The sequence below is a fragment of the Apodemus sylvaticus genome, chromosome 22 (genome assembly GCF_947179515.1).
Source record: "Apodemus sylvaticus chromosome 22, mApoSyl1.1, whole genome shotgun sequence".
NCBI lineage: Eukaryota > Metazoa > Chordata > Mammalia > Rodentia > Muridae > Apodemus > Apodemus sylvaticus.
This window is the reverse complement of record NC_067493.1, coordinates 30,767,082-30,839,170: the sequence shown is the minus strand read 5'-3', so window position 1 is coordinate 30,839,170 and position 72,089 is coordinate 30,767,082. Positions and strand designations below refer to the sequence as shown.

The 72,089-nt window shown below is 39.7% G+C and overlaps 1 protein-coding gene and 1 pseudogene across 1 annotated transcript; both read left to right on the top strand.

Moving 5' to 3' along the window:
• Positions 1 to 26: 26 nt before the first annotated feature.
• Positions 27 to 763, top strand: LOC127672488 (40S ribosomal protein S8-like; annotated as a pseudogene).
• Positions 764 to 17,716: 16,953 nt separating this feature from the next.
• On the top strand, positions 17,717 to 54,919 carry LOC127672702 (cytochrome P450 3A13). The gene is made up of 13 exons (XM_052168014.1): positions 17,717 to 17,839; positions 20,152 to 20,245; positions 21,651 to 21,703; positions 23,619 to 23,718; positions 32,385 to 32,498; positions 32,731 to 32,819; positions 34,216 to 34,364; positions 36,987 to 37,114; positions 39,057 to 39,123; positions 49,849 to 50,009; positions 51,257 to 51,483; positions 53,782 to 53,944; positions 54,824 to 54,919. Exons 1-13 carry the CDS (start codon positions 17,769 to 17,771, stop codon positions 54,917 to 54,919), a joined length of 1,512 nt encoding a protein of 503 aa, XP_052023974.1. The 5' UTR covers positions 17,717 to 17,768.
• Positions 54,920 to 72,089: the final 17,170 nt, after the last annotated feature.

Sequence of the window (72,089 nt, the reverse complement as noted above, 5' to 3'; positions counted from 1 at the left end):
TTCCTCTTTCCAGTCAGCGCCGAGCGATGGGCATCTCTCGGGACAACTGCCACAAGCGCTGCCAGACCCGGGGTAAGAGAAAACCCTACTAGAAGAAGCAGATAAGATTGGCCCTCTGGCCGGGCAGTGGTGGCGCACGCCTGTAATCCCAGCACTCTGGGAGGCAGAGGCAGGCAGATTTCTGAGTTCGAGGCCAGCCTGGTCTACAGAGTGAGTTCCAGGATAGCCAGGGCTACACAGAGAAACCCTGCCTTGAAACACCCCCTCCCCCAAAAAAAAAGAAAAGAAAAAAGAAAAAGAAAAAAAAGATTGGCCTTCCGAGTTCGAGGATGCGATAAGAAGTACAGTGACTGAGATTGGATGTGCGGACCTTTTCCTGGGGCTCTGAGTGTTGTAGTTGGAAACCAAGGATCGTTGATGTCGTCTACAACGCATCCAATAATGAGCTTGTCTGCGCCAAGACCCTGGTGAAGAACCGCATTGTGCTTATTGACAGCACGCTGTACCAGCAGCAGTAGTACGAGTCCCATAATGCACTGCCCCTGAACTGCAAGAAGGGGTCGGAGCTGACTCCTGAGGAGGAAGAGTTTTAAATAAAAAACGATCAAAGAGAATTCAAAAGAAATACGACGAAAGGAAAAAGAATGCCCAAATCAGCAGTCTTCTGGAGGAGCAGTTTCGGAAGGGCAAGCTTCTCGCCTGTATTGCCTCAAGACCAGGCCACCGTGGCAGAGCAGACGATGAAGTGCCTTATGAAATTTGAATCTAATATGCTCAGCGGGTAAAGGCACTTGGGGCCAAGTCTGATGACCCGAGCTCCATCCGTGGGAACTACACAGTCAAAGGAAAGAACATACTTTTTTATAAGTTGTCCTCTGATATCCGCACAAGAGCTATAACACACACACACACTCCAAAGGCTCCTATTAACCCTTAGAAGACAGACTTGGAGTTAATTAATTCTTTTATCTCTTCTTATGGCCTCAGGGAATAATTCTCTCTCCTTTACCTTCACCTTTATTCATCTTAATTTATCATGTGGGGGATGGGCTGTTCAGCCTCTCCTTACAGGATTCCCAGAGTCCAGGCTTTTGTACTAAAACTGTAACAGATCAATAAGCATGATTATATTTATGTCTAAGCCCATCACTTTCTTTTTTTTTTTTTTTGTCTTTTTTTTTATTTGATATAATTTATTTACATTTCAAATGATTTCCCCTTTTCTAACCCCCCCCCCCCACTCCCCGAAAGTCCCGTAAGCCCCCTTCTCTTCCCCTGTCCTCCCTCCCACCCCTTCCCAGTTCCCCGTTCTGGTTTTGCCAAATACTGTTTCACTGAGTCTTTCCAGAACCAGGGACCACTCCTGCTTTCTTCTTGTATCTCATTTGATGTGTGGATTATGTTTTGGGTATTCCAGTTTTCTAGGTTAATAACCACTTATTAGTGAGTGCATACCATGATTCACCTTTTGAGTCTGGGTTACCTCACTTAGTATGATGTTCTCTAGCTCCATCCATTTGCCTAAGAATTTCATGAATTCATTGTTTCTAATGGCTGAATAGTACTCCATTGTGTAGATATACCACATTTTTTGTATCCACTCTTCTGTTGAGGGATACCTGGGTTCTTTCCAGCATCTGGCAATTATAAATAGGGCTGCTATGAACATAGTAGAGCATGTATCCTTATTACATGGTGGGGAATCCTCTGGGTATATGCCCAGGAGTGGTATAGCAGGATCTTCTGGAAGTGAGGTGCCCAGTTTTCGGAGGAACCGCCAGACTGCTTTCCAGAGTGGTTGTACCAATTTGCAACCCCACCAGCAGTGGAGGAGTGTTCCTCTTTCTCCGCACCCTCTCCAACACCTGCTGTCTCCTGAATTTTTAATCTTAGCCATTCTGACTGGTGTAAGATGAAATCTTAGGGTTGTTTTGATTTGCATTTCCCTAATGACTAATGAAGTGGAGCATTTTTTAAGATGCTTCTCCGCCATCCGAAGTTCTTCAGGTGAGAATTCTTTGTTTAACTCTGTACCCCATTTTTTAATAGGGTTGTTCGGTTTTCTGGAGTCTAACTTCTTGAGTTCTTTATATATATTGGATATTAGCCCTCTATCTGATGTAGGATTGGTGAAGATCTTTTCCCAATTTGTTGGTTGCCGATCTGTCCTCTTGATGGTGTCCTTTGCCTTACAGAAACTCTGTAACCTTATGAGGTCCCATTTGTCAATTCTTGCTCTTAGAGCATACGCTATTGGTGTTCTGTTCAGAAACTTTCTCCCTGTACCGATGTCCTCAAGGGTCTTCCCCAGTTTCTTTTCTATTAGCTTCAGAGTGTCTGGCTTTATGTGGAGGTCCTTGATCCATTTGGATTTGAGCTAAGCCCATCACTTTCTTTATCGTTATTAAAAATTGAACTTTGACTTGTTTGGAACACAGGAAAAGATAAACAAATTCATTATTGATAAGGCTGTGTGTTCTTAATACTTGCGTGATTAATTTCAGTTCAATGTCCTATCGTTATCATCCGTTCCTATCTCCAACCACGGCTGCCTTTGCTGTTTCTCATCTGAGTCTTACGTCTGGCTGTGAGTCACCTGTCTCCTCTAAGAACATGTAGCTGCCAGTTAGAGGTCGACAGTGAATGTGTCAGTAAACGTCAGAGGTCAGGATGTACCTCTGGTACATAGTATCTGCCTTGACATCTTCAGCTCAGTTCTTACTGTACATATTTCTTCATGTTGAAAGTTATTACCTTATATAACCTAAGGTTCACAAAAGCATTCTTCCTTTTATAGGCTCAGACTTTACACATTGGTTTGGCCTTAATGCTGCCTGGGTGTTAGTCACAAGAAATGACTAGGCTCTTCACACTGTCAGAGTATAGGCTTATAATTGGATAGGGCAGAAAAGGTCATATTACATATAATTACAAGATCCTCTTAACTAGATTCTGTTTTTCAGAGCAAAACATGGTTAGTTCCAGAGAGGTTTTACATCTTATATATGTTTGTGTGTATGAATGTAGTTGTGTGTCTGTTTGCACATGTGTGTGTGTGTGTGTGTGTGTGTGCATGTTCAGTATCAAATGTCTTCCTCAATTGTTCTCTACCTCACTTTTTTGAGGCAGGGTTTTCACTGGATCTGGAGCATACTGATTTGGCTATACTGACAGGCCAGTAACTCCAAGGGATCCTCCTGTCTCTGTCTCCCCATCCCATGGCCTTTTGTACTTGGATTTTAGGGGTTCTGATTTATAGTCTCAAGTTTATATGATGAGCATTTCATTCATTGAGGTTTTCCCCTAGCCTGGTTTTACATTTTAAAAGTATAAAAAAGGCTTTGAGTTTGGATGAGCTAATTGTCAACATACAGGACACAGTAGCCTCTTAATGCTTTCGTGGACTCTGTGTTCTTTGGTTGGTAGCATAGAGAGGGGGCTTGTACATACTATCCTTTACAGTGCATGACTTGACTGACTCTTGATTTGTGCCCACCGGGATGAAATTGGGTATTGGTTCTGGAAGACACACGAACACACGCGGGATCTGCTGAAGCGGGAGTCACAGGCAAGAATTTGAATTTCAACCAAATTGCTGCTGCAATCTTGAATATTTAGTTGGTTCCTACAGTGATCTTCATGATCTAGTGGGATATGCTGTTAGAGTAACATGGCAATTCTGTGTGTGTTGTACGTACATGTATGTGTGCAGGCATAAGTGCATGTGAGAACGTGTGTGTAGAGTCCTTAGATTGACATCAGTCAGCTTTCCCAATAATTTTCCACCTTTAATTTTTAAAGGCTATTTTGTTATTACTTATCTGTAGGCTCGTGTCTATGTGCATATGTCAGTGTGTGCAGTTGCACATGGAGTCCCAAATCTCCAGGTCTCCTGGAACTGGAGATACAGGTCACCTGTGGCGAGTGCTGGAAATTGAATTCTGATTTTCTGAAAGAATAGCAAACATGCCCTGTGTAGTGGCCCATGTCTTCGATCTCATCACTTGGGAGGCAGAGGTGGCTAGATTCATGTGGCTTAGATATCAACCTTCTGGTCTATGTGACAATGTTGAGGACAGTTAAGGTTGCAGAGTGAGATCACGTCTAATAATAATAATAATAATAATAATACCAGTAAATGCTCTTACCCACTGGACCATCTCCCCATATTTTTCATCTTCACCTTTTGAAACAGTATCTTTCACTCCATCTGATTAGGCTCGGCAGATCCCCAGAGATCTGCCTATCTTCACAAGGCTGGGACTACAGGCACACAGCTATATGTGGCTTTTACATATGTTCTGAGCATCTGAACTTATGTCTTGATGCTTGTGTAGCAGCCATTTTATTGACTGAGCCATCAGTCAACCCTCATTTTTTTTTTTAAAGTCTCATGTATGCCAGGTCAGCCTCAAACTTACTAAGTAGCAAGGGGTGACCTTTAACTCCTGATCCTTTCCCTCCCCAAGGATTACAGGTTTGTGCCATAAGGCCAGGTTATACATAGTACTTGAATTAAATCCAGGGCTTTGGGCATGATAGGCAAGAATTCCATCAACTGGATCATATCTCAACCACTCTCAACTAGAGGAATTCTAAATCTCCTTCCATGATCACTTAATATATGATATTTTGTGGCCATAAAAGTTGGTATGTGGGCTTGGAGAGATGACTCAGAAGTTAAGAATACTTGTTGCTCTTACAGAGGACCCAGGTTCAGTTTCCAGCATCCACATGGTGGCTCAAAACTACCTGTGATTCTGATATAGCCTGTGATTCTGATTCTGCTGGATCTGATGTCTTCTGATTTCCTAGGCTATCAGGGATGCTCTGGCTGGAAATGTATACATATGAGGTATAACACTCACATGCATACAATGAAAACAGTCTAAAACTTAATAAGTAAAAGTTGCCATTGCAAAGTTGCTGATGGTTACCAAAACTCAGTTTTAATACCTGTAAAATGGGTATGGCAGCATGACTCTACTTGACATTCGATGATGACATAAAAAAAGTGACAGAAATGTATGAGAATTAAGTGGGGTTTCAACCCTCAACCATCTGATGTCCTCAGATCCCTATGTATGCTTTTAATATCCAAGCTCACCCCCATTTCTTTCTTTAATTATCCTTTTTGTGGACCACATGTGCAATTTCAATCAAGTTCCCCTTTCTCTATAGAGATACTGCTCTTATGAAAGAGGACATAAGTTCACACAGTCAACTCCTGAAAAAGAACATCTGCATAACATTCAGACATTGGACTTTGAGTCAAGTCCTCTAGCTCCACATCCCTTCATGACACATGGTAGCATACGCCTTCCTGTCCTTAGGCTGTAGGGACATCTGTGGTGTCCATCCGTGTTGCCCTTTGCTGACTGCCATGTCTCTCCTCAGCAGATGTTGTAGATGCCCATCTCTAGCATCTGTGGGTCTCTCTCACAGCACCATTTTCAGTCTCACTGCAGTCTTACCTGTTGTTGCCTTTTCAAGAACTGCCCATAGGGATCATGACCTGAACATGATCCCCGGCCTCACAGCTTTCCTGTGAAGTATCATGGAAACCTCTGTGCCACCCACACAATTCTTACACTCTGCATTCCTATGAAATTCAGATGCTGACAAGTTCCGCTAACAGATACAGCAGTTAAATTTTGATCAGAGCTGTGGCATCCTATCCAGATGGTTGAATGTGGAGAAACGCTCCGGTTGTCTGTGTAGCAATTTTCTCTGAGTCATTCTATCCTGAAAGGAAACATCTTAAAACTCAGGCTTAGAAATTAAACAATTTAAAAGTCTCGGTTGGTCCTTGAAATGGAACAGATGAATGAGGTCTCCCCTTCTCAACACTCAGGATTATTGAGGGCAGAAGATTCCTGATTCAGTTGCCTGCAAAATGTTCAGAGAGTTTTAGAGTTCAAGATATTTTTTTTTTTTTTTGCTGTAGTTGATATCCTAGAGCTATCCAGGCTTATGTAAGGAATCTCTCACCCCTGCTCCTGCAAGGAATCCCAATAAACCAGCTGGTTTGCCAAGTCGAACTTTGGTGTAATTGTATTTTAGTCAGTTCCTTATCTGGGATTAATAGGTACTTGTGTTTATGTTACATCTCCTCAGAAAAACTGTCACACAACATGGTTGCTTTGTGTGAGCGGGTTGCCTTGAAGCTTTCAAAGCAATCTTTCAAATAGCTTTATGTTTTTACACCACTGAGCCTGTCCTGATGGGTGAGGTGCAGCCCAAACCCAAGATACCCTAAAGACAGCTTTCCTACTGTCCCAATACAAATTGCTTGGCTTAAAAAATTTTTGAGTATATAAGTTGTATAAAAATATAAAGGAGTTTGGCATGAAATTTTACATGATCATATTTCCTTTCATCATATTTCCTCTCATTACTCATACTTGTTACTCTCCTGCTTGTCCCCTCTTTATTCCTTTATAACTATTTTTTCTCTGTCTAGGCCTTTTGTTTGTAAGTTTCCATAGGTAGAGCCTGGAGAGATGACTAAGTAGTTAAGAGCACTTTATACTTTTACTGGAATTTGGTGTTCTGGAGTTTGATGCCCAGCATCCATGTTGGGAGGCTCATGCTTAGCCTGTAACTCCAGTTCTAGGGGATCCAATGTATTCTTTTGTCCTCTGCAGGTACCTATATATGGGTGTGCAATACATTAACCCCAGTATGACTGGAAATAAAGTAAAAAATAGAAAGGATCTTTTTACAGTGTTTCTGAATCTGATTTATTTTGCTTAAAGTGGTGATCGTTGGTTCCATTCATTTTCCTCACAATGATGGAATACAGGAAAGGCTGTAGCAATAAACCTATGCAGCTATACCTGATGTAGAATAGCAGAGAAGGAGGGTCCAGAGGCATCAAGATTGACATATGGATAAACCAATGACAGGATGATGGAGCCCCTCTTTCTTAGTTCCTGTTTGACTGCTATGAAGAGACACCACAGACAAGGCAACTTATAAAAGAAAAGAAAGCATTTAATTGGAAGTTTGCTTACTGTTTCAGAGAATGAGTCCATGGTCATCATTGTGGGGAGCGCGGAAGCAGGTAGTCATGGCACTGGAGCAGTAGCTGAGAATTTACATCTGGTCCCAAGTCAAGAGAAAGTCAAAAGGCAACATGTAAGGAAGGAGAGAGAGAGAGAGAGAGAGAGAGAGAGAGAGAGAGAGAGAGAGAGAGAGAGAGTGGTGTGGGTTTTAGGCAACTAAAAATTCGCTCCAGTGATAAGGATATACCTCCTAATCCTTTCCAAACAGTTCCAACTGTGGAATAAGCATTTAAATATAAGAGTCTACAGGGAATATTCTCATCCAAAGCACCACAACCTTTGACCATGGGGTGCATGCAACAAAACAGAATGTGAACACACACACACACACACACACACACACACACACACACACACACACATGCACCTCCACAAAAATCCAGAAAGCACCATGTAAATAATCTATAAAGGAGGGGGATGTTCATGTCCCAGGGCCTCTGAGCCTTGGGCCCTTCCTTCCCAGCTCTCTGGGCCCTTTCCATTCTTGACAGTCTTTTCCTTTCTTATCACACTCTCTCTATTTTTTTTATCACTATCTATGTGTCTCTTATCCAATTTCAGGACACAATAACCTGAGAGTCTTGGAGGTGCACTTTGCTCTTTGATCCATGTATAGAACACACCTACTTGATTTTTGATAAAGGTGATAATAAAGATCACATTGGAGAAAAGACTTTTTAGCAAATGGCTCTAGGAAAGAGAGGAAGGTTTTTTTTCCCTGTTATTGTGGGATTTTTTTGGGGGGGAAACTTTAATGCTTTAAAATGTTTATTATGCACATTTGTCATACACAATACACAGATATTTTCATATAAGTATATATTGTATTTTGAGTCCATCCCATCCTCATTTTCCCCCTTCTTTGCTACCTTCATTCCTGTTAGTTCTCACTGTCTCTCTAGTTTGGCTTTCCACTTTGATGGGGAAGACTTGATCCTTGTCTATTACCTTGTACAAAAATTAAAAAAAAAAGAACAGAAATTTCAGTGTCTTTATTAAATATCTGTTTTCTAATGAAAATGTTAGCTTCCAGTCTGTTTGGGTCGGTGTCCTGAGCAGACCTTGGATGCAAACTCCTGCAGCCAGTACTACAACACCCAGAGGAAGCTCCACTCCCAGGCAGTTTTACATGCCCAGGATCCCAGGAGCTTGGTCACATCAGGATCTCAGGGTTCCAGAGGCAGCTTGACTCCCAGGAGCTTGGACACACTCATGATTTCAGGATCACGGGATCCCAAAATCCCAGAATCCCAGAATCACAGAGACAGCTTGACTCTGAGGAGTTCTGACACAATCAGGATCACAGGAAGGACAGGCTCCAGTCAGATATAGCAAAGGCAGGTAGCACTAGAGATAACCAGATGGCTGGAAGCAAGTGTAAGAACATAAGCAACAGAAACCAAGGTTAATTGGCATCATCAGAATCCAATTCTTCTACTATAGCAAGTTCTAGATTTACCACCACACCAGAAAAACAAGATTTGTGTTGAAAAATCACTTCTCATAATGATGATAGAGGACTTTAAGAAGGACATAAATAATTCCCCCAACTTTTTTTTTTTTCGAGACAGGATTTCTCTGTATAGCCCTGGCTGTCCTGGAACTCACTCTGTACACCAGGCTGGCCTCGAACTCAGAAATCTGCCTGCCTCTGCCTCCCAAGTGTTGGGATTAAGGGCATGCACCACCACCGCCCGGCAATTTAATTCCCTTAAAGAGATACAGGAGAACACAGGTAAACAGGTAGAAGCCCTTAAATAGGAAACACAAAAATCACTTAAAGAATTACAGGAAAACACAATCAAACAGGCAAACGAAATGAACAAAACCATCCAGGATTTAAAAATGGAACTAGAAACAATAAGGAAATCACAAAGTGTGACAACCCTGGAGCTAGAAAACCTAGGAAAGAGATCAGGAGTCACAGATGCAAGCATCACCAACAGACTACAAGAGATAGAAGAGAGAATGTCAGGTGCAGAAGACACCATAGAAAACACAGACATAACAAATGGTGCTGGTTCAATTGGAGGTCAGCATGCAGGAGAATGTGAATCGATCCATTCTTATCTTCTTGTACTAAGCTCAACTCCAAATGGATCAAGGACCTCCACATAAAACCTGACACACTGAAACTAAGAAAAGAAACTGGGGAAGACCCTTGAGGACATGGGCACAGGGGAAAGGTTCCTGAATAGAACACCAATAGCTTATGCTCTAAGATCAAGAATTGACAAATAGGACCTCATAAAACTACGAAGTTTCTGTAAGGCAAAGGACACTGTCAAAAGGACAAAACGTCAACCAACAGATTGGGAAAGGATCTTCACCAACCCTAAATCTGACAGAGGGCTAATATTTAATATATACAAAGAACTCAAGAAGGTAGAACCCAGAGAACCAAATAACCCCATTAAAAAGTGGGGTACCAAGCTAAACAAAGAATTTTCACATGAAGAACGTTGGAGGGCTGAGAAATGTTCAACATCATTAATCATTAGGGAAATGCAAATCAAAACAACCCCGAGATTTCACTTCACACCAGTCAGAATGGCTAGGCCAATAACTCAGGAGACAGCAGGTGCTGGCGAGGATGTGGAGAAAGATGAACACTCCTCCACTGCTGGTGGGATTGTAAGATGGTGCAACCACTTTGGAAATCAGTCTGGAGGTTCCTAAGAAAACTGGTATGGCACTTCTGGAGGACCCTGCTATACCACTCCTGGGCATATACCCAGAGGATTCCCCAGCACGTAATAAGGACACAGGCTCAACTATGTTCATAGCAGCCCTATTTGTAGTAGCCAGAAGCTGGAAAGAATCCAGGTGTCCCTCAACAGAGGAATGGATACAAAAAATGTGGTATATTTACACAATGGAGTACTATTCAGCCATTAGAAACAATGAATTCATGAAATTTGTAGACAAATGGATGGAGCTGGAGAACATCATACTAAGTGAGGTAACCCAGTCTCAAAAGATCAATCATGGTATGCACTCACTGATAAGTGGATATTAACCTAGAAACTTGGAATACCCAAGAAATAATCCACATATTAAATGATGTCCAAGAAGAACAGAGGAGTGGCCCCTGGTTCTGGAAAGACTCAATGCAACAGTATAGGGGAATACCAGAACAGGGAAGTGGGAAGGAGTAGATGGAGGAACAGGGGGAGGGAAGAGGGCTTATGGGACTTGCGGGGAGTGGGGACTCAGAAAAGGGGAAATCATTTGAAATGTAAATAAAGAATACATTGAATAAAAAAGAAAGAAAACATAGACACAACAGTCAAAGAAAATGCAAAAAGCAAAAAGCTCTTCACCCAAAACATCCAGGAAATCCAGGCCACGATGAGAAGATTCATGACTTAAAGGACCAGTAAATATTGTCAACAAAATTATAGAAGAAAACTTCCCTAACCTAAAGACCTTTTCCCTTTACTGTTTTAATATTCTTTCCTTGTTTAGTGCATTTGGTGTTTAGATTATTTTGTGATGGGAGAAATTTCTGTTCTGATCCAGTCTGGAGTTCTGCAGGCTTCTTGTATGTTCATGGCCATCTCTTTCTTTAGGTTAGGGAAGTTTTCTTCTATAATTTTGTTAAAAATATTTACTGGCCCTTTACATTGTAAATCCTTGCTCTCGCCTATACCTATAATCCTTAGGTTTGGTCTTCTCATTGTGTCCTGGATTTCCTGGATGTTTTGAGTTAGGATCTTTTTGCTTTTTGCATTTTCTTTGATTGTAGAGTCTATGCTTTCTATGGTATCTTCAACACCTGAGATTCTTTCTTCTATCTCTTATATTCTGTTGTTGATGCTTGCATCTATGACTCCTGATTTCTTTCCAAGGTTTTCTATCTCCAGAGTTGTCTCCCTTTGTGATTTCTTCATTGTTTCTACTTCTACTTTTAGATCCTGGATGGTTTTGTTCAGTTCCTTCACTTGATTGTTTGTGTTTTCCTGTAATTCTTTAAGGGATTTTTGTATTTCCTCTTTAAGGGCTTCTTCCTGTTGACCCATGTTCTCCTGTATTTCTTTAAGGGATTTTTTTTTTTATGTCCTTCTTGAAGTCCTTTATCTGTATCATGAGATACCATTTTAAATCTACCTCTTGCTTTTCTAGTGTGTTGGTGTATCCGAGACTTTCTGTGGTGGGAGAACTGGGTTCTGATGTTGCCAAGTAGCCTTGGTTTCTGTTGGTAGGGTTCTTGAGGTTGCCTTTTGCCATCTGGTTATCTCTGGTGTTAGTTGGTCTTGCTGTCTCTGGCTGTAGCTTGTCTCTCCTGTGTAAACCTGTTTCAGCACTCCTGGGAGACCAACTCTCTTCTGGCAGGGTCTGTGCACAGAAGGCCATGGAGCCAGCTAGCTCTCTGGTGCAAATGGGGACCAGAAGACTCGTGTCCCAGCAACTCCACTGATCATATGCCCTGGTGCGCACTTGGTTGTTCCCCTCCAGAGAGAAGGTGAAGATCTCACCTCTGTGCTTAGAAGTGAAAGCACTGCTGGAAGATCATGATCTCCTGGCAGGCCATGCACTGAAGGCTGTGGAGCTGCCTGGCTCCCTGGTGCAAATGGTGTCTGGAAGACTCCTCTCCTAGCAGCTCCACTGGTCATATCGTCCTGTATTTCTTTAAGGGATTTATTTGTTTCATTTTTAAGGGCTTCTACCTGTTTACTTGTATTTTCCTGTATTTCCTTCAGACAGTTATTTACATCTTCCTTGAAGGACTCTATTATCTTCCTGAGATAGGAATTTAGGTTAGCTTCCTGATTTTCAGAGGTGTTGGTGTATTCAGGGCTTGCTGTGGTGGGAGAACTGGGTTCTGGTGATGCCCATGAATATTGGCTTCTGTTGCTTATGGTCTTGTGCTTGCCTTTTGCCATCTGGTTGTCCCTGGTCTTTGCTAGTCTGGGTGACTCTGTTTGGAGCCTGCTTCTTTTGTCCCTGGGTTGCTTTAGGTCTCCTGGTAGGCTTGTAGCCCTGGCTGTACCAGATCAACCGTGGAGCCTTGTAGAGGGGCAGTGAAGCTGCTGCTCTATTGCCCTGGCTGCAGTAGGTCTCCTGGGAGGCCTTCAGACTGTTGGGTCTTCAGAAGAGCAGTCAAGCTGTTGTGCTGTGTGAAGCTGTGTGTTTCTAAGGATTGTGGTTTTTGTTTCCCTGTGTGCAGCAGAACTCCAGGGAGGCTTTCAGTCTGTTGGGTCAGTTGCCCTTCATGCCATAGAGCCCCCAGGAGGTCTTCAGAATGTGGTGTCTGTTGCCCAGTTGTCCTGTGTACAGAGGAGCTCCTGGAATGCCTTCAAGCCGTGATGTCTTCAGGGGAGCAGACAAACTGGCAATCAGTTGCTCAGTTGCCTTGTGTGTAGCAGATCTCCTTGGATGCCTCGGGCTGTGGTGTAAATTGCCCAAATGCTCTGAGTGTTAGTATTCTGTCTAAACTCCACCCCACAGTTAACTGGCGACAGCCAGGTATGCTCCTCTCCACATTTACCTGGCAACAGCCAGGTAGGCCTGGCCTACTATAAAAGGAGCTGCTTGTCCTCTCTTCTCTCTTTTACTCCTGTTTCCTGTTTGCTTCTCTCCTGCTCTCTTGGGCTCTTCTCTTCCCCTTCCACTCCCCCCTCTCTCCAAGGGGTCATGGCCTTTTCTCTGCCTCTACTACCTTCTCCACTGCCCCCCATGCACTGAATAAACTCTATTCTATACTATACTGTCCTGTGGCTAGTTACTCAGGGGAAACGGATGCGTTGAAATGAGCCTGATGAGGCACTCCCACCCCTCACACCTCACCACACCCCCATAGAACATGTCTCAATAGCTCCTTATCTTTTTATAATCACAGTATTGAGTGCAGCTGGCTCAGGTTATGGTGTCTACATGGAAGCAGAGTAGCTAGCAGTCTGCCCAATAGAAAGGATGGAGCAGAAGCTGTGTTTCCTTTAAAAAAAACCTTATGTTTATTTTAGTTGCTCATTTGTTGATTGACAATTTTGTGTTTTTAGTATTCACTTTCTGTAGTTCTTTGTATATTCTATTCGTGTTATTAGCTCCTTGTCTGTAGTATCAATGGGGAAGATTTTCTTCCACTTTGTGGGCTATTTTCTCCGATAATAGTTTCCTTTGATGTGTAGAAACTTTTTAATTTTTGTGTAGTCCCAACTGTTGATACTTTGGGTTAGTTCCTGTCTTGCTAATGTTTTGTTCAGAAAATTGTTGTCTATCCCAATGTCTCAAAGAATATTCCCTATGTTTTCTTCTAGAAGTTTTAATTTTGAATTTATTTTTGTACAATGTAAAAGTTATGGATCTAATTTTATTCTTCTGCAGTTGGACACCTGGTTGTGCTAACACCATTTGTCAAATGGGTTGTTTTCCCCCCAGCATATATTTGCTCTATTTGTCAAAAATTAGGTAGGCATAGCTAGCTTTGTTGGTTTGTTTCTGGGATTTCTATTCCATTAGATTTCCTGTTCCTGTTTATGTTAGTACCAGACCGTGTTTATTACAATTGCTTTGTAGTATCAGAGTTTGGATATTGTGATAGCACATCCAACAGTGTTAGCACTCTTCAGAACTGTTTTGGATATTCATTCTCTTTTGTGGTTCCATATGAATGCTTATATTGTTTTACCCAAATCTGTAAAATACAACATCAAAATTTTGATATCTATTGCATCAAATCTCTAAATTATTTTTTATAGTGTAGCCATTTTACTATACTTATTCTGCAAATCCAGGGGGGTGATAGAAGGTTTTACCATTGCCTTCATACTCTATGATTTCCTTTTTTAGTGTCTTGAAGTCTTCATGGTAAAGGCATTTTCCTTTTCTGATTAGGTATATTCCCAAACACTTACTTTTTTGTGGGGGTTATTTTGAAAGGATAATTTTCCATTTTCCCCCAAGAGTACATTGTTGATATGTTTTAAGGCTGTTGTTTTCTCATATTGATTTTGTATATTGCAACTTTACTGAATTTATTAGTGTGAAAGGGGTTCCTTGTAGACTCTGCATAATTTTTTAAGTAAAGAGTCATGTCTCCTCCAAATATGGACAGTTTGACATCTCCCTTTTCTGTTTTTTCATTCCTTTTGTGTTTTGCTCTTGTGTAGTTACTATAGCTAAGACTTCAAGCACTATATTAAATGAAGGGGAAAGTGGACATCCTTTTCTTGTAGCTGATGTTAGAGGAAATGTTCTTAGTTTGTTTCCATCAATATAATGTTGGCTACAGTTTTGTTGTATATTGTCTTTATTATTTTAAGGTATGTTTCATCTATTCCTAAAGTGTCCAGACTAGAACTTTAATCAAGCAGTCATTTTGAACTTTGTTCAGTGCATTTCAGTATCAATAGGAATGATTATATCGTTCCTGTCCTTAAGTCTATTTATACAGTGTCTTACACTTATTGAGAATTGTATCCATTGAATCTCTCATCTGAGATGATTTCCACTTGGTTATAATGTATAATCTTCTTAATGTGTTCTTGAATTCATTTTGCAAGTATTTTGTCCAGAATTTTTGTACTTACACCCATCAAATAAATTAGTCTGTAATTTGCTTTTTATGTATGTTTTTACATGGCTTTTGTATCAGAATAATATTGACTTCATAGAATGAATTTGGTAGTGTGTCTTCACTTTGTACTTCATGGAACAAGTTAAGATGACTGAGATTGTTGAAAATTAATCTGTTTAGTCCTGTGATTTTCTTTGATGGAAGGATTTTGATTAGCATTTCATGGTTTATAATTTGTCTGGTGGATGATATGCATTTAGAAATCCTTCTATTTATTCTGGGTTATCCAGATTTCCTGAGTACAGTTTTTCTGCAGCAATCCCTAATGAACTTTTGGATTACTTTGGAGTCATTTGTAATGATACCTTTTCATCTCTTCAAAAATTTGTATCTTCACCCTCTTACTTTTTGTCAGATTGCCTAATGGTTTCTCAATTTTTGACTTTCTTTTTTTTTATTGAATATATTCTTCATTTACATTTCAAATGTTATACCATTTCCTAGTTTCTCCCTCCCAGAAAGCCCCCAACCCATCCTCTCACCCCCTGCCTCCAAGAATATACCCCTCCACCCAATCCATTCCCACCTATCCCCCCTCGATTTCCCCACACTGGGACATCTATCAAGCCTTCTTCATAAGACCAAGGACCTCTCCTCCCACTGATGCCTGACAAGGCATTCCTCTGCCACACTTTTGACTGGAACCACATGTACCCCTTGATTGATGGTTTCGTCCCTGGGAATCCTGGGGTGTCTGGGTGGCCAACATCGTTTTTTTCCCCATGGGGCTGTAAACCCCTTCAGCTCCTCCAGTCCTCCCTCCAACTCATCCATTGGGGACCCCATGCCCAGTCCAGTGGTTCACTGCTAGCATCTCCCTCTGTATGTGTAAGGCTCTGGCAGGGCCCCTCCGGAGACAACCATGACATGCTCCTTTTAGTATGCACTTCTTGTCATCCATAATAGTGTTGGGGATTTTGTGACTGTTTATAGGATAAATCCTCAGGTAGGGCAGTCTCTGGGTGGCCTTTCCTTCAGTCTCTTCTCCACACTAGGATTTCTCAATTTTATTTGCTTTTTTTTTTTTTTTTAGAATCAGCTCATTTTGGTTGATTTTGTGTGTTTATTTGGGTGGATTTCAAGTTTTTGCAAATGAAAGCAGTTTGGGTCAAAAGGACAGATGGTTGATTAGTTTGTTTTTTTTTTCAACTTTACACAAATCTAGTCCAGAGGAAATCACAGTTAAGATATTATTTCCTAAGGTGCTTCTTGGCCATCTGAATTTCTTCAGGTGAAAATTCTTTGGTTCCCTGGGTTCTAACTTCTTGAGTTCTTTGTATATATTGGATATTAGCCTTCTATTGGATGTAGGGTTGGTGAAGATCTTTTCCCAATTTGTTGGTTGCCGTTTTGTCCTTTTGACAGTGTCCTTTGCCTTACAGAAACTTTGTAATTTTATAAGGTCCCATTTGTCAATTCTTGATCTTAGAGCATAAACTATCAACATCATTAGTCATTAGGGAAATGCAAATTAAAACAATCCTGAGATTTCACCTCACACTGGTCAGAATGGCTAAGGTTAAAAACTCATGAGACAGCAGGTGTTGGCGAGGACGTGGAGAAAGAGGAACACTCCTTCACTGCTGGTGGGATTGCAAGATGGTACAACCACTATGGAAATCAGTCTGGCAGTTTTTCAGAAAACTGGACATGACACTTCCAGAGGACTCTGCTATACCTCTCCTGGGCATATACCCAGAGGATTCCCCGGCATGCAATAAGGACACATGATCCATTATGTTCATAGCAGCCTTATTTATAATAGCCAGAAGCTGGAAAGAACCCAGATGTCCCTGAATGGAGGAATGGCTACAGAAAATGTGGTATATTTACACCATGGAATACTACTCAGCAATTAAAAACAATGAATTCATGAAATTTTTAGGCAAATGGTTGGAATTGGAAAATATCATCCTAAGTGAGGTAACCCAATCACAAAAGAATACACATGGAATGCAATCACTGATAAGTGGATATTAATTAGCCTAGAAGCTCTGAATACACAGGACATAATTAGCATAACAAATGACTCCCATGAAGAAGTAAGGAAAGGGCCCTGATCTGGGAAAGGCTTGATCCAGCATTGTAGGGGAATACCAGGACAGAGAAAAAGGAGGGAGGTGGTTGGAGAATGGGTGGAGAGAAGAAGGCTTATGGGACATATGGGGAGGGGGAACCGGGAAAGGGGAAATCATTTGGAATGTAAACAAAGAATATAGAAAATAAAAAAAAGAAAAGAAAAATAAATAAATAACATTGGCTCATAAAAAAAAAAAAGCAAAGAAATTATTTCCACCAGAACCGCCTATAGGCACTTGTGTGGGGGAATATTCTTGATTAATGATTAATGTGGGAGGGCCCAGAGCACAGTGGGTAGTGTCACCTCTAGGCAGGTGTTTCTGGGTTTGATGAGAGAGGAAGCTGAAAGGCTGGAGAGAAGGCTCAGTGGTTAAGAGAGCATACTGCTCTTCCAGAGCATTTGCGTTAGTTCCAGGTAAAAAGAAGAAAAGAAAAGAAAAAAAAGGAAGGCTGAGCAAACCAGAAGGAGGAAGAAGGAAGCCATATTCAGCCATGGGCTCTGCTTCCGTTTCTGTCTTCACAAGTGAACTTGGACTTTCTGTCCTAACTTCCCTTTGTGATGGACTAAGTTGTAATGCAAAATGACCCTTTTTCACAAGTTGTTTTTGATCATCGTGGGTTTTTTTTTTCCCCCACAGTGACAGAAAACTAGGACAGAAATGCTATAGGAGAATTAAAGCCAATGATTTCACCTGAGCTTCTGATAAAAAGAAATAATCTTTGTCCTCAGGGATAATGATAACACTGATTGCATTTTCGGTCGATATTTCTTCCCAAATGAATTCAAAGATCAAAGTGGCCACATCTGTGATTCTTCGCCAAATGCTAGGGTAGAGAGTACACTTGACTCAGAACTGTAGGTGATTCTATTGGTTGCATGTTCTGCCCCACCTCCTTTCTCAGTACTTAAGCACTACAGGGTGGATTTCTTGAGTCACAAACAGCTGGGCAGGGAAGGGAGCTCAGCAGGCTCAGCCCTGCAAGGTGCGGCACACAGAATTGAGAGTAAAACCCAGAGAGAGACTTGTTTAAAGGAAGCAGCAATGGACCTGATCCCAAACTTTTCCGTGGAAACCTGGATGCTCCTGGCTACCAGCCTGGTGCTCCTCTACCTGTGAGTAAACTGCTCAGGCTCCTCTCCTTAGTGATCAGGACTTGGGGGATGTGAATCAGATAATTCTTTCCTTTACTGGCTTGGAAAATCCAAAGAGAAAATGAAGGGAACATTGCTTGAGTGTGAGATGTACAAAGACCTAAGATTTTGCTTTTGGTCTTATGCAAATCCCTTCTAGGGGATAAGTATACATTCCTCTTCTATTAAACTCCAATTTTTTTGTGGGTAGGAGGATCAAGTGACCTCAATAAGGCCTGGGATATCCTCCAATTGAGGCTCAGATTTTCACCAGATTAACCACCCGGGGCTCAGTGAAGCAGATTGCAAAAAGTTGGTCGCTGTGTTTGGTGGAAGGTCTCTTCTGCCAGGTCTCAGGATTGTGAGCATTGTGGGGATGGGAGGAGCTTTTGTGTTGTCTTCACTTCTGTTTTCTCTGATGCAGGAGGTGTGGAGTATTGCTCCACGTGCACATGCCTAGTTTCTGCTTCCTTGTCCCATCTCTAGGGCCATTTTAACAACGCCCCTAGTATATTACATTTGATCATTCTATTTTTGTAGTGTTTTGCCTGCATGTATGCATGTGCACTATGTGAGTGCTTGGTGCCCATGGATGTCAGCAGAGGACATTGTATCCCTTGGAACTGGAGTTACAGATGGCTGTGAGCCAGCATGTGGATGCTGGGAATTGAACCCTGGTCCTCTGAAGAGCAAGAAGTGCTCTTAACCACCGAGCTACCTCTCTAGTTCCCATAAATGGTGAATCTTCAGAGCAAAGAAGACCCCACTTTGATTCTTTCCCTTCACCATTCCTTGTCAAATCCCCTAGCATAAGTATAGGTAGTTCCTCCTTCCCTGTTATGAAATCTACTGGCGTCCTCAAAGGGCAGAAACTTTGAAACTGTTAGGATGTTAAATATTTTCTCTATGTTCCACTGGGAGAATAAGTGAAAACATCCATCTCAGGACTACCTTTCAATGAGTGGATTCCTGCGTAATAGTACAAGTGAGGGGAGGAGAAAGGTTATCTTGAGTTCCACAATTAGGTGGCTACCCCACCCAGATCATTCTACAGCAGTGGTTCTCAACTTGGGAGGTTTCAATCCTTTGGGGTCAACAGACCCTTTCACAAGAGTCACAAATCAGACATCCTGCACATTAGATATTTACATCATGATTCATAACAGTAGCAAAATTATAGTTATGAAGTAGCAATGAAATAATTTTATGGTTGTAGATCATAACAACAGGAGGAACTATATTAAAGGGTCACAGCATTCGGAAGGTTGAGAACCACGTGTGTGTTTGTGTGTGTGCCTATAAGTTTGTGGGTAGTAGATGCTCTCCTTTCATACACACACACACACACACACACACACACACACACACACACACACACACACATTTGACTTCTACCACCATTTGACTTTAAGAAAAGGTACACACTCATAATAATGTGAAAATGAAACATTCAAACTTGCTTTTATTCTTTAAAGGAATAGTAAGTATTTAAGGTCTTATGGCAATACCTTTTCCATCTGATGACGTTTTACAATGAACTGAAATCTTTCATTGCCTTCTATTCAGCCCTAGAATTTCTTTAAGATATTACCAGGACCCTCTTTCAAAAGGTCAAAAGGTCAAAGTGAGTCTGTTGCTTTCAATATTTGTGACAATTTTACAATAACTTCTGTTTATAATAGTGTCAGGAATGTGAGCATAATGTATAAACATGGTATAGATTTCATGTATGCTTAGAAATAAACTTGATTATCAGGTTTTGAAAATTTTATCAGTGTTTGATATACCAGTTTGTCAGGTCATGCGAATCCCTTTGTATAGGTAAATAAAGAAGAGGATGGGTCAGTGATGAAATCGAATACCTTTAGGTATGAGTTGGCAGGAAGTGAAGAGTGTTCCTCTTCTCTCAGGAGAGAATTCTTAAATACACTTGTGGGGTGTGGCCCCTACTGGAGATCACTAGAAGGACAGATGAATTGCACCAAATCAATTTCCTAAATAAAAGCGAGTGAAAGAAACGACATATAAGAATTCACATGGACACCCAAACTCAAGCGCTTATTAATGATTAACTTTAGGATTTAGAGCACAAATGTTTTGCTTGTCTTTTAATATAACCTTTGTGGTCTTTGGGAGTCCCACAAAGAGTTCAAGAGAAGTGAAGACCAAAAATAGCAATTGTTGTTGGCTGCATGTTGCCTCCTCTGTTTGAATTTTATAGTGCCTGTATCCATGACTGGTGAGTCACGACAATATACAACCCCAGTGTACTAGCTTTCTCTTTTGCTTCATAGATATGGAACTCATTCACATGGAATTTTTAAAAAGTTGGGAATTCCTGGGCCCAAACCTTTGCCTTTCTTGGGGACGATTCTTGCTTACCGGAAGGTGAGTGAGTGTTCCTTGAGCCGCCTATCTTGCTTCTTGTGGTTACCAAGACTGGCTTAGTTCCATCAATAAAAAGGCAATCTCTTGAGTAGAAACTGAGGTGCAATTTCAGAAACCATTATTTGGCTTTCACCTGAAGCAAGATCAATTTCCTCAAGGCTTTGCTGTTGGTCTTAGGAGAATTCTGCTTGGCACCTTTGGCCACCACAGATCTCTGACTTGCCAATACTCATGTTGAGGACTTGATGTGCAGATTTGTGATCCTTTCAAGGCAATATCCTTTTATTCTACTCTTCCATTTTTCCCTTCTGTGGACCCCTTTCACAACATGTGATGAATTACTTGAGTCCTTTTAATATATGTCTATATATGCCTCATGTTTATTTATTTGCCCTAGCAAGGGTAAGCTATGATTTTGAATTTTTTATTTGCATATTTAAAATTTACAATTGAAACTTAGCAGACATTTTCGTTTTTATGTTTCAGAAGTGAAGACTCAAAGCAAGTATCTAATTTTAAATGTTGTATGTACAAGAGAAATATTATCCTTTGCTGTGTTGTATGTTGAGGTGGCATCTCCCGATCGTTCCATGTTGACAGGGAGCCACAAAGACAGATTCTCTTTATTAAATTTTTAAAAATACTTTTTAACATGCATGGCTTGCATATATGATTGTATATGAGTCTCTGGTGCCCACCAAGGTGTCCCTGTGGCACTGGAATTACAGAGAGCTGCCATGTGGGTACTAGGATTTGAACCCTGGTCCCCTGGAACAGGAGGCAATGCTCTCAGCCACTAAGTCCTGTTGTCAGCCCCCTCTATCATTCTTATTTATTTGCCTTCTCACTCAGCAGCTTATCTAACTGAAAAGGAGCCAGTGGTTTCTTCAGGGTCCTAATGCTGTTAGTCTTCTAGGGAGAGGTCATGAGATAAATGAAAAAGAGGCTGAATAAGGAGATGAATGGATCATATTGGCTTTCTCTTGGCTTCTGTTCCCCCCTGTGCCTATGGAAGGAACAATTCAGAGAGTTTGAGGGTTTTAAGGACAATGTGTAGAGAAAGAAAAGCTTTAGAGAGAGACAGGGTGTTAGCTACTATTCATAGTGAAGAGTGAGTGGCCAAGCACATGCAATGCAGTTAGCAATTATTCACAGCCAAGGGTGAGAGTTTTGTGCATGTGCAACGTTGGGAGAAAATTCAGGAAATTTGCATAATCCCATTTCAAACACCTCTAGAACTTAACCTCCCTTCTACTCAAACACATATGAATAAGAATGTCTCTCTCATTGACATTAAGGGATAGTAATTCTGATTTTGTAAGAGTCAAACTACTTGTGCCCCAATTAGAGATAAGAACACCATATTTAAAATAGTCATGGATTTTCATTTTCTTCATCTTTCCAGGGCTTCTGGGAATGTGATATACAATGTCATAAAAAATATGGGAAAATGTGGGGGTAAGTATTATAGCAACTTCCACTGTGTAGATCTGAAATGTTTACAAAAGCTCACGGGATCTTGAGTGCAAGCAGGTGCATTATAAAGATTTTGGAGGCTTTTCCTACCAAAGGCCCCTATGTCTTCCTGTGTCATGATTCACAGATGGAACTTGGTTATAAAAGATGTATGTTTTGATTTTCTCCTGGAAATCCTGATGGTTCAGGAATGGTTCAGTTGAGTTTTAGTTCAGTGTGTGGATAGTCTGCTCTTCCAATGTCCTCTTTTGTGTACTCCTCTAGTAACATATAATGAATCACCTGAGACCTTTAAATATATGTCTTTTTTGTATCTCATATTTATTTATTTGGACTTTAGTACCAAATTTATTTAAAAATTGAATCTAAATGTGCTTTAAAGAAAGACTGTGAGCTATCACAAAACATTGAAAACACAGCTATGTTCATCTTCTAAAAATGTATGTAGACTTTTCTTTCATTCAAAAGTCTCACGATGCAAAGGCTGCTCAGTAGAATTATGCATAAGTATATCCTTTGCTGATTCTCATCTTATTTGCCCTGGAGTCAGAGTCTTTTGTAACCCAAGACAGTCTTGCTAGATATTATCTGCTTAAGTATGTCCTGGGGTGGGGTGAAAGATAATCTTTCTTTATAGTTGAAGCTGGCCTTGAAATCCTGATCATTCTGCCTCTACTTCTTGAATGCTGGAATTATAATAGGCATGCACACACTATCATGCCCAGCTCATGATACTGACTTTAAAATTTTATTTATTTTTATTTTATGTGTATGAGTGTCTTACCTGCATGCATGTCTGTGTACCAGGTGCATGCATGCATGCATGCACTGCCTTAGAAATCAAGTGTCAGATCCATTGGAACTGGAGTGACAGTTGTGAATCACAATGTGGCTTCTGGGAGTCAAACCCAGGACCTCTGGAAACACAACCATGATTAACCACCAAGTCATCTCCTCAGCTCCCTCATGATACTGACTCTTTACAGTAAGTGTGGGACATAGTCACAGGGCCATGTCCCCTGTAGACTAATGGAGTTTTTATCTTAGAACTTAGGTAACTGCTGCAAAATGACTATCTATTATTAATAACAGTAATTATTAATGGGAGACATTTAAGCTGCCCTATGTGGTCACCTTCTTCCTACCTTCTTCTTTGCTTATCCTTCTGGAAAAATTGTTGCTCATATTTCAAATTCTAATGAATTCTAGTGAATTATTTCATTTCAGAGCCTTTGGAGGTTGGTTGAGAACATTGCAAGAAGGGCCAGCATTGTGCTCTGTGACACACATGAGCGGGGAAGCCATTGCTCTGTGACACACATGAGCGGGGAGGCATGGCCTCTTCGTGCCTCTTTAACTTCTCTCACACATCTTTATACAACCAAGGGCTGGCCACGGGTCTGCTGAGTAAACGCAACCCATAAAGACCTTGTGGTCCTGCTCAGAGCACACAGCACTGGATACCCTTTGGCTTATCCGTTTGCACTTAAATTTCTCACCTTTAAGTTTTCCATTGACTCAATATCCCTTTTGGTAATGTAATATTTTGATCATGCAAAATTATGAAAAACATTGTGTATAGGCAATATTCATGCATGTGCCACCCAGACTTAACGAATGTTCCAATTTAGTTCTAGTTATCATTTCTTTGTAGAGCTATTTTGTGTTTGCCTCTTCCCTACATATTACACTTCATTTCATGAGATGCCAGTGATCCGATCTGGGCTCAGAATCCCCAACTTGAACTAGGTACTCATGTTGCTGTGTAACTAAGAATAGTGTTGTATAACTAAGACATGGTTTATGTAACATCTGGATCAGATTCTGAGTTCTGGGCAGTCTTCCAGTTATAAAATCCACCTGGTTGGGTTTAATCCTCTCTGCTTTGCCAATGCAGGTTGTATGATGGTCGACAGCCTGTTCTGGCTATCACGGATCCAGACATAATCAAAACAGTGCTGGTGAAGGAATGTTACTCCACCTTCACAAACAGGCGGGTAAGCACCTATGTAAAATACCTTTACCTCTGTTTGTTTACACATCAGGGTCTTTTTTATGTGTGTTTACATGCATGTGGTATATTCTAACACATGCAGATGCTCATACCCACATACATACAGGCCAGAGGACAATGTTGAATGTCCTGTTCTACTGTTCTTAGTATTACCTTGTAATAGGGTCTTGGACTGAACCTGGTGCTAAGCTGTTAGTTAGCAAGTACTGGCACTTTTCCTGTTCCTACGCCTCAAAGAGCTGGGGTTATAGGTGCTCAGAGCCACATCTAGCTTTTTAAAGTATATTAGAACTCAGTTCCTTATGTTTATACAGCCCGTATTCTTTCTTACTGAGCCACCTTTCCAGAGTCCCATTTATATGGTAGTTTTTCTTTTACCATAATTTCATAGGTCATTGGCCTAAATTTACAACAAGCATCCACATGTTCTTCATATTCTTTGACTCAATGGTGATGTTTTATATAACTGTAAATTTAGTATACTTTTATGGCAGGAAATTTGCATGACCCATACATTTTATTCATTATCAATTTTACATGCCTGTATTTGGTAGTATGTGTGTATACAGGTGTGTAACTCCATGCATATTTATTTGTCCAGGTACGTAAACCACAGAATTGTTCCTTCATGACAGTCTATTTGAGTTGCCACATACATCTTGTCTTTTCTTCTTAACTGGAAAATATTTTTTCTTTAATTTCTATATGATTGGTATATATTTATCATACAATGGAGTAGGCTTTCTCATGATATTTTAAATTGTTTAAATAGTTATATTAGATATTTTAAATTGTTTTAAATTGTTTAAATAGTTATATTTGTTTATGTGTGTGTGCTTATACATATGTGTGTATGTGCCCACAGAGCCCAGAAGAGGGTGCAGGAATTCCTTAGAGCTGTAGTTACTGGTATTTATGACCTGAGAACCAAAGTTCATCTCTGTAAGAACAGAAAGCCTTCTTAATTGCTGAGTCTTCTCTTTAGTTCCTATATGTTTTTTTCCTTTTTTTATTTATTGTTATTTTTTTTATTCGATATAATTTATTTACATTTCAAATGATTTCCCCTTTTCTAGCCCCCCCTCCCCGAAAGTCCCGTAAGCCCCCTTCTCTTCCCCTGTCCTCCCTCCCACCCCTTCCCAGTTCCCCGTTCTGGTTTTGCCAAATACTGTTTCACTGAGTCTTTCCAGAACCAGGGACCACTCCTGCTTTCTTCTTGTATCTCATTTGATGTGTGGATTATGTTTTGGGTATTCCAGTTTTCTAGGTTAATAACCACTTATTAGTGAGTGCATACCATGATTCACCTTTTGAGTCTGGGTTACCTCACTTAGTATGATGTTCTCTAGCTCCATCCATTTGCCTAAGAATTTCATGAATTCATTGTTTCTAATGGCTGAATAGTACTCCATTGTGTAGATATACCACATTTTTTGCATCCACTCTTCTGTTGAGGGATACCTGGGTTCTTTCCAGCATCTGGCAATTATAAATAGGGCTGCTATGAACATAGTAGACCATGTATCCTTATTACATGGTGGGGAATCCTCTGGGTATATGCCCAGGAGTGGTATAGCAGGATCTTCTGGAAGTGAGGTGCCCAGTTTTCGGAGGAACCGCCAGACTGCTTTCCAGAGTGGTTGTACCAATTTGCAACCCCACCAGCAGTGGAGGAGTGTTCCTCTTTCTCCGCACCCTCTCCAACACCTGCTGTCTCCTGAATTTTTAATCTTAGCCATTCTGACTGGTGTAAGATGAAATCTCAGGGTTGTTTTGATTTGCATTTCCCTAATGACTAATGAAGTTGAGCATTTTTTAAGATGCTTCTCCGCCATCCGAAGTTCTTCAGGTGAGAATTCTTTGTTTAACTCTGTACCCCATTTTTTAATAGGGTTGTTCGGTTTTCTGGAGTCTAACTTCTTGAGTTCTTTATATATATTGGATATTAGCCCTCTATCTGATGTAGGATTGGTGAAGATCTTTTCCCAATTTGTTGGTTGCCGATCTGTCCTCTTGATGGTGTCCTTTGCCTTACAGAAACTCTGTAACCTTATGAGGTCCCATTTGTCAATTCTTGCTCTTAGAGCATACACTATTGGTGTTCTGTTCAGAAACTTTCTCCCTGTACCGATGTCCTCAAGGGTCTTCCCCAGTTTCTTTTCTATTAGCTTCAGAGTGTCTGGCTTTATGTGGAGGTCCTTGATCCATTTGGATTTGAGCTTAGTACAAGGAGACAAGGATGGATCAATTCGCATTCTTCTGCATGCTGACCTCCAGTTGAACCAGCACCATTTGTTGAAAAGGCTATCTTTTTTCCATTGGATGTTTTCAGCCTCTTTGTCGAGGATCAAGTGGCCATAGGTGTGTGGGTTCATTTCTGGATCTTCAATCCTGTTCCATTGATCCTCCTGCCTGTCACTGTACCAATACCATGCAGTTTTTAACACTATTGCTCTGTAGTATTGCTTGAGGTCAGGGATACTGATTCCCCCAGATTTTCTTTTGTTGCTGAGAATAGTTTTAGCTATCCTGGGTTTTTTGTTGTTCCAGATGAATTTGATAATTGCTCTTTCTAACTCTGTGAAGACTTGAGTTGGGATTTTGATGGGTATTGCATTGAATCTGTATAGTGCTTTAGGCAAAATGGCCATTTTAACTATATTGATTCTACCGATCCATGAGCATGGGAGGTTTTCCCATTTTTTGAGGTCTTCTTCCATTTCCTTCTTCAGAGTCTTGAAGTTCTTGTCATACAGATCTTTCGCATGTTTGGTAAGAGTCACCCCAAGATACTTTATACTGTTTGTGGCTACTGTGAAGGGGGTCATTTCCCTAATTTCTTTCTCAGCCTGCTTATCCTTTGAGTATAGGAAGGCCACTGATTTGCTTGAGTTGATTTTATAACCTGCCACTTTGCTGAAGTTGTTTATCAGCTGTAGGAGCTCTCTAGTGGAGTTTTTTGGGTCACTTAGGTAGACTATCATGTCGTCTGCAAATAATGATAGTTTGACTTCCTCCTTTCCAATTTGTATCCCTTTGACCTCCTTATGTTGTCGAATTGCCCGAGCTAGTACCTCAAGTACAATATTGAAAAGATAAGGAGAAAGGGGGCAGCCTTGTCTGGTCCCTGATTTCAGTGGGATTGCTTCAAGTTTCTCTCCATTTAGTTTGATGCTGGCTACCGGTTTGCTGTATATTGCTTTTACTATGTTTAGGTATGGGCCTTGAATTCCTGTTCTCTCCAAGACTTTAAGCATGAAAGGATGCTGAATTTTGTCAAATGCTTTTTCAGCATCCAATGAAATGACCATGTGGTTTTGTTCTTTGAGTTTGTTTATGTAGTGGATTGTATTGATGGATTTCCATATATTGAACCAACCCTGCATTCCCGGGATAAAGCCTACTTGATCATGGTGGATGATCGTTTTGATGTGTTCTTGGATTCGGTTGGCAAGAATTTTATTGAGTATTTTTGCATCGATGTTCATAAGGGAAATTGGTCTGAAGTTCTCTTTCTTTGTTGGATCTTTGTGTGGCTTTGGTATCAGCGTAATTGTGGCTTCGTAGAAGGAATTGGGTAGTGTTCCTTCTGTTTCTATTTTGTGGAATAGTTTGAAGAGTATTGGTGTTAACTCTTCTTTGAAGGTCTGGTAGAATTCTGCACTGAAACCATCTGGTCCTGTGCTTTTTTTCGTTGGAAGACTTTCTATGACTCCTTCTATTTCTTTAGGCTTTATGGGACTGTTGAGATGGTCTAGTTGGTCCTGATTTAATTTTGGTATTTGATATCTGTCAAGGAAATTGTCCATTTCCTCCAGATTCTCCAGTTGTGTTGAGTACAGGCTCTTGTAGTAGGATCTGATGATTTTTTGGATTTCCTCAGTTTCCGTTGTTATGTCTCCCTTTTCATTTCTAAGTTTGTTAATTTGGATACTTTCTCTGTGCCCTTTGGTCAGTCTGGCTAAGGGTTTATCTATCTTGTTGATTTTCTCAAAGAACCAGCTCCTGGTTTTGTTGATTTTTTGTATGGTTCTCTTTGTTTCTACTTGATTGATTTCGGCCCTGAGTTTGATGATTTCCTGCCTTCTACTCCTCCTGGGTGAAATAGCTTCTTTTTGTTCTAGGGCTTTCAGGTGTGTCATTAAGTTGGTAATGTATGCTCTCTCCATTTTCTTTTTGGAGGCACTCAGGGCTATGAGTTTTCCTCTTAGCACTGCTTTCATTGTGTCCCATAGATTTGGGTATGTTGTGTTTTCATTTTCATTGTGTTCTAAAAAGTCTTTAATTTCTTTCTTTATTTCTTCCTTGACCAAGGTATCATTGAGTAGAGTATTGTTCAATTTCCACGTGTATGTGGGTTTTCTGTTGTTTCTGTTGCTATTGAAGACCACTTTTATTCCATAGTGATCAGATAGGAGGCATGGGATTAGTTCTATCTTCTTATATTTGTTGAGGTCTGTCTTGTGACCAATTATATGGTCGATTTTGGAGAAGGTACCATGAGGTGCTGAAAAAAAGGTATATTCTTTTGTTTTAGGATAGAATGTTCTATATATATCAGTTAAATCTAATTGGTCCAAAGCTTCAATTAGTTTCATTGTGTCCTTGTTTAGTTTCTGTTTTCCTGATCGGTCCATTGAGGAAAGTGCAGTGTTGAAGTCACCCACAATTATTGTGTTAGGTGCAATGTGTGCTTTGAGTTTTAATAAAGTTTCTTTTATGAAAGAGGGTGCCCTTGCATTTGGAGCATAGATGTTCAGGATTGAGAGTTCTTCTTGTTGTATTTTTCCTTTGACCAGCAAGAAGTGTCCCTCAGAGTCTCTTTTGATGACTTTGGGTTGAAAGTCAATTTTATCTGATATTAAAATGGCTACTCCAGCTTGTTTTCTGAGACCATTTGCTTGTAAAATTGTCTTCCAGCCTTTTGCTCTAAGGTAGTGTTTGTCTTTGACCCTGAGGTGTGTTTCCTGTAAGCAGCAAAATGTAGGGTCCTGTTTACGTATCCAGTCAGTTAGTCTGTGTCTTTTTATTGGGGCATTGAGTCCATTGATGTTAAGAGATATTAAGGAATAGTGATTGTTACTTCCTATCATTTTTGACGTTATTTTTTAAATTTGATTGCTTAACTTCTTTTGGGTTTGATGAAAGGCTACTATCTTGCTTTTTTCAGGGTGAAGTTTCCCTCCTTGTATTGGTGTTGTCCTCCTATTATCCTTTTTAGGGCTGGGTTTGTGGATAGATATTGGGTAAACTTGGTTTTGTCGTGAAATATCTTAGTTTCTCCATCTATGGTGATTGAGAGTTTTGCTGGATATAGTAGTTTTGGTTGGCATTTGTGTTCTCTTAGAGTCTGCATGAGATCTGCCCAGGACCTTCTAGCCTTCATAGTCTCAGGTGAAAAGTCTGCTGTGATTCTGATAGGTCTTCCTTTATATGTTACTTGGCCTTTTTCTCTTACTGCCTTTAATATTCTTTCTTTGTTTAGAACATTTGGTGTTTTGATTATTATGTGACGGGAAGTATTTCTGTTCTGGTCCAGTCTGTTTGGAGTTCTGTAGGCTTCTTGTATATTCATGGGCATCTCTCTCTTTAGGTTAGGGAAGTTTTCTTCCATAGTTTTATTGAAGATGTTTGCTGGCCCTTTAAGTTGTAAATCTTCACTCTCATCTATGCCTATAATCCTTAGGTTTGGTCTTCTCATTGTGTCCTGGATTTCCTGGATATTTTGGGTTACAAGCTTTTTGCATTTTGCATTTTCTTTAACTGTTGAGTCCATGGTTTCTATGGAATCTTCAGCATCTGAGATTCTTTCTTCTATCTCTTGTATTCTGTTGTTGATATTTGCATCTCTGTCCCCTGATTTCTTCCCAAGGCTTTCTATCTCCAAAGTTGTCTCCCTTTGAGTTTTCTCAAGCATAACCGCAGCTGCTTGCCGCCCGGCTGGTCAGCGAAGGTCAGTGGTCGTGGGCGCAGGGCCTAACTGGACCCTGTGTCGCCTTGGTTCCACTGCTGGTGGCCCTTCAGCTGGACCAGCTACTGCTGCCGCCGCCGCCCGCCACTGCCCACAATGTCACTGACAAAATCTGGCTTCTCGTTCCCTCTGGAAACCGCTGGGCCGGCAGGAAGTGACGAAGGAGAGGTCGTTCGGTCCGCTGGGTCTTGGCCGGCGCGGGGAGCACGACTCCCGGAACAGCCCGAACTGAGCGGAGCGGATTGGTGTGGCGCGGCGGCCTCCGCACCTCCCCTATATGTTTTGTTATATATGATGATACTCATGTGTCTGAATTTGTCTTCATCTAACATAATTATTTCCAGCTCCATCTGTTCTTCTGCAAATGATATAACAATATAATTTTATTCTTCTTTATGACTGAACCAAACTCCATTCTCTGTCTCTCTGTCTCTGTCTGTCTGTCTGTCTCCTCCCCCCTCTCTCACAAACACAGTTTTAATATTTGGAGTCTTGTGTTTGTGAAACACACACACACACACACACACACACACACACACACACACACACACACACTGTCCCCTTTCTGGTCCCCCCACCCACAGTTCCTCATCTCATTTCTCCTCCTCCTGTCCCCAAGAAGATGCTCCCCACACCAGGCCTTCCCTTCCTTGAGGCCTCAAACCTCTTGAGGATTAGGCACATCTTCTCCCATCGAGGCCAGACCAGGCAGTCCTCGGCTATATATGTGTCTGAGGCCTCAGACTAGCTTGTGTGTGTTGCCTGGTTGGTGGCTTAGTCTCTGGGAGCTCCCAGGGGTCCAGATTAGTTGAAACTGCTGGTTTTCCTATGAAGTCACCCTCCTCCTCCTTAGCTTCTTCCATCCTTCCCCTAATTCAACCACAGGGGGCCCAGACTTCAGTCCAATGGTTGGGTGTAAGTATCTGTTTCTGTTTCAGTTAGTTGCTGGTTGGGCCTCTCAGAGGAAAGCCCTACTAGGCTCCTGTTTGTAAGCACATCATAGCATCAATAATAGTGTCAGGCCTTGGTGTTTCCCATGAGGTAGATCCCCAGTTGGATGGGTAACTGGACTGCCTTTCTCTCAGTCTCTTCTCCATTTTTGTCCCTACAGTTCTTTTAGATAGGAGCAATTTTGGGTCAGAGTTTTTGACTGTGTGTTAGTAACACCATTCCTCCTATTGAGGCTATGTCTATCTACTGGAGGTGGACCCTTCAAGGTCCCTCTCCCCACTGTTGGGCGTTTCATCTAAGGTCCCTCCCTTTGAGTCCTGAGAGTTTCTCACCTCCCAGGTCTCTGGTACTTCCTAGAGGGTCTCTCTACCTCCTACATTCTGAGACTGCATGTTTCCATTCATTGTGATGACCCTCTGGGCTTCTCTCCTGTCTCCCCATACCTGCTCACATTCCCCCTTTACCCTCCCTCTTTTCTCTCCCATCTAGATCCCTCTCTCCTTCTGCCGTGCATGATTATTTTCTTTCCCATACTAAGCAGGATTGAAGCACCCTCACTTGGCCTTTCTGCTTGTTAAATTCTTAAATTCTGTGGGTTGTATCCTAGATATTATGTACATTTGGGCTAATATCCACTTAATAGTGAGTACATACCATGTATGTCCTTTGGGGTCTGGATTACCTCACCCAGTATGATATTTTCTAGTTACATCTATTTGCCTGCAAAATTCACGATATCCTTATTTTAGTAGCTGAATAGTATTCCATTGTGTAAATGAAGCACATTTTCTGTACACATTCTTCCATTGTGGGGCATCTGGTTTGTTTCCAGCTTTTGGCTATCATAAATAAGGCTGCTATGAACATCATGGAGCATGTATTCCTCTGGTATGGTGGGGCATCTTTTAGGTATATGCCCATGAGTGATACAGCTGGGTTTTCAGATAGGTCTATTTCCAATTTTCTGAGGAACTTCCAGATTGACTTTCAGAGTGTTTGTACCAGTCAGCAATTCCACTGGCAATGGAAGAATATTTCTCTTTCTTTAAATTCTTGCCAACATCTGCTGTCACCTGAATTCTTTAGTTTAGCCATTCTGGTTGGTGTAAAGTGGAATCTCAGGGTCGTTTTGATTTGAATGTCCCTCCCTGATAACTAAGGACTTTGAACAATTTTAACTGTTGCTCTTAAGTTTTTATGACTTTCTGTGCAACATATACACTTATAATATTTCATTGCATCTTTTAATTGTGCACACTAGAAGAGTTAGGTATTATAGTGAAATGATTGTGAACATTGATCAACTCAAGCCAACTTTTATTTTTTAAAGATTTATTTATTATTATATGTAAGTACACTGTAGCTGTCTTCAGACACACCAGAAGAGGGCATCGGATCTCATTATGGATGGTTGTGAGCCACTATGTGGTTGCTGGGAATTGAACTCAGGACCTCTGGAAGACCAGTCAGGGCTCTTAACTGCTGAGACATCTCACCAGCCCCTCAAGCCAACTTTTATTAAACCTCTACAACTGAAACCACCCCCTCTGTCTCCAGCCTTTTAGGGAGTGAGTCATTTGAAACATACAAATTCTGGACCATTTAATGATATTATAATTCTAAATAATTTATAAGTAAGTCATACCTGTCAACATTTTTTCTTTTATGCACAACTGTGGCGTCTTCCAAACCTTTATGTGCATCATCTCTTTTGCTTTGGATTCTAGAACTTTGGTCCGGCGGGGATTTTGAAAAAAGCCATCTCTGTATCTGAGAATGAAGAATGGAAGAGAATCAGAGCCCTGCTGTCTCCAACCTTCACCAGTGGGAAGCTCAAGGAGGTAATGAAGTAATAAGCTTTTTTGTTGGAAACATGAATAACAGATTTGGGGACAGGTAAGGTGGAAGATCACAACCCCTTTAAAGCAGTGCCCTCTGAGTCAAATCTTTCTAACAATGGCTTTAATGGCTTTTATGTGTTAATTTGACTTCTTGCGTTCTCCTTGGAAAAGCTGTGTCCACTGGGAATTGAGTCCCTTATTCACTATGCATGGATTTTTGTTTTGTGTGCAGATGTTCCCCATCATTAACCAGTATACAGATGTGTTGGTGAAAAACATGAGGCAGGGATTAGAGGAAGGAAAGCCCACCAGTATGAAAGAGTAAGTACTAGCACAGTCGTTGGGTGGTTGTCTTAGTTACTTTCCTTTTGCTGTGACAAAAAAAAATCTAACAAAAGCAACTGAAGGAAGAAATGTTTCATTTTGGCTATGGTTTCAGGGATATACAGTCTTGTCAGGAGTAGGAGGCTACCTTATCACACTGTATCTACCATCAGAAGAAAGGAAGTATGACCAGGCTATATCAAGACCTGCCCAAAGTGACTTGCTTCCAATGAGTCTCTACTTCCAAAAGTTGCCACACTTTCTCCAGATAGTGGTGCTAGCTTGGGACTAAGTGTTCAAATACACAATCCTCTGGTGGGATATGCACATTAAAATCATAACAGTAGTGCTAGGAGACTCCATAACTACCTACTGGGGAGTTGAAGTTTCCATTGTTAAATCATAATTGAAGTTACTCAAGAACTAGTCAAAAGTGGATTTTATGGTGTTGCCACTGAGCACAACAGCTCAGACTATGACTGGAGTTGAGACCAAAGGAAACTGGAGACATCCCTGAAGCAGCATTAGGACTGCAATGGGCCACTCTGGAAAGGAGTGTCTCCTATGAGAAAGTAGGGTGCTCAATAGAGAATGAGTCTCACTTTTGTATTCAAGATTCATTATTAACTTGTCTATTCCATGATCATTGTTGAAATTCTAGAAAAAAGATAGTTTAGAAAGAAGGAACTTTATCTAAACAAAGTCGTTAGTGGGATTTCAATAGAAAAGAGTGGAGAAAGTACTCAGCACATATTAGGATGCTGTATGTATACCAGGAAAGTTAAAACATCAAACCACTTATATTCCATCATAGACTTTTTGAGACTATCAGTGAAATAGAAAATATTTCTTTGGGATGTCAAGATAATTTTGTGTGTTAGGGTACTTGCCACATGAGTTAAATCTCTGGGAGCGGGAGAGAATTGACATCCACAATGAAGAACAAAATAAAGGAGTGTACACATGCTTAGTATTTAGCTTATCTTTCCCATACTTACACAGTGCAGAACCAAACCCAGGGAATGCTGCCACCCATGGTGGAGGATCATGTCTGTTCACATCAATTAATAATCAAAGCAACACGTCATAGGCCTGTCCAACTGGTAGAAACAATTTCTCTTCCCCAGTGACTGTGGATTATGTCATTTTGATAATTAAAGCTAACAGTCATAGATAGTATCCATGTCATCCCACATCACAAAGATAGGCACAACACTGTCACCCATCAAACTTTTCACAAGTGAGTGTGACAGAAGCAAGACTTAGTAGACAGGGTTTCTGTATGATGTTCTGACTGTCTTGGCTGGACATGTGAATTTACTCTTGCTTCACACTTTTTATATCTTAGCTAGACTAAGAAGGTATTTATTTGTTTCTTTCCATCTCTCTTCAGCATCTTTGGGGCCTACAGCATGGATGTGATCACAGCCACCTCATTTGGAGTGAATGTTGATTCCCTCAACAACCCACAGGATCCTTTTGTGGAAAAAATCAAGAAGCTCTTAAAATTTGATATCTTTGATCCACTGTTCCTCTCAGTGAGTACGTAACCTAATGTTTCATTCTTTCTGTCTTTTTAAGCAACAGTGTAGTGAAAGATAATCCACATATGTTGTAGACAGACCAGTATTTAGTTTTCAGTATATTTAAAGTATTTCCAGCTATCACTGTTAGCTGTGGAACATCTTTGTTATCCTAGAAACTCTGTACTTTTGCTTTTTTGTTTTGTTTTTTGGATTTGGTTTTTTCAAGACAGGGTTTCTCTGTATAGCCCTGGCTGTCCTGGAACTCACTCTGTAGACCAGGCTGGCCTCGAACTCAGAAATCTGCCTGCTTCTGCCTCCCAAAGTGCTGGGATTACAGGCATGTGCCACCGCCTCCCAGCTGAAACTCTGTACTTTTAATGACCAATTTCTTACCTTCCTCATGCATAAGCAACAAGTAAGTCTACTTTCTAACAGTGTAGATTTGCCTATTCTGAGCACTTTATATGAGTAAATTGTACAATCTATTACCTTTTATGTCTGGCTTCCAAATTAGTATGCTTTAAAAGTTCATGCATCTTGAAGTGTATATTAGTACCTAATTTTTTCTACGGCAGAATCTTATCCCATTGTAAGAACATGACATGTTCTATTTATTTGTGACTGGTGGACATTTGGAATGTTTTAACTTTTTGGCTTTTGGGAACAGTGCTGCTATGAACACTCATACACACATTTGTGTCTGAACACACTTTAAGTTGTTTTGGATGTATACTTGAGAAGAAGTGCAGAGTTGTATAGTAATGTCTAATACAGAGTGCTGAAGGAACTGCGTTTTGTCATAAAAGGGTATTGGCTTTTCTCAAAGATTGTTTATATTTCTTCATCTGTTTTTTATCATTTTTCATTTGCATTGATGTGCTCAGTTGTATATAAGAGCATCCTTGAGGTGACTACTACCTAGTTAGAGTAATATACCTCTTTTATAGTCACTAGGTTCAGTAGACTAATGTTATGTTGAAATCTTCTTTTTACATATTTTTAAGTGTTGTTTATTTGTAGTTTTCATGTGATATTTCTGTCTGGTCTGAATATTAGAGGCACTACTTATCTTACTGAGAATTTTGGAGATACTTTCATGTCTTTCTATATTTTGGAAGTGTTTGGGAAGAAATGGAATGTTCTTTTCTTTAAACATTTGGTAAAATTCAGTATTGAAACCTTTTGGTCTTAGGCTTTCCTTGTAGACAGCATGTTTTTTTTTAAAACCTGGTATACTTTTAATTCTGTACATAAGGCAAGGTAGGAGAAGGCAAAGATTCAATATGATCCAGGAACATATTTATAAGATAATATGCTTTTATCATAGTACTCCATTTACTCTAGACTGTGAGAGATGCTATGGGTTTCAGTGTACCTCCTGTGTAGCATATAACATCTCTTGCCACAGGTCTATTATTCATGGTATGCATTTCTTTTTGAGGCAGCTCCTATGGTTTGTGAACTTCTAGGAATCTGTACATTCTAGCTAAGTTACATAATTGAGGCTATTGTTCTAGCCCTCCATTTATTAATAGAATTCATTTATATGCCCTTATGTTTTTCATAACATTATCCCCCTCCCACTACATTATGCATGCTAGTAATCTGAGTCATCTCAATTTCTAGAACAATCCCAGCTAACACTTTGCTAACTCTGAAGATATTTTCACAGAAGCATCTTTGTTTTCGTTGATTTCCTTCATGCTTTTTATTTCATTCGTTTGCACTTTGGTTGGTAGTATCCAGCCTCTCTGTTCGAACTGTGTTTTCTCTTTTCTTTTAGTGAACATGCTAGAAAGTGTTGGCATGTGAGGCCAGCTTTTCTTTAACAACTATAACCTCTCTTCTGAGTATTGCTTTGCACCTATCTTACAAGAACCTTTTTTGGGTGTGTTTTTGGTTAAAGTTATTATCATCATCACCATCATTATTGTTTTTGTGTGTATATATGCATGTGTGGGTAGGTACTTGCATATATGGGTGCACATAAATATACAGAGGTAAACCTCAGAAGAAAACCTCAGACCTTTTATTAAGGCTCTCTCATTGGCATGGAACGTCACTAGGTAGGCTGGTCTAAGTGACCATCGAGCTTACAGAATTCCTTCTCTCTACCTCTCCCAGTGCCATTCTGAGCCACTGCACTTGCCCCTAACATGAGTTGTAGGAGCCGAACAGAGATTCTCACATTTGAAAGGCAAGCACGTTACCCACTGAGTCATCTTTCCACCTCTAAAAGCTCTTCCTTGATCACCTTATTAAGTATAGCACTGGGCTAAAGCCTGATTTATCAAAACAAAACAAAACAAAACAAAACAAAAAAAAACCAAAAAAACAAACCAAGCCAAACCAACAACAAAACTCACAACCCTCAGTCTCCCTTAGTCCGATATGTAAAAGGTGAGAAGTAAAGGAATTTAACCCTGAAACTATGCAGCAAGAATAATCTATATCACTTCTATGTTGGTGGCAATGCATTGATATACCCTTTTCCAGCAAGTGGTCTGGAACCTGAGCAAGAGGGAACGTATCTCAGTGGGGATCCTGATCACTTACTGTTCTGATTATCAGATTGTGTATAACTTCTCCAGGTATATTTTTGTATTTTCATTATGGTTTCTCTTTTTTTCCCCTCTAGCACTCTTTCCATTCCTTACCCCAGTATTTGAAGCACTAGATGTCTCCTTGTTTCCAAGAGATGTCATAAACTTTTTTAAAACTTCAGTAGAAAAAATGAAAGAGAACCGCATGAAAGAGAAAGAAAAGGTAATAACTGATCGTGATCACGTGAGGACTATTATCTTTCCAATTCTCTTTATCAACCAAATATGCATGTGCACACACACACACACACACACACACACACACACACACACACACTTACTTCCTCTGTATCCTTAAAAGTCAGGTGGAGGATTGAAGGTTAACGATAGGAGAATTTGGATAGTTTGAAAACAGTGAAGAGTGTAGAGATTGGGAATAGAAAAATAAAATGAGCCAGAGAAAGTATTTACAATTAAATGATATGCCTGACACAGAAATATTTTTAAGGCAAGGACTTCACTGAATACCAGGAAAAAGAGATTTTTTTTTGCATGCAATTTGTGGGGAGTAAGTTAGGAGAATTAAGAAAATAAAGTTTTTTATTTTTTTAGTGTCAGGGATAAAACCAAGATGTTAGCACGTGGTTAGCAAATGTGTCATCCTTGAACAATGATCCAAGTTGCCAGGTATCTTGCTTAATTTTATTATAGAGTGGCATATTGAGAATAGGGTTTATGATTTTGATGTTGGATCAGGAGATTCCCAACCAGAGAAACCCTTATTAATGACTTCTTTCTTTCAAGGATTAAGTTTTCTGTGATCTTAGTTCACACCAGAGGAAAAAAAGCAAATCATTAAAAATAGAACTTTCATGTGCTAGTCATATGAAGAAATAAGTTCGTGTGGGAGACATCTGTATTCCCATGCTTACTGAATCCACATAAAAAGTTCCAAAAGCTATAGAGGAGTGGATATTGAAAGTTCTCATTAATAATGAATAATAGATGTTGAGAAAAATATGTTTAACCCAATTTAAGCAACATTTACTGTATACCTGCATCAAAATTTCAGTTTGTTCAATTGTCATGTATAATTTTAAAATGCATCAGTAAATGTAACTTAAAAAAATAGACACAATTCACCACTTCCCTTTCCTAAAAGGACAGTGATTCTGCTTAAACATTTCTTTCCATTAAGTCCCTGGACCTCACACTGGCAAGAAGTCACTTTATTTCCAAGTTTATCATATTATACATTTTCAAAAAAGTAATATTTTTCTACCTGTCCCAGTTTAATCTACTTTATTTTTAATTTTTATTGTTTTGAGAAATAGTCTTGCTATGGAACCTAAATTTGCATCTCTCAGTGATTCTGCTTTTGTAGTTGTGATAACAAGCATATGTCTATAAATCTGGCTGGTCTGAATTAAGTTTGAGCCCCTCCTGACTTAGAGTGCCATAGTGCTTCTCTGGGTAGTCAGACTTTGCTGCATACAGATGGACTAAGGAGTAAGGAAGGGGAGCAGGATTGGGTACCCCACTATTGCCGAGGATCATAGAATTCTAGCTTGTTGTGTAGAACATTTAAAGATATTCTCCCCTAAACTATTGATGGAATCTGGAGATGGAACAAGTTTCATCTATAGGGACAATGGTTTGAGACTGAGATAGACAGATAAAAGATCAAAGCCTACTTCTTCCTGTGTAAAAATACATGTGAAGGGAAGGAGCTGGCCAGGACTGTTCAGAACCCAGAGTTGGGAGTCTGTTCTAGAAATATGTAGGAGGCTTTTCAAGTAAATGAATATGTCTCCAAATTGAAAACAAACAATTACAACTTTTCCAAACCCAACCCAACCCAACCCAACCCAACCCAACCCAACCCAACCCAACCCAACCCAACCCAAATCAACCCAAAGATGTCAAAGGGAAGAGGGACCAAAGTTATTGGGCCAAGAGCCAGTGTTCACTCAGGAAAGTTTTCCCCAAAGTGTCCATATGTATATTTTTGTTTATCTTTGATTTTGGGAACTCTAGTCAGACTTCTGGACTTTAAATAATGTCTGGACTTCTGGACACTATTCTCAGAATGGTTGCTAGTTCTGAACTTGACTCACCCTCACTTCTCAGTTGACTTTACATCTCTCAAAATTATTTTCTTTCAGCAAAGAGTTGATTTTCTTCAGTTGATGATAAACTCCCAGAATTCCAAAATCAAAGACTCTCATAAAGGTAAGCAAGGATGTTTTACATTTAATGATGGGGAGCCTCAGAGTTGGGAGTCTGTTCTAGAAATATGCAGGGGCCTTTTCAAGTAAATGAATATGAAATCAAACAATTACAACTTTTCCAAACCCAACCTAACCCAACCCAACCCAACCCAACCCAACCCAACCCAACCCAACCCAACCCAACCCAACCCAACCCAATCCAACCCAACCCAACCCAAAGATGTAGACAGCATATACAGCAGCCGGAAGAACGTTACAGAATCACAGGATTATTATTGTGTTCAAGGCTTGAAGGTCAGTTATAGCATATACTTCAGGTCATCAGTGGTCCCTAGATCTTGTACCATCTTAGAATAAATACCATCTTAGCCTCATCTAGACTCATGGAGTCAGAAGTTGTCCCTAAAGATTTGCATCTAGACATCCAGTGAGCAGGTATAGTCCCACAGTGGTGATGGTCACTGGAAGTGCTAGTCTACCCAGCACTTGATTTACAGTCAAGCTTTGGTTTTTTGTCTAGTTGATAAGGAATGTGTGGAGAAAACTTGGTATTAGGCATATATACAACTTCCCTTCATAGTTTTTTACCTACTCATTTCCCGTCATGGATGGCTTTTGAGGAAACCATTGCTGTGATGGTTGAAGAAAGATGGCTTTCTAATTCCACCATCTCCCATGCAGCTATGAGTGGTGCTCCATGTAAGAGAGGGACAAGCTGCCTGCTTTCTTTGTTTCATTTAAAATGTAGTTAACAAGGTTTAGAGAAATTACAGGCATATAGTCAATTTCAGCTGAATATATAAAGGCACTTTATATATTCCCACATTACACTTTATATTCTTTTTAGAATATATCTTATACATTCACTTATTTTGTTTGTGTTTGTGTCTGGGCATGCACATACAGTGGTGTGAGTGTGAAGCTTAGAGGACAACTTACATGAGACTGTCTCGTCCTTCCATCCTATGGGTTCATGGAATGGAATTCAGTTCATTGGGCTCAGCCCTATATCTGCTGAGCCATCTTGCTGGACTATCATGCCCTCCCTTTTAATTAATTAATTAATAATTATAATTTGTTATAGATATTTACCAACAACTTATTAATTATAATTATTAATTAATTGATTAAATCATTCACTTTACATCCCAATATCAGCTCCTCTCTCCTCTACTAGCTTCCTTTTCTCACAGCTCCTTCTCCAATTCCTCTTCCTTTTCTTTTGAGAATGGAGAGCATGTCTCCCATCACCTCACTTTGGCATATCAAGTCACTGTAGGGTTAGGTGCATCCTCTCTCACTCAGGCCAGATAAACTCAGGGAAACGGGATCTATAGGCAGGAAACAGATTTAGGAATAGCCTCTACTCTAGTTGTTGGGGGACACATGAGGACCAAGCTGCATATCTGCTACATATTTGCAGTGGTGTGTGTGCGTGTGTGTGTGTGTGTGTGTGTGTGGTCTAGCCCATGATTGCTCTTTGGTGGTTCAGTTTCTAGGAGCCCCCAAAGGTTTAGGTTAGTTGACTCTGTTGGTCTGTCTGTGGAGTCCCTGTCCTCTTTGGGTCCCTCAATCATTCCCCCACCTCTTCCATAAGACTCCCTGAGCTCCTTCCATTATGGGCCTCTCCATCTGTTTTGGTGAGCTGTTGAGTGAACCTCTCAGAAGACAGTTATGCTAGGATCCTGACTGCAAGTATAACAGTATCATTAATAGTGTCAGGGGTTGGTTCTTGCCCACAGAATAGGTTTCTTTTTCTTTTTAGTCTTTTTTCTTTTTCTTTTCTTTTTTTTTTTTTTTGAGATAGTGTTTCTCTGTATAGCTCTGGCTGTCCTGGAACTCACTCTATAGACCAGGCTGGCCTTGAACTCAGAAATCTAACCACCTCTGCCTCCCAAGTACTGAGATTAAAGGCATGCGCCACCACTGCCCGGCAAGGACAGGTTTCAAGTTGGGCCAGTCATTGGTTGGACATTTCCTCCTTCTTTGTTCTGTCTTCGTCTCTGCACATCTTGAAGGCAGGACACATTTTTTGTAGAAGGTTTTGTGGATGGGTTGCTGTCCTTATCTCTCCACTGAGAGTCCTGTCTGGCTACAGGAAGTGGCATCTTCAGGATCCATATCCCCAACTTCTAGGAGTTTCAGCTAGACTCACCTCCATAGATACCCTGGGGCCTCTCCCCACCCCAAACTTGGGTCTCTGGCATGTCCTAGAAATGCCTCACCCTCACCAATTTCCATTCTTTCTCCCCTGCTCTCCTAAATGTGATCCCCCTATCTGCTCTGCTTCCCTCCCCATCCCCTCTCCCACGTAGTTCCCTCCCTCCACCTACCTCTTATATTTATTTCATTTCTTCTTTTGAGAAAGATTCAACCACCCCTGGGCACTCCTTGTTATTTGACTTCTTTGGGTATATGGATTGTAGCATAGCTATTCTGTATTTTGTGGCTAATATCCATTTATAAGTGTCTTCATACTATGCATGTACATTTTGGTCTGGGTTACCTTACTCAGGATGATATTTTCTAGTTCTATCCATTTTTCTACAAAATTAATGATATCCTTGTTTTTAATGGCTTAGTAATATTCCAGTGTATAGATGTACCACAATTTCTTTATCCATTCTTTAGTTGAGGGACATCTAGGTTGTTTCCAGTTTCTGGCTATTATGAATAAAACTGCTATGAACATAGTTGAGCAAGTATTCTTGTGGAAGGTGGAATATCTTTTGGGTATATGCCCAGGAGAGGTATAGCTTGGTTTTGAGGCAGACCTATTTGCAAATTTCTCAGAAATAACCAGATTGATTTCCAGAGTGATTGTACATGTTTGCACTCCCACCAGCAATGGAGGAGCGTTTCCCTTGCTTCACATTCTTGCCAGCATGCACTGTCCCTTGAGATTTTGGTCTTAGCCATTCTGATTGCTGTAAGGTGGAATCTCAGGTTCATTTTGATTTGTATTTCCCTGAGGACATATCTAAGGATATTGAACAATTCTTTAAGCATTTCTCGGCCATCAGAGATTCCTCTGTTGAGAATTCTGTTTAGTTCTGTACCTTATTTTAAAAATTGGATTATTTGAATTCTTGAATTCTTTATATATTTTGGATATTAGCCCTCTGTCAGATATAGGGTTAGTGAAAATCTTTTCTCAGTCTGTAGGCTGCCATTTTGTCCTATTGACAGTTTCCTCTAACTTACAGAAGCTTTTCAGTTTCATGAGGTTCCATTTACTTATTATTGATCTTGTTGCCTGAGCAATTGGTATTCTTTTCAGGAAGTTGTTTCCTGTACCAATGCATTAAGGCTATTTTTCACTTTTTGTTTTACTAGAATTAGTGTATCTGGTTTTACGTTGAGGCCTTTGCTCCACCTGGACTTGGGTTTTGTGCAGGTTGATAAATACAGACCTATTTGTATTCTTCTACCTGAGGACATCTAGTCACACCAGCACCATTTGTTAAAGATACTTTTCTTTTTTCCATTATATAGTTCTGCCTTTTTTGTCAAAATTCAAGTGTCTGTACATGTGTGGGTTTATTTGTGGGTCTTCAATTATATTCCATTGATCAATCTTTTTGTTTCTATACCAATGCAATCCAATTTTTATTACTTTTGCTTTGTAGTACAGTTTGAAGACAGGGATGGTGATGCTCCTAGAAGTCTGTATTGTACAGGAGTGTTTGTAGCTATCCCGGGATTTTGGTTTTTTGTTTGTTTGTTTTTGTTTTTGTGTTCATATGAAATTGAGAATTGCTCTTTCAAGGTCTGTAAAGAATTGTGTTGGAATTTTGATGGGAATTACATTGAATTTATAGATTGCTTTTGGTAAGATGGACATTTTCACTGTGTTAATCCTACTGGTCTATGAACATGGGAGATCTTTCTATCTCCTAATATCATCTTCAATTTCTGTCTTCAGAGACTTTAAGGTCTTATCATACAGGTCTTTCACTTGATTCGTTAGAGTTACACCAAGATATTTTATATTATTTGTAGCTATTGTGAAGGGTATTGTTTCCTATTTTCTTTCTCAGCCCATTTATTGCTTATATAAAGGAGGGCTATCGATTTTTGACACTCTCCCATTTTTAACATTCACCAATAGAATATGCATCTTATGAACACTGAACTTACGTGTCCATATTATTACTGAAATCTCATAGTTACAGTTAGGGTTTGTTCTTGACCTTGTCCATTTTGTGGATTTGACAAATGTGTACTTACGGATATACCACACCAGAGCAACACAAAGTATTCTGTGTCATTTCTATATCTTCCTAAACCCGCTTTCTTCTTTCTGTTGCAAGGCATTTCAGGTTTCTGTTAAAATTTTCCATATAGGTCTGATATCATATTTGCTCAAAGGTTCCAATTTCAGTGTGAAATGAAATTTCAACTCCCAGTGATGAAGGTAATAGGAGAAATGGTTCAGTGGGTAGTGTGCTTGCCTTGCAATGTGAGAATCTGTGTTCAGTTCCTACAACTCATGTTGAGGGCGAGTGAAGTGGCTCAGAATGGCAACATGAGAGGGAGGGTATGTTGTATGTATGAGAAAGATATGAATGTGTGTGTGTGTGTGTGTGTGTGTGTGTGTGTGAGAGAGAGAGAGAGAGAGAGAGAGAGAGAGAGAAATAGAGAGATATGAATGTGTGTATGTGTATGTGTGTGTGTGTGAGAGAGAGAGAGAAAGAGAGAGAGAGAAAGAAAGAGAGAGAGAGAAAGAGAGAGAGAAAGAGAGAGAAATATATAGAGAGATATGAATATGTGTATATTGTTTGCTGGTGTATAGACCCACAGATGTGTGTCTGTTTATGGAGGCATAGGGTTGATGTCACGGATCATGCTTGATTGCTCTTCTATCTTAATCCCAGAAGCAAGGTCTCTCAATGAAACTCAAGAACTAACAGATTTGACTAGTCTCACGAGCCAGCTTGCTCTTATAATTCTCTATGTCTATCTTCTGAGGTTAGAATTACATGCAAGGCCTCTGTGCCTATCTGACATTTAAGTGGGCTATGGGATTGGACAAAAACATTTCTGTATCCACATTCAATGATATAATCTCCCATGTTCATTCTCTCTCCGTGTGTCTCTGTTTCTCTGTGTTTCTGAGTCTGGGTGTCTCTGTCTCTGTCTCTGTCTCTGTCTTTGTCTCTCTCTCTCTCTCTCTCTCTCTCTCTCTCTCTCTCTCTCTCTCTCTCTCTCTCTCTCTCTCTCTCTCTCTCTGTCAATGATAGTGAGGAAAGAATTGGGAGTGAATGAATTCACCATTTGGACCAAACAGGAAGAATAGTTTATTGAGTGAACTGTAAGGGGGTAAGAGGGGAAGTGAAATAACTAGACTACTATATGAAGTATAGGTTAATGTACTGAGGGAGTCTCCACTTCCAAGAACTCCAAAGAACTTGGAAAATGAGTGTCATTATGTATAGTTTCGTTGCTTGTGATTTATACCACATGATTGTGGGCAAGTTTAGACTTGACTGGGTAGTTTATATATTATAATAAGTTAACATGAGTCATTGTGCATGCAATTTGTGTTGTAGTCCCTGCTTTGTAAAGAAGAGTCATGCAAATAAGGAGCAAACACATAAAGACAGTTCTGCTTGGTCCAAGTTCAGCCTTAGTCAAAAGCTTGGGTTTTGTGGAACAGGGCTGCAATTCACAGTTCAGGGTACAGCACTCCACAGATGCAGTTTAGTTGCTGGTGAGGGTTCTTCCATTTGAGATTTAGTCAAAAATTCTCTAATAAGAATATATTTATTAAAATATTGTTAGTCATTATCCTGTTTTGTGCTTAGACAATATTAATTTTAAAACACAGGTGAGCACAGCAAGCCCACGGTCTTCCAAAAGTACATAAACAGATTTCACATTAGCATGTTTACATAAATCACATTCTTGTAGGAAAAGACTAAATACCCATGCAGTGAAAAAAAGAGAACATTTTGTTTTAGTACATAGAGACTTCATTTGAATAACGTTTACTTCTTTAGTTCCACACCAAGGTCTAACAAAATATGATCTTCAGATATCAATAAGGACTTAAGAAATTATTTTTAATCTCTTAATTGGAAAGTTCACAAAGTGTCTTAACAGGCCACAGATACCAAAGTCAAGAATACAAATGATAAGGTAGCTGACACAGACCCTGCATTGCCAGGCTGATATTCTCACACTGGCCTTTACTTGAGAACCTCCCTGAAATTAGCTGGGTGCTGGTCAGCTTCGAGTACTCACTCCTCCCCATGCTGCTAGCTGCTGGCAATATTTTCAAAGTAACAACAAATAGTAGTATTTTAGTAGAAAGCCTATTACTACTCATATAATGAGTTTTATCAGCATGCTAGTCATTACCCTTTAACTACAAGAATTATTTTCTAATTTATATGAGTGTATGTCTGCCTGTCTGTGAGATTGCATGGGTTTAGGTACCTGGGAGGTCAGAGGAGGGTATCAGATCCCCTGGGGCTGGGGTTATAGGCAGTTTGAGCTGCCCACAACTGAAGTCAGTCCATTTGCAAGAATGGCCTGCTCTCCTAATAGGCGGAGCCATTTCTCCAGCCCATCACTCAATACTCCATGGCCAGTCCTTTTTCTTTGCAGCTCTCCTGATTTCTGAATTGCACATTTTAAAGACTGGCATTTCTTGTTTATCCAGAAGATTATACATATAAATACCACAGCTCTTGAAAGTTCACATACTGACCAGGGAGATGTGGGGAGCTTTTGATACTGCCAAGAACCTTCCAGTTGTTGTTACTGGTCTATACACCATACTGTGAGTCCTATCGCCTCAGGTTCGTTAGGACAGGTATAGTTCATGGATATGCTCATGTTCTGTATTCTCAAGCTTTTCTATTGCATACTCATTCAAAACATTTCAAGCTTTTTATGTGGGTGCTGGGGATTCATACTAAAGTCCCCATGTTTACAAAGCAAATCCTTTTACTCATTGAACTATTTCCCTCACCCTGGAAAATCTTATTCATCTAAGTGAAATGGATGATAGTATTTTCTCTCTTTTTTATTTCTTATTTATTTTTTATTTTCTATATTCTTTGTTTACATTCCAAATGATTTTCCCTTTCCCAGTCCCCCCCCCCCTTGCCATAAGTTCCATAAGTCCTCTTCCCTCAGCCTGTTCCCCATCAACCCCCTACCACTTCTTTGTCCTGGTAATCCCCTACAATGCTGCATCAAGCCTTTCCTGGACCAGGGCCCTCTCCTTCCTTCTGCTTGAGATTGATTTGATATGTGAGTTGTGTCTTGGGTATTCAGAGCTTCGGGGCTAATATCCACTTATCAGTGACTGCATTCCATGTGTGTTCATTTGTGAATGAGTTACCTCACTTAGGATGATATTTTCCAGTTCCAACCATTTGCCTAAGAATTTCATGAATTCCCTGATTTTAGTGGGATTGCTTCAAGTTTCTCTGCATTTAGTTTGATGTTGGCTACTGGTTTGCTGTATATTGCTTTTAATATGTTTAGGTATGGGCCTTGCATTCCTGTTCTTTCTAAGACTTTTAGTATGAAAGGATGTGGTTTTTTTTCTTTGAGTTTGTTTATGTAGTGGATTGCATTGATGGCTTTCCATATATTGAACCATCCCTGCATCCCTGGGATAAAGCCTACTTGATCATGGTGAATGATCGTTTTGATGTGTTCTTGGATTCAATTGGCAAGAATTTTATTGAGTATTTTTGCATCAATAATCATAAGGGAAATTGGTCTGAAATTCTCTTTCTTTGTTGGATCTTTGTGTGGTTTTGGTATCAGCGTAATTGTGGTTTCATAGAAAGAGTTGGGTAGTGTTCCTTCTGTTTCTATTTTGTGGAATAGTTTGAAGAGTATTGGTGTTAGGTCTTCTTTGAAGATCTGATAGAATTCTGTATTAAAACCATCTGGTCCTGTGCATTTTTTTTGGTTGGAAGACTTTCAATGACCACTTTTATTTCTTTAGGGGTTATGGCGCTGTTTAGATGATCTATTTGATCCTGATTTAATTTTGGTATTTGGTATCTGTCTAGGAAATTGTCCATTTCCTCCACATTTTCCACTTGTGTTGAGTATAGGCTTTTGTAGTAGGATCTAATGATTTTTTGAATTTCCACAGTTTCTGTTGTTATATCTCCCTTTTCATTTCTAATTTTGTTAATTTGAATACTGTCTCTGTGCTCTCTGGTTAGTCTGGCTAAGGGTTTATCTATCTTGTTGATTTTCCCAAAGAACCAGCTCTTGGTTTTGTTGATTCTTTGTATGGTTCTCTTTATTTCTACTTGATTGATTTCAGCCCTGAGTTTGATGATTTCTTGTCTTCTACTCCTCCTGGGTGAAATAGCTTCTTTTTGTTCCAGGGCTTTCAGGTGTTCTGATAAGATGCTAGTGTGTGCTCTCTCTAGTTTCTTTTTGGAGGCACTCAGGGCTATGAGTTTTCCTCTTAGCACTGCTTTCATTGTGTCCCATAAATTTGGGTATGCTGTGCCTTAATTTTCATTAAATTCTAAAAAGTCTTTGATTTCTTTCTTTATTTCTTCCTTGACCAAGATATCATTGAGGAGAGTATTGTTCAGTTTCCATGCGTATGTGGGTTTTCTGTTGCTTTTGTTGCTATTGAAGACCACTCTTACTGCATAGTGATCTGATAGAAGGCATGGAATTAGTTCAGTCTTGTTTTATCTGTTGAGGTCTGTCTTGTGACCAATTAATTATATGGTCAATTTTGGAGAAGGTACCATGAGGTGCTGAGAAAAAGGGATATTCTTTTGCTTTAGGATGAAATGTTCTCTCTATATATCTGTTAAATCCAATTGGTCCAAAGCTTCAATTAATTTCACTGTGTCTCGTTTATTTTCTGTTTTCCTGATCGGTCCATTGAGGAGAGTGGAGTGTTGAAGTCACCCACAATTTTTGTGTTAGGTGCAATGTGTGCTTTGAGCTTTACTAAAGTTTCTTTTACAAATGAGGATACCCTTGTATTTGGAGCATAGATGTTCAGAATTGAGAGTTCTTCTTGGTGGATTTTTCCTTTGACTTGTAAGAAGTGTCCTTCCATATCTCTTTTGATGACTTTAGGTTGAAAGTCAATTTTATCTGATATTAGAATGGCTAATCTGGCTTGTTTCTTAAGACCATTTGCTTGTAAAATTGTCTTCCAGCTTTTTACTCTGAGGTAGTGTTTGTCTTTGACACTGAGGTGTGTTTCCTGTATGCAGCAAAATGTAGGGTCCTGTTTATGTATCCAGTCTATTAGTCTATGTCTTTTTATTGTGGAATTGAGTCCATTGATATTAAGAGATATTAAGGAATAGTGATTAATACTTCTTGTCATTTTTGTTGTTATTTTTATATTTGAGTGGTTATCTTCTTTTGGATTTGATGAAAGAAGGTTACTATCTTGCTTTTTCCAGGGTGTATTTTCCCTCGAGCAAAGATCGTGGATGCTAGGGGACCCTTTCCAAGTGCCCATCACTCTTCAGAGCAAATGGCCCATGACAGGGCTGGTACACAGATGGCCTGCAGAGCTGCCCAGGCCTTGGGTGCAGGCAGAAGCCTGGCAGTCTGTGTCCCGAGCGATGTTAAACTCAGGATATCTCTGTGTACCTGGTGTTGCCTGTCTTGTCTGTCCAGGAGTGAAGATGGTGGATGATAGTATTTTCTCTTCATAAAAATTAAATTATTCTGTCTAAAACTTAGCTTGAGGTCATGGCTACATGTGCCTATATAGCCACAAAATTGGAGAATGGAGACAGAAGGACCCAGAGCTCAGTGGACAGCCTAACTAGCTGAAATAATGAGATTTTAGTTCAGTAAGAATCCCTATCCCAAAATAATGGCACATAGAATGATGAAGGAAGACACCCAAGTCCTGTTCTGAGTTTATGTTCATGTGCGACTGCATACCCATGTTTGGATCCTACACATGTACACTATGTGTATGAGTGCACATATGCATGCACACACATTTAAGTAAAGTAAAACAACAAAAATCTTAAAATGGAGTAGACTGAATGTTAAAAAAAATTGTTGCCAGCTTGTTAGTAATTGAGCAGTTATGATTTCAATTTTTACAAACATCCAAAATTAAAATTGAACAAAACAAGGTATATTTCTAGTTATCTATGGGGCACATTGGAGAAACTGTATACATTACACAGTAATGCTTCCTACTGAGATTTCTCATCTGGGGAGATATTGAGGATGTCAGAATGCAGAGATGGTCAAGAGGAGTGTAGACCTTAGGGAAGCTCAACAAAAATGACTTTCCCATTTTAATCCCTTGTCAGACCAGTGTGAGAATGAAGCCCTCTGCAGTGACTCTGAATTGCTTTTTCACAATCTTTTTAGGGATTTGCAGTATTAGTTGGGTTGTTTTCATCAAAATAATGATTTTTTAAAGTACTGATCTCCTTTACCTAAAATGTATCGAGTGGGCCAGTGATATTAGTAAACTATACTCGTAAGAAAGAGGCACTTGCTGCCAAACCACAGACCTGAGTTCAAACTCCGGGACCCAAATCTGACTCATACAAGAGTGCTATAGCACTCTCTCTCTCTCTCTCTCTCTCTCTCTCTCTCTCTCTCTCTCTCTCTCTCTCTGTCTCTGTCTCTCTCTGTCTCTCTCTCTCTCTCTCTCTCTCTCTCTCTCTCTCTCACACACACACACACACACACACACTAAATAAACTTAATTAAAATGAGTTCTCTTTCCCATTAGCATTATCCGATGTGGAGATTGTGGCGCAGTCAGTTATCTTTATTTTTGCTGGCTATGAGACAACTAGCAGTGCTCTTTCCTTTGTTTTGTATTTGCTGGCCATTCACCCTGATGTACAGAAGAAACTACAGGATGAAATTGATGCAGCTCTTCCCAATAAGGTGAGGGGGGCTGAATCTAGGGAGGGAGGAAGGGAAGAGAAGAAGCACTGGAATGTATGACCACTTAACCCATGCAGGGAGAAATTTTCAACAAAAATTTTAAGCATTGAGTCCTTCACCATCTTTATTTAAGAAGGTTTTTAAAAAGAGTAAAGAATGAGAAGCAGCCATTAGATGATGCTTTTTATGAAAATAACATTGTAGAGAAATGCTGGGATTAGCTTGTCTGTCACAAAACTATCAAGAAACATCCACAAAATCATAGTGATCTGGAAATGTGAGCATTGGTTAGTCAAGTGTCTGGATAGTAAACTCTGTTGATGACATGTACTGTACTGTTCGTTGCCTGAGTGTGACTGCCCTTGGCTGAACTGGGCTAGGCAGATTGATTTAGTACTGCCATATACATCTCTCTCAACTCATAGGTGACTCCTAAGTCATACTATCTTATGGTCTGCCCAAAAATCTAATATAGTAATTGTTACAAGTTTTACACATTGGTCTTCATAGTTCTGCCAAAACTGTGGGCTGGGAGGTTATCTGGTTTATGGGGTAGTCTATCTGGTTTATCACTCTCTTCAGAGATCATAGGCAAGCCCTGAATGAACAACCAGCAGGCTGGACCAGTGACAGAGAGTGGGTTGAGTGGTGGATCCTGTTCTTATTGTGACTTTTAACAAGGTTGAAATTGAGCACTGTGGTAGCAATGGCTTGTATTTTTCTTTTGTCACCTTTAATACAGGAGAGACTATTATCTCCTCAGATCATTTATCATTTTATCCTATCAATGCTTCCAAACCTTATATACAATCAAAAGAATGGCCATATAGGATAATTTCAAATAAATACAATAGGTATTTGTTCTCTTCCTATGTTGTTTCTAATACTTTCAAGTACATATGTGGAATTGTATTCTGTGGAATTGTAACCGTGTATGTTAAATTTTTGTGACTCTAATTATCACGACATGTTAGTCATAGTTCTTCAAAATAAAAAAAAACGTAGCATATAATGATGATTTCAGGTCCTGGGTTTGGGATTGTCACAAAGTCTTTTAGTATTTAATAATTATCTTACATTGACTAAAGATGCATCAAGCACATTAAAGTATGTCAGTTATTAAAAATCTTTGTAAATGCTAAGGTCCTTCATCAATGTGAGTTTTTCTAGGGTAGTGCAATAACTTAGTTCTCCACAGGTGAAAGTTAGCTTCCTTAATTTTTGAAAATCTCTGTCTCTCTTTGCAGGCACCTGCCACCTATGATACCCTGCTACAGATGGAGTATTTAGATATGGTGGTGAATGAAACTCTCAGATTATATCCAATTGCTGGAAGAATTGAGAGAGTCTGTAAAAAAGATGTTGAAATCAATGGGGTGTTCATTCACAAAGGGACTGTGGTGATGATACCAACCTTTGCTCTTCATAAAGACCCGAATTACTGGCCAGAGCCTGAGGAATTCCGCCCTGAAAGGTACAAGGTCTTGGGAAAAAGAAACTACCCAGACCCAGACTAGGCCAGTCTTGATGTGTTGAATCCTGACATTGAAGACACATAAGTAGCAATAACAGCCGGTCTGTGTTTCTGGTTATCATCTTTCTCTCCATCCATCTATCTTTTCCAACTTTTAAGACATGAGTAGCTTCCATCACAGTTTTCTCAGCACTATCTTGTTTTATGTGTTAGGCTTTTCATTCCTAGATTTAACTTGCTCTTCTTTCGGCTGTTTCTATTATCTTTAGAGAACATTTACATTTTCTTTTTGACTAGACTGCCTCCTAGGTCCTCCAGTGTGACTGTAATGGTATCACCTAAGAGCCTGGTTTGAGCAGCCCTGTCAAGGACAGAGGAGACCATGGGCGCTTCCACTCCTGCCTCTGCTGTTGTCCCGGACAGCTATCTTATCCTATCTGATTTTTCCAAAGCCATGCCTCTTGCTGTCTAGAAGTCTGATAGATCCTTCTTTGAAGATAGTTCAAGAGGGCTCTTCTGGAAAACTGGAGCCAAGATCAAGGTTCAGTCACAGTTTTACATTCTAGTCATTTTATTGGCAAACAAAATGAAGAATGACATTTTTAGGGCAAGGCTGGCAAGCCTAAAGGCTCAGGATCTAGGCAGTCATTGCATCTAATTGTACACTTCCTGATTTCTGGTACCTTATGTTGTTGGCTATGATGTACAATTTGAACACCATTAAGTCTGTATATATAGTACTTGCTGAAGAAGTTTACTAGGACTCATAGTTCTTCTGTCTTTTAGACCAGGTGGTTTCTGTGTTTCTTCCAGTTTTGTCCATCCCACTTCTTATATTTTTTGTGATACACGTGATAGACTGTACTTCTGTTATATTCATTTAATAATGAAATAATATAATAAGTGTTTACTGTACATAAGGGACTACTCCAAACACCCATAAATCATTATGTTGAAAAATTTCAACAACAGAGAATGTTTGACAAAGTAACAAATCAGTACTCAGGGCACTTTTAAGGGAATTCTATGTGACCAGCAACCATTCACCCATACATTGTGTTTATTCACATACACCCACAACCCTCATTACATTTGTGAAACTACAATACTCTACACATCAGAATTTTTGAGGACTCAGTCAGAGAAGATGCACCTAACCTTAAGAGACTGGAGACTTTAGGGGTTGGGGAGGTCTGGTGGAGTGGGGGTGGGAAGTGGAGACATCCTCATGGAGATGGGGTAGGAGGTATATGATGTGGCACAATCAGAGGGTGGACCAGGAAGGGGATAAAATCTGGACTGTAAATAAATTAAATAAAAAAATTAATAAAAAGAAAAGAAAAAGAAAAACAAATACATAGTTACTTTGCAATTGCCACTTTTCCACAAAGCAGTGTTTTCCTCTTAAGTATCATTTACATGTATCTAATTTGAATAAAATTTTCTGTCCACTTAGATTTTTATACCCAAAGGAACACACAGAGATACAAATTAATGATTATCTTATTTTAGAGTAGCATTGTGTATCTTTGTAAAGTACCTAACTTAAATTATCCAGTTAAGAATGAAGGGAAGAGCAAGAAACAAAAGGAGAGGAGAAGGAAGAAAGGAAACGGATGAGAAAGAAAGAAAGAAGGAAGATAGGGAGGAAAAAGAAAGGTGGAGGAAGGGAAGATGGGAAATTGGAACAGAATGGGAGATGAAGAGAAGTGGGGAGAAAGGGAAGGTAGGCATCATGGGAAAGAATAAATGGAAGAAAGTAGAAAAGAGAATAACAGAGAAGAGAAAGGAAAACATCTCCAGTATTGGCACCAAATCCTCTGACTTTATTCTGTGACTTGTAATGTATAATTCCTACGGCATATCACTCATAGGTCCAGGGAACATCATGGATGAAAGGAGGTAAAAACTGTGGGAGCGAAAGAATAGGGGTGGTGTGCTAACAGTGTCTTCTAGTTAGAACATGGCCATCACCATCGTGAACACACAAAATCTGTGGCCACCTGTGAAAGACTTGTACAAAACAGACATGAAAGTGGGTAAGGGACAAGTTTGGAAGAAGAGAATGTTGGTGAGGGTATATGAGAAGTTAATATGGGAGGGGAAAATGACCACATTGCATTGTGTCCAAGCAAGAAACTGCAAAAGTCGCACCAGAATTTTCACAACCAGTCCATGCAAACGTCTTGTCTACTACTGCTTGTGGGTATCTAAGGGATATCAAACAAATGGCTGTTGTGGGTTTTATACTTCATTGGTGCTTTATTAATGTGCTTTTATCTACTCCTGTGGGACCAGGTTCAGCAAGAATAATCAGGACAGCATCAACCCTTACGCATACCTGCCCTTTGGGAACGGACCCAGGAACTGCATTGGCATGAGGTTTGCTCTCATGAACATGAAAGTTGCTCTTGTCAGAGTCCTGCAGAACTTCTCCTTCCAACCCTGCAAGGAAACTCAGGTCAGTGTTAATTTTCAGTAAGTTATGTTTTTATGGGAGTTGTGCTTTTTAAACTGGAATATTGGTTTGCAGAAAAGCATTTTGATTTTAGGATTTTTGCAACACCTATTGGAGAGTTTAAGTATTTCAGCTTTAGAGTTGCAAATTTTGCTTTAAAAGACCTAAGTATAAAAATTGTCTAAACTTGTACCCAGGGACACCCCCCACCCTCTCAGAGGAGAAGAAGAGGGGGGACAGGAGGAGGGACTCTGTGAGGTGGGGGCTGGAAGAGGTGGGCTGCTATTGGGATGTAAAATGAATGAATAAATAAGTTAATGGAAAAATTGTCTAAACTAAGGGGCTTTAGGGGACAGGTCAGTCAGTAAGGTTCTTGTCTTGAAAGCACATGGACTTGAGTTTAATCACTATAACCCATGTAAACCAAAGCAAGCCAGCCAGCCAGCCAGTCAGCCAGCCAGCCAGCAAGCAAGCACTCAAGCACTCAAGCACTCAAGCAAGCACTCAAGCACTCACTCATGAAAGCAAGCAACAAACCAACCCACCCAATCGACCTACCAACCAATAAACCCAGCTACCAGGCCACTTAATACCAACTAGGTGTTTTGGTATACATTTGTATTCCCAGCTGCCAGCACTGGAAAGGCAGAGATCAGTAGATTCCTGGGGCTCACTCAGCAGCCAGCCTAGTATAGTTTCTGAGTTCCAGCCCAGTGAGAAACCCTGTCTGCCAAACAGGGAGATAGAACCTAAGGAAGGGCTCTGGAAGTTAAAGTAGTTTTGTGCACTTGTAAAAGCACTTTGGGCATTTGTGCATCTCTTCTTTGCAATTTGTTGTCGTCACTTCATTGATTGCTTCTTGTTCTTGCTTAATTGCTGCAGATCCCTTTGAAATTAAGCAAACAAGGACTTCTTCAACCAGAGAACCCACTCCTTTTAAAAGTTGTGTCCAGAGACGAGACCATTAGTGGAGCTTGATGTATAATGGTCTGTTATGATGTTGTATCCCGGACCAGAAACCAATTAATATTGTGAATGAATCCAGAGATGAAGATTGCAGTAATTTTGTGCATTCCTGCAGGATTCTGGGTATTCTTTGAGCTTGCTCAACCTCTGTGCAAGTTATCATCCGTGCAACATAAGGATGTAATAACACAAATCCAAGATAAATATATTCAATTCCCTGGTTCTTAGGGGACTGCCTATGTTTGCTTCATTGACCAAATACCCTAATGTCTGATAAGAAAATAAACACCAATTACTAGTTTTATCAACAATTATTTCTGAAAATGAGCATTTTTATACACATGCTAATGACAAAATTTTTACCAAACCTTTTTATTTGCAGCACATTGTTACGAAGTACTAAGCTGAGAAATCAATAAATGTGATGGTATTGACTTTTCCTAGGGAGTTGTGAAAGAACAACTATTTACTTCAGTTATGGCACTAATGAGAGACTAAAGCAATGGTTCTACCCAAGTCTAGCTTCGTGAGCCAGTGCCTTTCAAGGAGGTACTTACAGAATCATGGGTGAGAAGTTGCTTACATATGTATAAATGATCCAACCTGAAGTTCCCTGAAACTGTTACTGTTTATGTAACCTGGGAGTTGAGAACTTATGACTCTTGTAAGTTTCAGGAACTTCCTGAGACTTGGGAACTTTGTTTACATCCTAAGTCTGGCTAAGATTCATTTACTTCTGATTATTATTTTTTTTTGTATTTCTCTCTTACATTACATCCTGACCAGTTTTCCTCTTTCCATTCTTCTGTTACCCCTCCCTACTTCTTTTATACACCACTCTTTTGCTTCCCTTTAGAAAAGAGCAGACCTCCTAGGAATATCAACAAATACAGCATAACAAGTTACAAAAAAACTAGGCACAAACCCTTACTTATATCAAGACTGGTCCAGAAGGAGGAAAAGGGTCCAAAGAGCAGGCAAAAGAGTCAGAGACATCCTGGCTCCTACTGTTAGCAGTCCTACAAGAGCATCAGGCTAAACAACTATAACATTTATGCAGAGGACATAGTGTGGTCCCATGCAAATTCTCTGTGAGTTTACTATATATGAGCCCCTATGAGCCCTGCTTAGTTGATTCTGTGGGCCACATTCTCACGGTTATATCTGAATCATAATAAGTTTCCCTCTAAATGATGTTCTCACTTTTATTTTTTTGTTTTTATTATATATTTGCTTTATTTACATTTCAAATGGTATTCCCCTTTGCATGTTACTCCTCTGAAAATCCTGTATCCCCCCCTTCCCCTGCTAACCCTTCCCTCCAATTTCCTGACTTGCATTCCCCTATTCTGGGGAATCGAGCCTTCACAGCACCAATGGTCTCTCCTCTCATTGATGTCTGAAATGGTCATCTTCTCCTACATATGTAGCTGGAGTCATGGTCCCTCCGTGTGTACTCTTTGGTTGGTGATTTAGTTCCGGGAGCTCTGAGGGTTGGTACATATTATTGTTCCTCCTGCAGGGCTACAAATCTATTTAGCTCCTTGGGTCCTTAGCTTTTCCATTGGGGACCTTATGCTCATTCTATTGGTTGTCTGTGAGCCATGGATATTTTAATTCACCTTCTAAGAAGGATCAAAGTAGTCACACTTCAGTTTTCTTTCTTCTTGAGCTTCATGTGGTCTGTGAGTTGTATCTTGGGTATTCCGAGCTTCTGGACTAATATCCACTTATCAGTGAGTGAATACCATGTGTATGATTTTGTGATTGGCTTACCTCACTTAGGATGACTTTTTTCTAGCTCCATCCATTTGCCTAAGAATTTCATGAATTCATTGTTTTTAATAGCGGAGTAGTACTCCTTTGTGTACATGTACCACACTTTCTGTATCCATTCCTCCATTGAGGGACATCTGGATTCTTTCCAGCTTCTGTTAGTCTATGTCTTTTTATTGGGGAATTGAGTCCATTGATGTTAAGAGATATTAAGGAAAAGTGATTGCTACTTTGTTGTTAAAGGTGAAATTCTGTTTGTGTGGCTATCTTCTTTTGGGTTTGTTGAAAGAAGATTACTTTATTGTTTTTTCTAGGGTGTAGTATTTCTCTTTGTGTTGGTATTTTACACCCATTATCCTTTGTAGAGATGGATTTGTGGAAAGATATTGTATAAATTTGGTTTTGTCATGTAATATCTTGTTTTCTCAGTCTATGGCAGTTGACTGTTTTGCTGGGTATGGTAGTCTGGCTGGCATTTATGTTCTTTAGGGTCTTTATGACATCTGCCCAGGATCTTCTAGCTTTCATGATCTCTGGTGAGAAGTCTGGTGTAATTCTGTTATGCCTGCCTTTATATGTTACTTGACCTTCTCCCCTTACTGCTTTTAATATTCTTTCTTTGTTTAGTGCATTTGGTTTTGATTATTATCTGATGGGAGGAATTTCTGTTCTGGTTCAGTCTGTTTGGAGTTCTGTAGGCTTCTTGTATGTTCATGGACATCTCTTTTTTTAGGTTAGAGAAGTTTTCTTCTATAATTTTGTTGAAGATATTTACTGGCCCTTTATATTGTAAATCTTCACTCTCTTCTATACCTATAATCCTTAGGTTTGGTCTTCTCATTGTGTCCTGGATTTCCTGGATGTTTTGGGTTAGGAGCTTTTTGCTTTTTGCATTTTCTTTGACTGTTCTCTCTACGTTTTCTTTCTTTCTTTCTTTTTTTCTTTCTTGTACCATATTTATTTATTTATTTAATTTATTTATTGAAAAGGGAAGTAAAAACACTTTATGATAAAATTAAAGATTTACATGGAAAATATTTCAGATAAACAGGTTAAAATTGAAAAATGTAGAAAAACATGTTAGAATTGAAGATTATTATGGAACATTTTATATAGATATAATAATGGTAGGCATAAAAGTATTCCTAAGTTAATTGAAAGTGGAATTGTAAACATTTTCTGATAAACTTGAAGATTTACCTGGAAAATATTTCTGACAAAATTGAAGAAATATATAGAAAAACATGTTAAAATTAAAGATTATCATGGAAATTATACAGATAAAATGGTAGGCATAAAGATAATTCTAACTTGATTAAAGGTGGAATTATAAATGTTTTCAGATAAAATTGAAGATTTACATGGAAAATATTTCTGATAAAATTCAAGAAATATATAGACAAGCTATATGAAACTATTAAATGGAAAATTTTACATATAAAATGGTAGATATAAAAACTCTTTCTAAATTAATTAAAGGTGGAATTAGAAACATTTGTGATAAAATCAAAGATTTACATTGAAAACATTTCTGATAAAATAGAGGAAGTATATAGAAAGACATTAAAATTTAAGATTATCATGAAAAATAATGCGTATAAAATGGTAGAAATAAAAAATATTACCAAATTAATTAAAAGGGGAATTAGAAACATTTTCTGATAAAATTGAAGATTTACAGGAGAAATATTTTGTTAGTCTATATCTTTTTATTGGGGAGTTGAGTCCATTGTTGTTAAGAGATATTAAGGAATAGTGATTATTACTTCCTGTTATTTTTGATGTTATTTATATGCTTATGTGGATATCTTCTTTTGGGTTTGTTGGAAGAAGATTACTTTCTGGCTTTTTCTAGGGTGTAGTTTCCCTCCTTGTGTTGGCATTTTCTATCAATTATCCTTTGTAGGGCTGGATTTGTGGACAGATATTGTGTAAATTTGGTTTTATTATGGAATATCTAGGTTTCTCCATCTATGATGATTGAGAGTTTTGCTGGGTATAGTAGCCTGGGCTGGCATTTGTGTTCTCTTAAGGTCTGTATGAGGTCTTCCCAGGATCTTCTAGCTTTCATCCTCTCTGGTGAGAAGTTTGGTGTGATCCTGATAGGTCTGCCTTTATAAGTTACTTTTCCTTTTTCCCTTACTGCTTTTAATATTCTTTCTTTGTTTAGTGCATTTGGTGTTTTGATTATTATGTGCCGGAAGAACTTTCTGTTCTGGTCCAGTCTGTTTGGAATTCTGAAGGCTTCTTGTATGTTCATGGGCATCTTTTTCTCTAGGATTGGGAAGTTTTATTCTACAATTTTGTTGAAGATATTTACTGGGCCTTTAAGATGTAAATCCTCATTCTCCTATATACCTATAATTCTTAGGTTTGGTCTTCTCATTGTGTCCTGGAGTTCCTGGATGTTTTGTGTTACCAGCTTTATGCATTTTGCATTTTCTTTAACTGTTGAGTCAATGTTTTCTATGGTATCTTAAGCACCTGAGGTTCTTTCTTCTATCTCTTGTATTCTGTTGTTGATACTTGCATCTATGACTCCTGATTTCTTTCCAAGGTTTTCTATCTCCAAAGATGGCTCACTTTGTAGTTTCTTTATTGTTTCTACTTCCACTTTTAGATCCTGCATGGTTTTATTCAGTTCCTTCACTTGATTGTTTGTGTTTTCCTCTAATTCTTTAAGGGATTTTTATGTTTCTTCTTTAAGGGCTTCTGCCTGTTGACGCATGATCTCCTGTATTTCTTTAAAGGATTTCTGTGTTTCCTCTTTTAGGGCTTCTTCCTGTTGATCCATGTTCTGTATTTCTTTCAGGGGTTTATTTATGTCCTTCTTGAAGTCCTCTATCAGCATCATGAGATGTAATTTTAAGTCTAGATCTTTCTTTTCTGGTGTGTTGAAGTATCCAGGACTTGCCATTGTGGGAGAACTGGGTTCAGATGGTGCCATGTTGCCTTGGTTTCTGTTGGTGATATTCTTGTATTTTCCTTTTGCCATCTGGCTATCTCTGGTGTTATCTGGTCTTGCTGTGTCTGACTGTGGCTTATCTGTCCTGCCAACCTCTGTATCTGTACTCCTGGGATTCCTGTTCTCTCTGTGCACACAGGTATGTAGGCACTCCTGGGAGACCAGCTCTCTTGTGGTGGTATTTGTGTATGTTCCCCTCCAGAGAGAAGGTGGAGATCTCACCTCTGCAGTCAGAAGTGAAAGTGTTGCTAGTAGATCACTCTCTCCTTGCAGGCTACGCACAGAGGGCTGTGGAGTTTCCTGGCTCCCTGGTGCAAATGGTGGCAGGTGATCTATGTCCCAGGATCAGCTCTGCACTCTCAGGCCTTTCCATACTCGTGGGAGATTACCTATCTTCCTGTGCCACCTCTGGTTCCCAGCCAGAGATAGAAATCTGGAAGGGTTCCTCTGAGCAGCAGGGTTGGTCCTACCTGTGCTGGTCAGGCCTTTCCACATTCCTGTGGAGGGATTGGGGTCGGCGAGGAAGGAAAGGAAGGAACGGAAGCGAAGTGGTATTCAGGAGGATGGGACTTTTGAATCTTACCACCAAGTTTTTAGTACTATTAAGATATTTGCATGGATTATGCAAGATGCACAGATCAGCTAAGGATGAATTTTTGTTCCTTGTTAGAGCAGATGAAGACATATATCCTTTTGTGAGTTAATTTGGTCAATAACCAGTTGTAATAAATCTTCATTCATGCCATATGAAGGATGGCACAATGAATTTTAAGGATTCTTCAACTAACAAGATTTATTGTCTAATTTTAACTGAAATTTTGGTTGGAGACATTTTCATGTCTAAGCCACTTACAGGGGTGTTCCTATAGAGTCCAGCTCATACATTTTAACAGCTGGTTCTCTGGAAGGAGAGATGGGTATAGGAAAGAGGGCAAGAGAAAACAATGGAGAGAAACAAAAACACATGGCTTCTGGTTCAAGTCTCCATCTTTAATCCCTCTCTCCCAAGATACAAAGGCAGGCCCATCCCCTCCCCTGAAGGCTGGAAACCGGTTCTTCTTCTTCTTCAAAGAGGCAGGTGGATCAGGTTGCTGGCTGCTATTCTTTTAGAACAGTGGGCAGGAGGAGGTCACATGTTCCCATGTGTAGGAATCAAGAAAATCAAGTTACCTGTTCTGTTTGATTTCTTCGGAATTTTTATTTTCTATAGCCAAGTACTTCAGGGGGTCTTCTCCTGTCATATCTAGTCTATATCACTCTGGAAGTGGTCCAAAGCCTTTTCTTCTTTCTTATAACACTAATACAGAGCCCTTTTCTCACAATAGCATGTCTTTGGTCCAGTAGCCTGAAATCATCAACGGTATAGAATGAGTCAATTTAGTAGCTTGATCTCTCTTCCAGAGGACATTTTTTAAACATCATAACCACATGCATTTCATAATTAAAACACTTCAAAGCAATTAAAGCAACCTAAACAAATATTATCAGTTGAGGCAGTGTTTCTTAACTATCTCCTGCCCTGATCTTACATGGGCTCAGTGCCTAAGTTTCTGCTATTTGTCTGAGATAAAGTTATTTCCCCTGTCTCCTTCTCTTGACCTACAATATAAGATCAAAAGCTTCAATTTATTTATCTGTGTATACTTAAATTATCACTTCTATGGCGATTAATATCTCTTTCTCATTACATAACTTGAACTGACATCTTTTCCTATGTATTTACCTTTAATTAAGTTCCCTTCTATATTTCTATATGAACCTATTTTAGGCTATTAGTTTGTCATACCAGGCTAAGAAATTCCAGAAATCCTATATAGACTACATCAGAAAGATCCCGAGTGCTGCCCTGGCATAGACTTTTTCAAATTTCTTTTAATGCGTTTTTCTCACTCATTCTATTCTATCTCCATGCCTTTGTTTCCTACTTTTGAGAGCCAAGGCTTGCATTTCTTTATTCTGTGTATACTTAAAAATAGTTAAACCATTGCCATTATACTCCCTTTTATCCTTAAAAACAATTAAATCAAATTTCATTCATCGCTATCCTTTGATTATCTGCTTGTTGGAGGAGAGCAGGCTCTACTATCTGCCTCTGTCTCCCTTTCAAGGATCCTGTTTATTTGCACAGCAGTGGCTCCCAGCGCCTCTGAGTTTCAAACTTTCTGAGGCAGCCACAGGCTTTCAAGAAGGGCCTGGGGTAAATCATTGGCAGCTGGCAAACCTTTTGTTCTAGTTCTGAACATGTAAGGCTTGGGGAGGAACCACTTGGCTCAGCTTGGTTTGGCTGAGAAACCAATTCTCCTTATCTCCTAATCTCATAGCACAGCATGTGTCTTCTACTCTGTAATCTCTAATTAAAGTTTAAAAGTGAGTGGAATCCTAACACATTGAGCACCATCCAGAGAGGTAGATAGTTAATCTGCTCTAAACTCCCAAGTGGGTTTTTGCCACCCATCTAAATGTTTTGGATTCATGTATGAAACACACACAAACACACACACACACACACACACACACACACACACACACACAGAGAGAGAGAGAGAGAGAGAGAGAGAGAGAGAGAGAGAGAGAGAGAGAGAGAGAGAGAGAGAGAGAGAGAGCCTTATTTTTAATATTCCCTAAGAAGCTCAATGACTGGGCCATTCCCTAAATCCATGTGGCTACCACACACTCCCGTCTGATATTCCTGAGTTAACACTTACCAAATCTGCATTTTACCTTTGCTGCCCTGGACTCTGCTGGGCAGCCCTTCTTGGGCCACTTTCCCCCTGTACCTGCATGTCTACTGTCTCTCTCTCTCTCCTTTACCTTTCTGGTGTAGTCTATCTCCCACTCTGTCAAGGCTGAATCCCCTCTTCCTCCTTCCTCAGTCCCTTCTTGGGAATCCTAAAAGTCCTCTGTCTCCTTGTCTAGCCATTGGCCATCGGTAACTTTATTGACCAGTCAAAAAACAACTGGGACAGGCTTCCTTTAATTCTATGTAAGGGACACTGCAATCAGGCTTTTTTATGTAACATAATTAGCATAAGAACAGAAGCCACTACAGTCATCATGACAAACCTCTAGTACAGAGTGTCTTCATCCATGCCTGCAGCTCAATTCTTTGTGCATTTAAAAAAAGATATTACCTAACAGAACAAATTTCACAGAAATCATGCCTTTTTATAAGACCCTTGGTAGACTAAGACCTTTTGCTTTTGATTGGCTATGATCCTGGCTGGGTTTTGGTCTCAAAAAATGACAAATTTCTTTCACCCAGATAGACTAGAAGCCTCCTGGTGAATAGGACAGGTCAGAGTCATATTACACCTTATTACAGGAGGTGCAATCAACAAAATTAAGTTTTTCAAAGTAAAATGTGTTATGTTAGTTCTAGGAAGATTTTATATATATTTATTAATGTGCATGCTTGCTTAAAATTTTAGAGTGCTAGTCCATGATCGTCATGTCAGGGAACATAGCAGCAGGCAGGCAGCACATATGTTGTACCTGGAAGCATACATGCTGAGAAAACAACCACAGGAAGAGAAAGAGAGAGGGGGAGAGAGGGAGAGAGGAGAGAGGAGAGAGGAGAGAGGAGAGAGGAGAGAGGAGAGAGGAGAGAGGAGAGAGAGAGAGAGAGAGAGAGAGAGAGAGAGAGAGAGAGAGAGAGAGAGAGAGAGACAACTAGAGTGACATGGACTTTTGGAACCTCAAAATATACTTCCAGTGATACACCTTTTCCAATAAGACCATGTCTTCTAATCCTTACCAAACCAATTATTGCCCGAGTATTCAAACCTTCTGTGAGGACCATTTTCATTCAAACCACCACACTTCGATAGCATAGTCCATCACTGAAGGAAATAAGGTGAGGAACTCAAGGAGGGCATGAACTGTGCAGAGGCCATGGAGAAGCACTGCTTTCCTGCTAGCTACTCAAGGCTTGCTCAGCCTGCTTTCTTATAGTGCTCAGGACCATCAACCCAGATGCAACAACACCCAAAATGTTCTGTATCCTCCCACATCAATCACTGATTAAGAAAATTCACTAAAGATTTGCCCACAAGCCAATCTGGTAGGCACATTTTCTCAACAGAAGTTTTCTCTTTTGAAATGACTTTACCTTGTGTCAAGTTTACATACAACTAGCTAGCATAGATACTAAATATATACTTTCCAATGATGAAACGGGAATGGCTAAACCATCAAGAAATAAATATTCAACATCTTTGGTTGTCAATTTGACTCTATTTGGAATGAACTTCAATCCAGAATTGGAAGCTTTACCTGTGATCCTAATCTGGAGGCTGGGAGATACAAGTTTTTGTCCTGGATCTTGACTTGTAGATCTTGAGGCATAGTGGCTGTGAATCTCAGAAGATTAAAACAGGGATATCTCTGGGTTCAAGGCCATCTGGGACAAAGCAGATCCCAGATCCAGGCATGGTGGCACACACCTTTAATCTGGGCCACACCTTCTGCTAGAGACCTACATAAGGACATTGCCTCATGGGACTGAGCAACTAGATCCTTGGCCTTCCATTCACGGCTGCTGCTGACCATTGTTGGGAAGTTGAACTATAGACTGTAAGTCATCAACAAATTCCCACACTATATAGAGACTACCCATAAGTTCTGTGACTCTTGAGAACCTATGGAAATACAAATCAAAACTACCTTACCTTTAAAAAAAATGGCACCCTCCTCTTTTCAGTAACCATAGTATTTTGGCCCTGACTTTACATGCATTTCTTTCCTGACCAAGCTGCAAACTTTTCATGTATTGGCTGTTAGGACTGTTAGCATTGGACTCCCTTTTCTAGTGATCAATCTAGCCAGAAGCAGCTTAATGCTGTGTTACTTTAAAATGTCCTTAATAACTAGCCTGTCTCCTTTAAATTCAGCCTCCAACACTTAAGGGATTGGATAAAATGCAGACATGTTTGTGGCCTGCATGTAGCATGAATGGTCCCTGATTTCCCAAAAGAATCTCAACAAAGTAGTCATTTCCATCTGAAACATCATCAGCCAGGATTTCATACCCTTAATGATACAGTGGCCCTTGTTAACACTGCAATCACCCATCAGGTCTTTGCTTACAGCAATCTAATGTCTATTCTGTCCCAGATTTTTTCCTTATTCTTCTGCAAACAAGTTCCACAGGTTTCTGAGTCTCACAGTCATGCATGGCTACAACAATGGCCTCACTTATTTATGCCATTTTTTATCCTATTCATGAACTTGAGAAAATTCCTCAGATAAACAAGGCAAGGGAGGGAAGATTTGTTTTGGCTCATAATGTCAGGAGTTTCTATTTTGATCAATTACTTTGGGCATGTGGCAAGTCTTAATGAAACATCAAGGCAGGGACTATGTGTCAAAACAAAACTGTGTACTCAGTGGTGGGTGGGAAGGAGATGTATGGGGAGAAAGGACAAGAAGAAGTTAATCTGATAGATAGCACTTCAAAGGTAAGGCACCAGATATAATTTTTCAATTCTGCTTTGTGCTTATGCAGAAACCATTCATTTACCTGAAAACAGGGACATGTCTGTGTTATACTCCTTTCCCTCAAGTCTGTAGCTTGAATCATATTTTATTCTGGAGTCTGGGGCACCCTTGAATGGTATATGTAGTAACATTTGTCATAATTTTGTGGCCAAGGTGCATGTGCTCTACCTCTCTTCCCAGGACTGTCATCTTCAATTCTTTTATACACACATCTTTTCAGGCTACTGTTGTCTTCAATCCCTTCATACACATTCATCATGCACGTGGGAGAGTTCACATTATTTGGTTATGAATTTGACTAACTTGGGCATATGGTTTAGTGGATAAAGTGCCTACTATACAAGCATAAGGACCAGAATTTGCTCACAATATCTCACAGGCATAATGGACTAGCTGAATCCAAGAATGTGGGAGGCAGAGCCAGGGAAACAGCATAGCAAGCTAACCATTTAGATGAACCAAATTGTCAAGGTCATGGTTCAAGTGAGAGACACTAATCCAATACATAAGATGGGCTGTGATCAAGGAGGGTATCTGTCATGTGGCTCCAGCCTCCACACGCACAGGCACACGTGTGAATGCACATATCCACACTCGAATGCACATGCACTCCCAATACCAGCAAGGCTTCTGGATCAGGTTTGTTTTGTCTGCTAGTTGAGGAATTAAAAGGCAGAGATATTTGGAACACAGCAGGTAGCAGTGGGGAAAATCTCAGGTACATCAGGCGGAGCAAACAGATGAAAAATACTTTTATTGAAGATGAAGGAGCACACACACACATCAAGGCACACATAGAGAAGAAGCCCCGAAAACAGAAGGGAATTTAGTAAACTGAAGACCAGCATTTTCAGGAAGGCTGGGGGCTTTAAGGACTGCAGGTGGAAGGAACTACTAGGTTCTTCCCCTGATTTAGGATTGATTTTATTTATTTATTTATTTATTTTTATTTACATTGCAAATGATTTCCCCTTTTCTGGGTCCCCACTCCCCGCAAGTCCCATAAACCCTCTTCCATCCCCCTATTCTTCCATCTACCCCTTCCCACTTCCCTGTTCTGGAATTCCCCTATACTCTTGCACTGAGTCTTTCCAGAACCAGGGCCCACTCCTCCATTCTTTTTGGACATCATTTAATTTGTGGATTATGTCCTGGGTATTCAAAGTTTCTAGGCTTAATTTAAACAACAAAAAAAAGGTATCCAAAAGGCTCACAGTTTTGGATAAACTTATCATGGTCCCACCATACAACTTGTAAAGCCCGCCAGGCTCTTGTTTAAGTCAAGAGAATGAGGAAGAAGCCATATATTTACCATCTTTATCATCTGTCTGTGACATCTTTCCCTATCAGTACTCCTATCAGGGACTTGCATAGTCCCTAGGAACTCACTCCTAAAATTGTGAAAACACACACACACACACACACACACACACACACACACACACACACACACACACACAGACATACACACATGCACATCACATTTATATGCACACACAGGTTTTAAAATGATCTTATATGTATAGATGTTTTGCCTGCATGTATACCTATGTTTGTTGTGCTCACAGAGGCCAGAAGAGGGAGTTGGAGCCACTGAAGTTCAAATTTAGACAGTACTAAGTGATCATGTGGGTATTGGGAATTGACTCTTCATCCTTTGGTGTATGGTATGTGTGTGTTTGTGTGTGTTCATAATTGTAGGGTGAGTTACTAGGGATTATGCAAGGCCCCGATAGGAATACAGATAGGGAAAGACGTCACAGACAGATGATAAAGATAGCAAAGCTCTAAACTCTTGAGACAACTCTCTTCAAGTGATGGAACAATCAGCTCCATGACAGACCAGCCTGCATAGGTGAGCAAGGAGACTGGGTCTAACTAACATTCTTGCTTTTATGACCATCAAATATGAAGTGGTCAGTTCATAGGAAATGTCATCTGAATTTTCTAAATGTCACATTTCTTTTTTTTAATATTCATAAATCATTTTATTCAATTCGTCAATGAAACTTTCTGAAAGATTTATATTGAGGTTGGTGTATTAGAGAATTTAGTTCCCTTATGAATGAATACAGATGTTAGTCAGCAAAACAATGGTGAAGGAGAGAATCAGAAGCTATTGACAATCTCAGAGACACAAAAGCAGCATAAAGGAACATGATGGTCATTCCTGGTTGTCAACTTGACTACATATGGAATTAACTAAAATCCAAACTGAGGGCTTTTTTTTAATTGAATACAATCTTCATTTACATTTCAAATGCTAAAAGCTTTCCTGGTTTCCCTCCTCCCCAAAACCCCCAACTCCTCTTCCCACCTCCAAGTATATAACTCCCACCCTACTCGCTCCTACCTCCTCCCCCTTGATTTCCCTTTGTTGGGACATCTATTGAGCATTCACCAGACCAAAGACCACTCCTCCCACATTCCTCTGCCAAATTTTTGGTGGGAACCATGTGTATCCGTTGGTTGATAGTTTAGTCCCTGAGAGTCCTGGGGCATCTGGGTGGCCAACATCATTGTTCTTCCCATAGGACTGCAAACCCCATGAGGCCTTTTTTAAAGAAGAAAAACACACTTCTTTTCTGGAACTTGAGAAGGGAAGACAAACCTTTTAAAATCCAATTCTTGAATCAGAAAGGTGAACTTTTTTAAAATTTTATTTTACTTTTTTATTAGATATATTCTTCATTTACATTTCAGATGATTTCCCCTTTCCTGGTTCCCTCCTCCCCAAAAGTCCCATAAGCCTTTTTCCCTCCCCTTGTTACCCAGTCAACCCCTCCCACTTCCCTGTCCTGGTATTCCCCTACACTGTTGCATTAAGCCTTTCCAGGACCAGGGGCCTCTCCTTCCTTCTTGGATATCATTTGATATGTGAATTGTGTCTTGAACATTCCAAGCTTCTGGGCTAAGATCCACTTATCAGTGAGTGCATACCATGTGTATTCTTTTGTGATTGGGTTACCTCACTTAGGATGATATTTTCCAGTTCCACCCATTTGCCTAAGAATTTCATGAATTCATTGTTTTTAATAGCTGAGTAGTATTCCATAGTGTAAATATACCACATTTTCTGTATCCATTCCTCTGTTGAGGGACATCTGGGTACTTTCCAGCTTCTGGGTATTATAAATAGGGCTGCTATGAACATGGAGCATGTGTCCTTATTACATGCCGGGGAATCCTCTGGGTATAGCTCAGGAGTGGTATAATAGGGTCCTCTGGTAGTATCATGCCCAGTTTTCTGAGGAATGGCCAGACTGATTTCCAGAGTGGTTTTACCAACTTGCAATCCCACCAGCAGTGGAGGAGTGTTCCTCTTTCTCCACATCCTTGCCAACACCTGCTGTCTCCTGAGTTTTTGATCTTAGCCATTCTGTCTGGTGTGAGGTGAAATCTCAGGGTTGTTTTGATTTGCATTTCCCTGATGACCAAGGATGTTGAACATTTCCTTAGGTGCTTCTCAGCCATTTGATATTCCCCAGGTGAAAATTCCTTGTTTAGCTCTGTCACCCATTTTTTTTTTTTTTTTGCTCTCTGACACTTAACTTTATTCATTCTTTAAACTTCATAAATCAAGTGTGCCCCAGAGAAGTTTCTGTATGCATGAACACAAAGGAAATGTCCACAAAAGAGAACACCAAAAAGCAAGTTAAAAACAATCATTCTGGCCTGCAGGATGGCCCAGTGAGTAAAAGCAGTTGTTGCCAAAGCCTCACAGCCTGAGTTCAGTTCCCCAGAACTCACTTGGTGGAAGGAAAAAACCAGCTCCTGCAAGTTGTCCTGACCTTCCCACAAGCCCAACCCCATAAAGTAAATAAGAAAATGTAAAAAACAATTAAATTAAAACGTCTTTCTTCAAGGTTTAACTTGTACTTCTTGTTTACAGAACACACACACACACACACACACACACACACACACAGAGAGAGAGAGAGAGAGAGAGAGAGAGAGAGAGAGAGAGAGAGAGAGAGAGAGAGAGAGAGAAACAGAGAGACAGAGAGAGAGAGAAAGAGAGAGAGAGAGACAGAGAGAGACAAAGAGAGACAGAGAGAGGCATATACAGAGAGATAGGTGTATCCCATTTTTTAAAATAGGGTTATTTGGCTCTCTGGAGTCTAACTTCTTGAGTTCTTTGTATATATTAGATATTAGCCCTCTCTCGGATGTAGGATTGGTAAAGATCTTTTTTCAATTTGTTGGTTGCCGTTTTGTCCTATTGCTTTACAGAAACTTTGTAATTTTATGAGGTCCCATTTGTCAATTCTTGATCTTAGAGGATAAGCTATTGGTGTTCTGTTTAGGAAAATTTATCCTGTGCCCATGTGCTCAAGGCTCTTTCCCAGTTTCTTTTCTATTAGTTTCAGTGTGTCTGGTTTTATGTGGAGGTCCTTCATCCACTTGGAGTTGAGCTTAGTACAAGGAGATAAGAATGGACTGATTCTCATTCTTCTGCATGCTGACCTCCAGTTGAACCAGAACCATTTGTTGAAAAGGCTATCTTTTTTTCCACTGCATAGTTTTAGCTCCTTTGTCAAAGATCAAGTGACCATAGGTGTGTGGGTTCATTTCTGGGTTTTCAATTCTATTCCATTGATCTACCTGCCTGTCACTGTACCAATACCATGCAGTTTTTTTTTTTAACACTATTGCTCTGTAGTACTGCTTGAAGTTGGCGATAATGATTCCCCCAGAAGGTCTTTTACTGTTGAGAACAGTTTTAGCTATCCTGGGTTTTTTGTTATTTCAGATGAATTTGAGAATTGCTCTTTCTAACTCAATGAAGAATTGAGTTGGGATTTTGATGGGAATTGCACTGAATCTGTATATTGCTTTTGGCAAGATGGTCATTTTTACTATATTAATCCTGACAATCCATGAACATGGAAGATTTTTCCATCTTCTGAGATTTTCGCCAATTTCTTTCTTCAGAGACTTTAAGTTCTTGTCATACAGATCTTTCACTTGTTTGGTTAGAGTCACACCAAGATACTTTATATTGTTAGTGGCTATTGTAAAGGGTGTCAGTTACCTAATTTCTTTCTCAGCCTGTTTATCCTTTGAGTATAGGAAGGCTACTGGTTTCCTGAAGTTAATTTTATATCTGGCCACTTTACTGAAGTTGTTTATCAGCTGTAGGAGTTCTCTGGAGGATTTTTTTGGGTCACATAAGTATACTACCATATCATCTGCAAATAGTGATAATTTTTCTTTCCAGTTTGTATCCCCTTTACCTCCTTTTGTTGTCTAATTTCTCTAGCTAGAACGCCAAGTACTATATTGAATAAATATGGAGAACAGGGCAGCCTTGTCTAGTCCCTGATTTTAGTGGGATTGCTTCAAGTTTCTCTCCATTTAGTTTGATGTTGGCTACTGGTTTGCTGTATATTTCTTTTACTATGTTTAGGTATGGGCCTTGAATTATTGTTCTTTCCAAGACCATTAACATGAATGGATGCTGAATTTTGTCAAATGCTTTTTTAGCATCTAATGAAATGACCATGTGTTTTTTCTTTGAGTTTTTTAATGTGGATTACATTGATGGATTTGTGTATATTGAACCATCCCTGCATCCCTGGTATGAAGCCTACTTGATCATGGTGAATGATTATTTTGCTGTGTTCTTGGATTAGGTTGGTAAGAATTTTTTATTTGATATATTCTTTATTTACATTTCAAATGATTTCCACTTTCCTTGATCCCCCCTCCCCGAAAGTCCCATAATCCCTCTTCCCTCACCCTGTTCCCCCATCCACCTCTTCCCACTTCCCTGCTCTGGTATTCCCCTACACTGCTACACTGGGCCTTTCCAGAACCAGGGGCTACTCCTTCCTTCTTCTTGGACATCATTTGATATGTGGATTGTGTCTTGGGTATTCCAAGCTTCTAGACTAATATCCGCTTATCAGTGAGTGATTAACAAGAATTTTACTGGGTATTTTTGCATCGATATTCATAAGGGAAATTGGTCTAAAGTTCTCTTTCTTTGTTGGATCTTTGTGTGGATTTGGTATCAGCGAAATTGTAGCTTCATAGAACGAGTTGGGTAGTATTCTTTCTGTTTCTATTTTGTGGAATAGTTTTAAGAGTCTTGATGTTAGGTTTTCTTTGACGGTCTGATAGAATTCGACACTAAAACCATCTGGTTCTATGCTTTTTTTGGTTGGAACACTGTCAATGACCACCTCTATTTCTTTAGGGGTTATAAGACTTTTAGATGTTCTATCTGATCCTGATTTAACTTTGGTATTTGGTATCTGTCTAGGAAATTGTCCATTTCATCCAGATTTTCCAGTTGTGTTGAATCTAGGCTTTTGCAGTAGGATCTGATAATTTTTTTTAAATTTCCTTAGTTTCTGTTGTTATTTTTCCCTTTTTATTTCTGATTTTGTTAATTTGGATACTGTCTCTGTGCCCTCTGGTTAGTCTGACTAACACTTTATCTATCTTGTTGATTTTCTCAAAGAACCAGGTCCTGGTTTTGTTGATTCTTTGTATAGTTCTTTTTGATTCAACTTGGTTGATTTCAGCCCCGAGTTTCATAATTTCCTGCCTTCTACTTCTCTTGGGAGTAGCTTTGGAGTAGCTCTTGGGAGTAAGTGTATTAGCTTCTTTCTGTTCTAAAGCTTTCAGATGTGCTGTTAAGCTGCTATTGTATGTGCTCTCCAGCTTCTTTTTTGAGGAACCCAGAGCTATGAGTTTTCCCCTTAACAGTGCTTTCACTGTGACCCATAAATTTGGCTATGTTGTATCTTCACTTTTATTAAATTAAAAAAAAAATCCTTGATTTCTTTCCTTATTTTGACTTTTTCCCCTTACTGCTTTTAATATTCTTTCTTTGTTTAGTGCATTTGGTGTTTTAATTATTATGTGCTGGGAGGAATTTCTTTTCTGGTCAATTTTTTGAAGTTCTGTAGACTTCTTGTATGTTCATGGCATCTC

Excerpts from the sequence above, each read along its gene's own strand:
- LOC127672702 (XM_052168014.1), top strand. The coding sequence starts at position 17,769 with ATGGACCTGATCCCAAACTTTTCCGTGGAAACCTGGATGCTCCTGGCT. Across the intron at positions 23,719-32,384 it reads CCACCTTCACAAACAGGCGG|AACTTTGGTCCGGCGGGGAT; the intron begins GTAAGCACCTAT and ends TTTGGATTCTAG. Across the intron at positions 32,499-32,730 it reads CCAGTGGGAAGCTCAAGGAG|ATGTTCCCCATCATTAACCA; the intron begins GTAATGAAGTAA and ends TTTTGTGTGCAG.